The 72,089-nt window shown below is 35.2% G+C and overlaps 3 protein-coding genes, 1 long non-coding RNA gene and 1 pseudogene across 5 annotated transcripts; 1 reads left to right on the forward strand and 4 right to left on the reverse strand.

Moving 5' to 3' along the window:
* Positions 1–13,272: 13,272 nt before the first annotated feature.
* LOC142634819 (uncharacterized) lies at positions 13,273–14,016 on the reverse strand. Its single transcript, XM_075809071.1, has one exon. It carries the CDS (start codon positions 14,014–14,016, stop codon positions 13,273–13,275), a length of 744 nt encoding a protein of 247 aa, XP_075665186.1.
* An 11,935-nt stretch (positions 14,017–25,951) lies between these two features.
* Positions 25,952–27,917, reverse strand: LOC142633288 (histidine-containing phosphotransfer protein 4-like). The gene is made up of 6 exons (XM_075807503.1): positions 27,780–27,917; positions 27,229–27,359; positions 27,048–27,116; positions 26,844–26,915; positions 26,294–26,366; positions 25,952–26,171 (listed from the first exon to the last, which is right to left on the reverse strand). Exons 1-6 carry the CDS (start codon positions 27,837–27,839, stop codon positions 26,124–26,126), a joined length of 453 nt encoding a protein of 150 aa, XP_075663618.1. The 5' UTR covers positions 27,840–27,917; the 3' UTR covers positions 25,952–26,123.
* A 21,455-nt stretch (positions 27,918–49,372) lies between these two features.
* Positions 49,373–51,699, forward strand: LOC142634820 (protein FAR1-RELATED SEQUENCE 5-like; annotated as a pseudogene).
* Positions 51,700–54,417: 2,718 nt separating this feature from the next.
* On the reverse strand, positions 54,418–58,675 carry LOC142633426 (uncharacterized). Of its 2 annotated transcripts, XR_012843908.1 has the most exons (4): positions 58,433–58,675; positions 58,223–58,345; positions 58,013–58,138; positions 54,418–54,802 (listed from the first exon to the last, which is right to left on the reverse strand). It is a non-coding gene; the product is annotated as an uncharacterized LOC142633426 (long non-coding RNA). The 2 variants fall into 2 exon arrangements; XR_012843907.1 differs by having other exon boundaries at positions 58,223–58,675.
* An 8,031-nt stretch (positions 58,676–66,706) lies between these two features.
* Positions 66,707–68,882, reverse strand: LOC142637397 (histidine-containing phosphotransfer protein 4-like). Its single transcript, XM_075811673.1, has 6 exons — positions 68,744–68,882; positions 68,174–68,304; positions 67,998–68,066; positions 67,828–67,899; positions 67,193–67,265; positions 66,707–66,886 (listed from the first exon to the last, which is right to left on the reverse strand). The coding sequence occupies exons 1-6, from the start codon at positions 68,801–68,803 to the stop codon at positions 66,836–66,838; spliced, it is 456 nt and encodes a 151-aa protein (XP_075667788.1). The 5' UTR covers positions 68,804–68,882; the 3' UTR covers positions 66,707–66,835.
* Between the last annotated feature and the right edge of the window lie 3,207 nt (positions 68,883–72,089).

Below are 72,089 nucleotides of genomic sequence, written 5' to 3' on the forward strand. Positions count from 1 at the left end.
ATATATTCCATGAAATGCTAACTCAAAAATGTTGTAAGAATATAAAAATTTCATTGTCGTAAATAGAAAAAATATATCATGGACAGTCAAATTAGTAACGTACATGAATTACAGTCTGTAGAGGTGAATATGAAAATGGAATCAAAACACGAAATTTCATTCAATTTGACTGTCCATGGGCAAAAATCAGGTTGGAATTGGGTGATTTATCATAAAAACAAGAGAATTATCCATTTTAGGTTAATATTATTATTTATTGGAAATGCTCATTATTTTCTTGCATCAATTTCCCTTGCAATGGCGCGATGATAATTTTTTCCTGGAATATTGGCTTAACTTTTTCCTATGTTTGACTGTTCCCAAAATTCTGGATAAAAATGACAATTGATTGGATATGCGGCTTAGAATTATAGTTCAACTCTTATGATTTCAACCCAATAATTTTTATTGTGGAATGGTTTGTTCCATTGGTTTCTGAAAGCTCGGATTTGTATGAAAATACAAGAGCTTGTTCAAACCTCCAAATAAAAATTATGACTAGATTGCTTTTACTCTAACTTAAACTAAGTATGGAATAAGAGTAAATGAGCACAAATAACCGATACAACTACCCTAAGCCATATTCATACAATATCAACAATAAAAGATAAGTTTAAAGAGTAGGAAAGAGAGATGCAAATATAAGATAACACCCCGATGTGTTATCGAGGAGGAAATTGAAAAACTCAATGTAAAATCTCTCCAACGCCCTCCAAGCGGTAAATCGATCTACTAGAGAATAAGTTAGAGTATATGAATAACAAAATACCCTTCAAACCTAGTCTACACAATGTACTTAAGTTCTCTAAGCTCCTGCTACCAACTAGCTTCTTAGAACCTTGTCTTCTTTAACTTTCCTAGATCCTGCAATTTAGCCTGATTGCATCCACCAATGAATGACTCCTTCCAATACTTTCCAATAGTACCAAAATCTCACTTGACACTCAGATTAGGTGTGGAAAATGTTTGGGCTATTAACTTCTCATAGATTTAGAGATGGAGAGGTAAGAGTAGAGAAAAATCACAAGGAAATATGCAGATGATTGTGGGTATAACAATCTCTAACTCTCAAGTGTATTTTCTAGGGTTTTCTCACTGAAAAACACTCCTTATAATATGTGGGTAATGAAGGTATATATAGTGTGGGTAAAGACTTGGTAAAACAAAACATGACAAATTAACCAAACAAAATGTTTTGCGAGTATTTCGTGGGAATGCCTTACTTGCGAGACACTCGCGAAAACTCCAAAGTAGCATGACTCTTCGCATTCCAATCATGTGCTCTACACGTGACTCTTTCGCGGGATAACTTCTCGTGAGGCACTCGCAAAATCCATTTCTTCATTGTTTTAAGCTTGAGTCTTCACACTCTCTCACATTCATCCCTTACAATTGAAAACCCACATAAATACAGGGAAATGATTGAAAAATTACAATAAAATTTGGCATGAAATTAAAGCCAACATAAAATAGTTGTACATTACAACTTTACAAATCCCTCTATAGGACCATATTAAATGTATTATTTTTTTGATACTGTTTATTTTATTTACACAACATGATGGTCTTGTTCACTCCTATCAAAAGATATTCATAATTTTTTTTTTTAGAATACTAAGTTTATTTTAGAATACAATGTATTTTTAAAGCATGTGTTATGTATCCAAGAGTTAGACCCTTTTGGATATACACCACTGTAAGGGTTGGATATGCACCATTGTAAGGGTTTGTTTGTGATCCTTTTATTTTGCTAAAACTAAAAACTTTTTGCTAAAAGTACTATAGATAAAGGTAAAAATTAGCTGAAATAATACAATGAGACCCATGAATAGTACTAAAAAATGCAGTGGAACTCATAAATAGTAGCAAAAATAAGCTAAATAATAAAATAAGTTGGCAAAAATTATTTTTGCCAAATGGACACTAAATTTCTTTAAAAACCTTCTCCTCTCTTCTGGTGTAAAGATGTTCATAATTTGGTTAATTAATAACTTTGGCATTAAAACTAGTAGTGTGTGTTTTTGGGGTCTAAACAAATCAACATAATTAAAGCCAAAAAAATAGAATTAATCACATCAATGATTGGCATGATTAATTTTTTCCACTTATGATTAAGATTATCATGATATAATGACTTCCTAATAATATTCACTTCTATTAACAGTATATCTTACTTGTATATATACCGATTAAAGATATTATTTTGGCCAAAATGTAAAATTCACCATCTAAGTTTCACAACTTGTCATTTCAGTCATTTAAGTTTGCATTCGTTCATTTTAGACCTCTAAGTTTTAAAACTCCTCAATTCAGTCTTTTGTTAACTTGCCATCTATTACTGCTATTAAGCCCCCTAAAACAATGTTGTTTTGGGCTTATTTTAATATTTAATATATTATGTATTTCTTTATTTTAAAAAACCATACATTAAAACTTAAAAGACCCAAACAATGTCTCTCTCATATGAAGAAATGAAATAGAAACTCCAACCCACCAAAATCAATATCCTAACTTGATAATTGAAAGACTGAGAGGGAGAAAGAGAGAGAAGAGAATGAAAGGGAGAGACAGATCGAGGTGTTTTCGATGGCTTAGCTCTAGGAGGTTCACTCGGCCGCTTCACTCCAAGAGGCGTACTTGGCTCTAGCCAATACACCTTTGGGTAAGTTTAGTAAACTCTCGCTCTCCTTCTCCCTCCCGATCTCTCAATTTCTCTCAAACTATCGGATTAAGGATTTGATTTAATGGGTGGATTTTTTTTTTTTGTTTTGTTTTTGCTTTGTTCTTCAAATACAGTTAGGGACAATGGTTCTTTTAACTTATGAGTTTTATTTATTTATTTTTAAAATAAGAATTAAATATTAAAATAAGGTCAAAACAACGTCATTTTGGGTGGGGTAGGGGGGTTAATGGCGGCAATAGATATCAGGTTAACAAATGACTGAATTGAGGAGTTATGAAACTTAGAGGATTAGAAAAAATGAATGAAAATTTAGAAGACTGAAATGAAAAGTAGTGAAACTTAGAGGGTGAATTTTAAATTTTGACCTATTCTTTTTAAGCAAAAGATGAATTAAGTTTTTAAGCAAAATGTACGTTAAGGCAGCTGAAAGTGGCTCTTAATGATTCTATAAACAAACAAATGGTTAACAGAAAACAGAACTTTTACAAGTACTTTTCTTTAAATCAATCTCAACTAAACATTTGTCTCCTATATGTGATTAATTAGAACTATCTCAGATGTGATAATTTCTTTCAGAAAATTGAAAACCATGCTGGAATATGACTGTAAAGATTAACTTAATCATCTAATCTCTAAGCATGAATAGGACCTTTAATTATCTAATCACAAAACATGGATATTAAGCATGCAACACCACACATTAATCAACAGTCTCTCCCAAATGAACTCTTCGAAAAGAAAGAAAGAGGTGAAGAAGGTTCACAAATAAAGGTCATTCATTGAGTGTCCAATAATTATATCTTAGTTTAGCTTTATTCCATTTCTATTATACCGGATTTATACGTGTTCTTGTTTTTCTTTTTTTCCCACAAAGATATTATAAAACATGAAATTTTTTAGTTACAGTGGGAGATTTAATGGGTGGAGAATAACGATAAGCCACACACCAAGAATGAGAAATCATGAGTGACCAAAAAAGGAAAATAATAAAAGTAATTAGGAGAGGAGAAAAAATCCCACCAATGATTGACAAAAGAACTTACCTTGCAGGGAAGTGGTCATTTTCATGTACCCCCACTTCCCCTTTATTCCTTTGCCACACACATCACTGCCCCTCTGTCTTACATTTTCTTTCGCAAATGGGTGGTCACATCTACTACTTTGTTAAAAGAGTTGAAAAAACTGAAGGGGGTTGGGTGAGTCAAGTGGATCAGAATATGTTAGTGTTCTCTGTACCTGGCATAGAGCGTGATTCTTTTTTCGTATCATCGTCTCCTATGTTGACAAGAATCCCACCCTGGACAATGATCAATCTCATGCTTGCAAATGAAATACAAAATTTTAAGGATAAAAATTTATCAGCAAAGCAGCAGGCTAGTGATGACACACTACTGAATCCTATAAAAAATTTACATTTCTCTTTTGAATTGCTCATATGAATTTAAATTTGCACTGGCTTTTGTCTGTTACTTTCAACCTAAAGAAAAAGTCTTAGGTCTTGATCATTGGATTGGTGGTAATATCGTAGGATAGTTTCTATTAAGACTGGCAGCTACATAATATGTCACAGATCACATTTTCTCTTATGTAAAAAGATGTGGCTTTGTTAAAGCAATTGTTAGAAAGAAAACTCACCAAAATCTTCCAGTTATTTGAAAAATGCTTTGTTGGGCTGAATTCAATTGTTATTGTTGACATTTTCACTTTTATTGGACAGAGACAGATAAAATCTGGCTCAAGAAAATTTACTGATGTTAGTGATTCACAAAAAACCAATAGTCTTACTGTTACCCATGTTGGTGCACCACAAGAGGGGGAAACCTATCCAATATGCCTCAATGAAACCCTAATACAAAGTAACAAAACCAGACATCCAATGGGGGGTCAGTAATTTGTTAGGTATTTTTAATCTTAAAATGATTAAATGAATTATTAGATGATAGGTTGACTAATTAAAAGAGAAGAAATGAGAGTTATTGAGTCTCGTATTGATACACATTTGAGGTTTTTGGGATTGTCTAATGCAGGATAAATGGATCCAGGCCACACACAAGGTGAAGAGGTAGAGGTTAATTTCATTGTAATTTCACCGACAGAACTAGCTTCTGTTTTTTGTTAGTTTTTGCAAAGTATATTATTAGGGCTCATATCATATAGAAGTTAGCTTTAAGATTGATTTCTTTAGTGAACTTTTCACATATATTCTCCTCTTTGCAGCATCAATTCTGCTCATCTTCACAAGAACCACTGCTCTGCTTGCAATATTGTACACATTATTGAAAAAGTAGCATCCAGTATATGACTGCTTGTGCTCCAAGGACCATATGATAATATTCCCTTTCTATAAATGGAAACCATTGCCCACTTCACCCTACTTATTAGATTTCACAAACCCAGAACTAATTTCCCTACATCACACAGCAGCGCCTAGACTCCCCACAAATCCTCACATACATATATACACGGCCTAGTCTGCCTGCCTCACACCCTTCCTTCCCTCATCACCTTCTTCTCTAACATCATTTTTCTTCAATTTTCAGCCTTGGAGAGAACCTAAAATCACAAAGATTTTCCCTGCAAAATAAACCCTGAAACCCCATAAAATACCTCAAATAAACTCCAGAAAAAACCATCTGAAGAAAACTCCAAAATCCCAAAGAAAGGAAACACCCAAAGCAGAAAACAAAACCCAGAAAATACTACCAAATCCCTCTACAAACCCAGTAAAGAACCACCAAAAAAAAAAAAAACAAAAGGAACTCAGCAAACAAACTCACTAAAAAGGTCCAACCAACCATCACAGCAAACACAAAGAGGAAGAGAAAAGAAGCAAGAGGGGGTCTTCATTCAGAGCAAAACCAGCACTCAAGAAGAAGAGCCACAACAATTACAACAGCCATAAAGAACAACAAAGGACTTCCTAATTCCTTTCACTTTCACCGCCATTTCTTTTTTATTGACTAGCTGGTATGCTAGCTCCGACTAACTGTTTCTTCTACCTCTATTTGTTTGCATGAACTCACAGACAATGGAGAAAAGAGGACGACAGCAAACATCAAACAAGAAAGCAGAGCAGAATCAAGAAAAGAAGAAAGCAAATTTCTGGGTAATATCTATACTCACTCTATTAGAAGTTACGTACTGTTTCTTGTATCATCGCACTCTGTTGCATCACTTGTATATATAATAGTACCTACAAAGCCCAAATCTGTTTCTAACGTCTCCAACTTTTAGTTTTAACCCAATTTCCCACAATCTGAAAATGGGCACACTTCCAAACAAAATGAGCCCACATACTGAAATCAATTTGAACCCTCAATACAGTCCTACTAGGTTACTACCATCATTTTTTTTTTTTTTAATAGTTCAACCTACACATTAAACTTTGAAGTTTGAACCCTCAGACCCAAAATACAAAAAAGGTCCACCAGCGAATACTAACGCAAATTACAAAAACCAAAAATCAAACATGAAATAACGAAAATGACCTTCAGAGTCTCCAAAAGTAGTATTTTGACCCCTAAAAATCTCTCGAAATTTCATTTCAACCCCAAAACCTTCCAAAAAATTCATTTTGACCCAACAATTCTCCAAAATTACATTTCAACTCAAAAATTTTCACAAAATCACATTTTAACCTTGAAAATTTTCAAATTTTCATGTTAACCCCAATAGTTCTTCAAAATTACATTTCAACCCAAAAATGTCCAAACTTTTCCAAAATTCTTCAAAATCATATCTCGACCCGAAAACTTTCTAAAAATTGCACGAAGGCTTTTTGAACTTCCAAAATTGGAAAAAATCATCATTTCAAGTTTAATTTTCATCAAAATAAAATGAATTCCTTCAAGATCAATAAATTGTTAGATAGAATTCATATTGCATCCACACTTCACAAGGATCTAACCATTGTGTCCTTCCCTATCTTTTTGCATGAGAAAAATGCTTGGGGAGAATTAATTGCAAAATTGAACTTGTTAGGCTATGCTATGGAGTAAAGTTAGCCATATTTAATATAAAATACAATTTAATTTTCCCAAATGAAGCATGTATTCCTTATTTCAAAATAGTTTCAAAACATGAGTTACATTTCAAATAGTAGAAATTAGGAATAAAATCAAAACAAGTTACTATCTAGACTTGTGCAACAACCCGCTCAATCTACCCAAACTACTCAATGACGGACCCACGTTAAGGTAGAGGGGGACCATTGCCCCTCCCCCCCCCCCCAAATTTTTTTAAAAAATATATTGCACTATACCTGCTAGTAGTCATATGAAAATGGAGATTTAACAGCTGGTGCTAGGGTTGTCCACGGGTCGGGTTGGGTCGGTTTTGGACCCAACCCGGACTTGACTCGCCGGCGTCGGGTGGAGGGGCGGAGGAACCCGTAACCGACCGTCGAAAAAATCGGTCGAGTCGATTTTGGGTGCGGGTGAGCGTCGGTCGGGCTAGGCGGATCACCGGAATAAAGAAAGGATCGAAATCTGAAAAAACTCACCGGATTCGGGAAAAACTAGTCGGATTCTGCATTTTCTCGTCGGATTGTACACGTTATTGCTGAAAATCGCTTGGATTTGGCTGGATTTCCTCGAATCGAAGCTTGATCTCGTCGAATCTCCTCGATTCGAAGCTTGTCATCGCCGGATCTCCTCGAATCTAAGCTCGATCTTACCAAATACGGTCGAGTTCTCTTTAGATCTCCTCGAATCTAAGCTTTATCTTGCTGGGGTTGGCCGGATTTAAGCATATTTGAGTGAGGATTTGAGCGGATTTGAGTAAAGAACGGCCAAACGTCGTCGGATTAGAGCTGAGAAACCCAAACGTCGCCGGATTTCAGCTTCTTTTTGAGGTTTTGTCGGGCGGGTCGGGTAGATCGGGTTTTTGAGGACAAAACCCGTCACTCAACTCGCCGGGGTCGGGTTCTAGAGACTGGGACCCGTCACCGACCTGTCGGAGGTGTCGGTCCGGCCGTGACGGGTCGGTTTCGATCGGGCTGATCGGGTCCGGCGGGTTGTCGGGTACTCTAGACAGCCCTAGCTGGTGCTGTTGCAAATATTTGAAAATTAAAAACAGACAATACGCTCACTGAAAAATATTGCACAAACTATGACATTTGCAGTGGTATATATTATATAATATCATTTCATATGACAAATTCATTGGGATATGATTATGCATAATTCTCAGTAATTGTAAGTTTTGATTTTCATAAACTTTTTTGCATTTATACTTCCCCCAACTTCGAATCCTAGTTCCGTCCTTGAAACTACTCACCTACTCTGCTCCGCACTGCCCTGCATGGATATGATATTTATCTCCAAGTGAATTGGACAAGTTTAACTATTAAAGTGGCATGCTGAGTTGGGTGGTGGGTTGAGATTTTCTATTATTGGGAATAAATTTGACCTAATTAGTTGGGGATAAAAGTGAGATTTAGTCTATGTGGATTGGCCAATGGGAAGATCACCATACTAATTGGACCGGGGAGCATTGGGGTGAATATATGAACTGTTGTTTCTACTTGTGAGTGGCAAAGCAAGCATGTTGTATCTGAAGACTAAATGTGGGCTAGTAAGGTGGCTTAAAGGCCACAAAATCAATTTTAATCCTAAAAACCATGGAAATAACTTTGTAAAACATTTATATAAAAAAAAGTAAGAACTTCTCAGTGGGGTCATTTATCACGTGGGAAAGAGACAAATCTACCATAATTTAACAATGGAAGTTCTTATGTTCCCCACCTTGTTTCTTTCAACTTCTCAACAAATTCTCGTGAGAACTCCCTCCTTTTAATTATGGTTTCCTTCCAAAAAATTGTTCAATTTCTTGTTCTTTTGATTATGCTTGCTTAAAACTGCAAGTCCATCCTCACTCTAAACACCACTTGTAATGTCACCCTCTATACTCTTTTCACTACGACCCTACATATTGAAATTTTCCACATTTTTACAAAGCATATCGTCGTAGACCACTTCTTAACAAAGGCAAAATATCTTCTAAAAGAATCAGTTTAATTGGATAACATGCAGACAATAGCTAAGGATCGAGGAAGCCCACTCTAATGAGAGGCTTTATATAGAGTTAGCGAGGAATTGGGGTGCGGAAACAAAAAATCGGACTTTTTTCAAGAGAAGAAAAAAAAATGGCAATCGGAATGGTGGAGATTAAGGGAAGTAATGAGTAAATTGAAAGACTTGAATACTTTGCCATTAATAAACACAACAACTAAGGCTAAAAAGGGAGGTGTTTGGTCTTATTTGCTTATGGAGTTTCCCAGAGTTGAGAATTGTCATTATCAGTAATAATTAGCATAAAAAGGTTTGCAATATATGAGGGGGAAGGGATGAAGTAAAAAGATTATGGAAAAAAAAAAAAAACAAAGGAGCCTATATCTTCCCTCCCAAACACCCATTTCTTGTTGTCATTATTTTGAAAATCAGTGGCATTCTTCCTTCATCTTATAATGGTTGAGATGTGGAAGAATTGTGTTGAGATTGGGAGAAGTGAGCCACTGAACTCTATACTTTTGTTTCCAAAGAATCTCTTCACTCCTGAGATTTTTATTGTATTCCCATGTTAGGGCCTTTTCTTATTGAATGTGGGCATGAGTGAGGTCTTGCTGGCTGCTGCTGAATGGAATTGATGGCTTTAGAGAGAATTTTATTTCAGGTCTGTATATGACCAAAGCAATGCTTGTTCTGCCAGATTGAGTTCTTCTTTGAGACCTTGAGCTTTTTAACTACCTTGAATAAGGGTGAGCCATATACAAGGCCTTCCGAAGCATCTTTGATTACTAGGGTTTTGGAGCCATCTCTGGTCCAAATTGCCTCAAAATGAAAAGGATTTCGAGAGCTTAAAACTTCACTATTTGTTTTGAGGATTATAGGATTTTGGTTTGATGAGGTAGTTGGGAAATGATGCACAGAGGCATTAGGAAGGTGTTTCTTCACTCACCATTTGAGAAAGCTCTATCTAGACGCTCTTTGATGTTTGCAATATTATGTCTTTTTTATTTGACCATGTAAATGGATTGCCTTGAGAAACTTTGGTCTATGAGACCATGGTGATTGACAAGTGAGCTTTAACACATGTAGTGTTTAGAGGCCTTCCATGCCTTTTGTCTTCTTTTTTTTTTGGTAAGAAGTAAATATTGCATTAAACTAAGAAAAGCAAAAGGAATCAGTACAAAGCCTGTTCACATACAGACCCTGGCTATCAGCCTCAAAAAATTTCATGATGTCCATTGGCAGACAGGAAAACAAAGTAAAATCTGAAGCTTGTAAACAGCCTAATCTAGCAAGCTAATCGGCGCACATGTTGGCCTCTCGGAAGATATGCTTAATTTGAAAATGGGGAAGATGTGAGACTAACTGCTTACAGTCATCAAACAACCCAGAAACCACAGTATTGGAATAGCTCGGATTAGTGAAAGCATCAACTAGAGCTTTTGCATCTAATTCTATAACAACAACAGTCACGTTCATCTGTTGGCACAGAATGAGGCCATCTTGAAGAGCCCATAGCTCCGTAAGGAAGCTATTAACCTTCCCAATTTTTCTCACAAAACCTGCAACCCATCTGCCATCTTCATCCCTTATCAGGCCTCCTCCACCAGCTGAGCCCAACAAAGAATTCGAGGCTCCATTAGTATTAAGTTTCATCCAGCCTACCTCCGGTTTTTCCCATATGATTTTTCTAACGCTTTTGCAACTGATACTCCTAGCTTGCTTAGCACACAGGAAGAATTTCGAGACTTGCACTACAACATCTCTTGCCAGATTCAGATTACTGCTTCTACACTTAAAAACATAGTTGTTTCGTTGTCTCCAAATCCCCCAAACCGCAAAAGGAAACACAACATTCCATGGTAAGCTAGTGGAATTTTTGTTATGCACCTATTTGCCATTAGTAGTAAGCCAGTCCTTTAAATTTTGAGTAAAGAAGGTGCAGTTAGAAACGCTGACTCCCAGCTGATGCCAGACAGCTTTAACCATATTGCAATCCCGTAGGGCATGAGTAATTTTTTCCTCCTCTGCTTGGCATAAAGGGCAGGTTGTATCCATGACCATTCCTCTTCCCGTTAGACATCTTTTAACACCAATGCTTTCATGCATGCATTTCCAAAGAAATGTTTGGATTCTTGGAAGAGTGTGGGCTTTCCAAATCCAGCTTCCGGAGAAGGGGGGGGTCCTCCATGGAGTTAGTGGCTAGAAGGTAAGCACTTCTAATCTCAAAACCACCTTTTGGGGAAAATTTTCAAACTAGCTTATCACATCCCCTCGTAATGAGCAGAGTAGAAGTGCCTTGAATTTCTGATTTAATATTCTGGGGCAACTAAAAAGGAATCAAAGACCAATCCCAGCAACTATAGGAAGTAATGACATCACTAACCTTGAGGTTGAAATCAGATTAAGGCAGCGGGCCATGAATAAGATTCCTAATGGGACCGAGGTTCATCTAGGCATTAGTCTAGAAATTCAAGCTGCTTTCCCGACCTGGATTCCACTTGATCCCCTTTATGAAGGTGTCCTCTCCCCTTTTCATACCCTTCCAAATGGGAGAGGCTGGTAGCCTTGCTTCTTGGTTGGAGTTAATTCTCCGCTGAGTACAATATTTCTTCTTAAGAACTCTCACCCAAAGAGCATTCGTTTCCGTATAGGACCTCCAATTTAGTTTGGCTAGTAAGGTTGTGTTTCTACCTTTTGTAGTTTGGAGACCCAAACCCCTAAGTTCCTTTGGCTTAGTAACCTTCCCCTAATTAACCCAGTGCATTCTCCTTTTAGTTTCACTAGACCCCTATAAGAAATTCCTGTTAACTCTATCAATCCCCTCAAGTATTTTGTTTGGGAGATAAACCTTCTGCATGGTGTACGCCGAAATGGTGGAGGAAGACGCACGGATCAAGACCGTTCGGCCAGCCATTGAGAGAAGATTAGCTTTCCACCCCGCAAGCTTTTGCTTCACTCTATCAAGGACATAGTCAAAGTCATGTTGGTTTCTAGAGTGCTTCAAAGGAAAACCTAGATATTTGCCAAGGTTGGGAGTAGTTTGGAAACCGAGGATGTCTGCTAGAATACCCCTTTGGTCAGAATCTACATTCGGAGAAAAATAAATCTGGGACTTAGCTTCACTAACAACTTGTCTGGATCTGCTACAAAACTCGTGGAGGACACCTTTGATTGCATTACAATTTCCAAGATCTACTTTGGCAAAGAGGACCAGATCATCGGCAAAGAAAATGTGAGAAAAGGTAGGTCCGCTTTTGGAAGTTTTAACCTTTGCCTATAGCTTTTCACTACATTTTTCTTCGATAAGTTGCCCAAGGAATTCCATGCACATAATAAAAAGATATAGGGAGAGCGGATCACCTTGTCTGATGCCCCTAGAAGGCCGAAAGGGTTCCATATAGCCACCATTGAAGAGAAGAGAGGTGGAGACTGAAGAGATGTAGCTCAAAATAAGCTCAATGAGATTGTCTAGAAAATTAAACCGCAAAAGCATCTCTCTAATGAAACCCCATTCAAGCTTGTCGTAGGCTTTCTCTAGGTCAATTTTAATTGCCATATAACCAAGCCTCCCTTTAGTTTTACCTAGGGTGTGAATAAGCTCCTGGACTATGATGGTATTGTCCACACCTCTTTTTCCCAGGATAAAAGTCACCTAAAACGAAAAGATCAACTTATCCAAATGCGGCCTTATCCTTGCAACAATGACTTTTGTGATAATCTTGTAAACCGAGTTGTGTAAACTTATTGGTCTATAATTACCAATAGTCTCGAGGCCTTGAATTTTTGGAATGAGAACTATAAGGGTGTGGTTCAGATAATCGGGGACCTTCCTTTCCCTGACCACCTTCATCACTTCCTCCCTCATCGAATCCCCTACCACAAGCCAAAAACGCTGAAAGAACCCGGCATGCAAACCATCTAGGCCTAGGGCTTTGTAGGCTTTCATAGACCACAGGGCTTCTTTTATCTCCGCAGAAGTCACCAACTCGGTAAGACTGCATTTGTCCTCCTTGGCAAGCTGGACTTGCCAATTTGAAACTATCTTAGTGCACCACTCAGCTTGGGAATGAGAAGTTGTGTAGAGAGAAATAAACCCATTTCTGAAATACTCCATAACTTTCCTCTCTTCTATGATCCAATCCCCTAAACTATTTTTAACCGAAGCAATGTGATTTCTCTTTCTTCTAGCTAGAGTAGATATGTGATAAAAGGAGGTGTTGCGATCTCCTTGAATCATCCAGTTATTTCTGGATTTTAAAGCCTATAGATCTCGCTCCTGATCTAGAATTATTCTAGCTCTACATGGAGATTTTTCTCCAACTCAATAAGAGAAGCACTCGGCCTATTTGATAAAGCTCGTTGGGCCCCATAAAGCCTTGCAAGGACTCTTTTCTTCTTGGCATGAATATTCCCAAAGTTATTTTTATTCTATAAGGCAGGATCTTTGGAGAAAGCATAAATGGAATCGACTAGGTTCCTATTCTGTCTCCAAGCATTAGAAATGACCTTCGAAAAAGACAGATCGGATAACCAAAAACTCTAGAAGCATAAGGGTCGGCTAAGTCTGACAACTTGGGGTGGAAAGGCTTCCATGAGGACTAGACAGTGATCAAAATGACACCTAGTCAGATGGGTAACCTTAGCATCCGGGTACAAGACACACCAGCTGGGATTCATGAAGAATCGATTAATCCTTTTGAGAATAAGGTCATTTATATCTCTTTTGTTTGTCCAGGTATATCTTGGACCCGAGAACCCCATATCAATCACATTGCACCTATCCAAGCATTCTTTAAATACTAGGGAACGGTTGAGACTCGCGCCTCTCCCCCCAAATTTATCCCCATCTAACAGAGGCTCATTAAAATCCCCTGCCATGATCCAGGGCTTATTGTGTAACTCAACTACTTTTGACAGATTATTCCATAAGATTTGTCTTCCCTCACTTCTAAGACTAGCATAAATTGCTGAAAATAACCAAGCAAAGTCAAAGGAGCGTACCTTGACTTCCACATGAATTTCCTGCTCTGTGTTGGCAAGAGCTTGAACTTCCACTTTATCGAAGTTCCACGGTAACCAGAGTCTACTCGCGTACCTAATAGTCTCATTGTGAATAGCACCGTCAATGGGGAGTCTATTGGTGATTTCTTTAGCTCTTTCACCACCTAATTTAGTTTCCATGACCACAAAAATGGCCGGGTCATGATTGCGAGTGAGTTCTCGGACATGGTTCTGAAAATTGGGCTTCAGAGCGCCCTTGCAGCTCCAAACGATAATATTCATGGGGAAGTGATGATTCGGAGTGAAGAAGACATCACTAGAGGGGATTAACTCCACCTATATCCTCAGATTCCATATTGTCCTCTCCATTAGCTCCTTTAACTGGCCAAACCCAAGACTGGGTTTAAGGCGAAATAAGAGGACTCCCATCCTTACTTCCCGAGCTACAGAGCATAGGTTGAACATCAAGGTTGGCTTGCACACTTGGCTCTAATTGATGCAGAGGCGAATCCCTATGGTTGAGGTGGAGATGGGCTGCGATTCGAGCATTTTTCAACCAGTGGGTCTCTCGGCTAGATTCGTTTCGCACCTCATCAGGGATGAGTTGAGCTGTGGAAACATTAGCATGGGAATCGCCCTTGCTAGGCTGATGGTCCACCTTAGCTTCAGCATATGCCGTGAACATAAAGGGTGCATTGGAAAGAGGGTCGGGACCATGATTGAGATTGGGAGCAAGTTTGAAAAAAGATGTATCTAAGAGAGGGTCAGCAGCACTCTTAGGGCTGGGTGATACTAATCTACTCTAGGCAATGACTTTCTTGCCCTTTACAAAGTCCCTCAAATTCGACCTCTGGGCTTGGGTAGCGCGAGGCAAAGGTTTCAAGAAACCTAAATTGCTCTGAAGCCCATTTGGAGTATATTGGCCCATCATGGAAGGAAACACGGTCTCTTGTGGTCTAGGTAAGTTTTTGGGTGACTCAGTTTTTTGCTTGGTCATGTGGCTGGGTCCTTCAAGGGAGTGTGAGTGTGTCGACCTCCAGCCAACACCTGGAGTAGCCTCAAGAGGATTGATACTTTTTTTTGTGACCTCCGGCACTTCCTCCGTCGATTCTACCTGCTTTGCAACCTTCCTATCTTTCCAAATAATTAACGGGCAATCATCCTTCCGATGCCCGACACGACCACAGGAGAAGCATAAGCTTTGGATGCCTTCATACATGACTGGCTGTTCAAAGCGTCCAATGACAACGGTGGTGGTCAGTGGCTTGTTTGTATCGATTTGGACACATAACCTCGCATACTTGCCCCGAGCTTCCATGGCTGTATGCGTGTCAATCCTCAACACCCTTCCAATCGCCTCACCAATTTGTCTAAGCACACTCCTTTCGTATAGCTCAATGGGCAGCTCATTCAACCTCACCCATACCGCAACCGATGCGACATTTACCATGGAGGGTTTAAAAAATGGCTCCTAAGGCCTCAATGAGAGGAAATGATCACCAATGAACCAAGGACCCCTCTGTAAAACTGAATCCAAGTCTTCCTTAGCGTAAAAACGGATAAAAAAGAACTCGTACCCAAGATCAACACAATCCATTCTACTTGAAGGTTTCCACATCTGGTTGAGCTTTGTTTGAATGTAATTGAATCCTACTGTTCTACCCACAAGCTTGACTAAAATGGCTTTGGACCAAGGCTCCCTAAATCGGATTTTTGTTTCCTGGTTTAGCTTGATTGGAACTCTTCCATCTCGGGCTTCCCCTTCGGTCTCGTCGTCATCCGATTCAATCTCGATTTCCATGGAGTTCGAGAAGTCAAAGGCCTGAGCAAAAGCCCTCGGTATCTCGCCCACAAGCTTATTTTTGAAGGAGGCTTTTGAACCATTCCAGTAACTCTAGGCACCTAGTAACGAAGTGTCCTCGCCTGAACCATCGCTGAAGTTAGCATGGTGGCTGTCCTTAACTTTTTTATTACTGCATGATAACTCTGCTTCCTCCTCTCTAGAGAGAACCTGAGCTTTTGTCATAAACGAAACTAGACAGATGAAAATGGATTTCTGTGTTCCTTTTTGACATTCCCTAATAGGACCCGTCTTGTGAGTTATGATTGACTGAGTAACCTAATGCCTCCCATGCCTTTTATCAACTTGTATAAAAACAACATTAAAATCTTGAAGGCATAGCCAAGAGCAACAAAATAATGAGGTGGTTTGATGTAATGCTTCCAAAGATTTGTACTTTCTTTTTTACATGGAAGGCCATATACAATGGAGAGCATCATTAGAAAGTAGGTTGGACATGTAAGAGAAAATCAAAAGGTTATTTTAGTTTTGGGTGGTAGGTTCAAATGTCCACCCCAACATTCCAACAAAATCAAAGACCACCTGCTAGTTTTAAAGGGTGCACAAAGAGAGCATTAGGCAATGCTAGCAATAAGTGAGATCAAACAAACCTTTTTCAGCATTAGCTGTTGTGTTTATTGATGGTAGAGCGTCCAAGCCTCTTAGTTTTATCAATACTTTCTTTAAATTTCCTTCATTCCATTTGCCATTTTTTCCTTCTCTCTAAAAACAAATGTCTTATTTTCTAGTTCACTTATGTGTTGCAAGCACCCAAACTATTTGCTAACTTTATATAAAAGAAATGATATATTCACAATTTATTCACAACATTTTCACAACAAATCCTAAGTAATAGGTTGTTATGGGTTGTTGTTAGTGAAAAAAAAAAATTAGAGTGATATGTTCAAATTAGAACCAATAATAATTTACCACCTATGATTTGTTGTGAAAATATTGTGGATGTGGTATTTTATTTATTTATTTTTTATATAAAGCCTCTTATTGGATTGGACTTCCTCGATCCTCTGCTGTTATTAGCATGTTACCCAATTAAACTAATTCTTTTAGCATACACTTTACCTTTGTTAAGAGGTGGTATATTATGATTTGCTTTGTGAAATATGGCAAATTTTGATTTGTAGGAAGTAATGAAAAGAGTTTAGGGGTGACACTATGAGTGGTGTGTAGAGGAATGATGGACTTGCACTTTTTGGTAATTAAGCACAATCAAAAGAATGAAAAATGGAACATTTTTTTTTTGAAGGAAATTAACCATAATTAAAAGGATATATCTATTGAAAAGTTAAAAAAAACAAGGAAACAATAAAAGAAGCGTAGATCTTCCATTGTTAAACTTAAACTTAGATAAGGCTATTAGTTCACTGAGAAAACTACAACTGAAAAAGTTAGAATAAATCTAGCGTGATGCATATGATAATTCTTGGATTTATAAAGAATTAATGAAGTTTTTCATAACAAACATATTTTAAGAAAATCTTTTGAACCATTTCAAAAGGTTATTTTGTATAATTATAAGTAATATTTGTTTCTTAAAAAATTGAGATCTACATGGATTGGACATTTCATTGTCAAGATTGTTTTCCCACATGGTATCATAGAAGTTGAGATCCTTAAAATGATTGAAGGGGATAGAATTTGAGATAGACGGATCCGTTCATAAAGCCAACCAAAAGCAACGGTGCCAAGGAGAAGGATAGTCTAAATGTACTGACAAACAACGGGCGGAATAAAGATCGCGCCTAGATGGAGAGAAAGAGAAGATGGACAGACTCTCCATGGTGGAAGGATTCCAACTAGATGGATACAAAGTAGACAGGTGTCTAAACCATGTGGCATCCACATGGCTTAAGTGGTCTCCAAGAAACTTCAAATGGAAATGTCTTTTACCCTACAATTAACCCTAATCAACAAAATCTCTATATAGAAAGGATCTCGTAAAATACATGTATTTATTAAGATCTTCCCTACAAGGAAATATCTTCTTCACCAAGAAACAAATGTCAATTTTACACTACTATAAAAACCCAAAACGCTCAGAATTTAAGGTACACATAATTTACCCCAGCTTTGGCACTCTAGAGTTGTGAACATTCTCTAACTTAACATTCGGAGGATATTTGGTCGGTATCATACTGGTACTTTTTGTAAGGCTTTCTTCTTCTTTGTTATGTAGGTTTTGTCTAGAGCATGTGAGGAATGTGCAGCTTACTGACGATTTTCGGCATCATCAAAAATAATATATTTGAAGTGAATGGATTACGTCTTAAGTCACTTCTTGATAATTTTTCACATAAAGAGGAGTCAATTAATTTGGAGAATCCTATTTATCAAGACTTACCAAGTAATTAGTGTTGACTTTGTGTCATAGTTTATGTTATATTTTTATTGGTTGCATTTTCTAACCCTTTTTGCAAGTGTTAAAGCTTCAAGGTATTGTTTGTAATCTTTACTCTTTGTTGTTTTCTTTTGTTTACATTAAGGACAACGTAAGTTTTATGTTGAGGGGGAGGGGGAGGGGGAGAGACTTGAAAAGTTGAAATGATTTGCATATGGTTTTTATATTATATTAATGTGATTTTAGTCCAATTTTTTTTTTTTTTATAAATATTTTGCCTTAGCATGAGTTTTAAGCCGAAGTTCATTATGCTATTGCTATCCAAAAAATTCCATTGTTTTTCATGCTTAATTATTTAGCACATGCACTTTAGCCACATCAACATGTTTCTTGGTTGAAGAATAGAGATGACTTTGAAAGTTTTGAAAATGAAATGCGAAAAGATTTAACCCATGTGAGTTTTTTGAGCCATTCAAAATTTTTTTTAGGATTATTTTTTTCTTTGATCTCATCTTTCATTTGGAAGCTCATATTTTGTTGTTGTTTAGTCTTGTTTTTCTTATTTTTTTAGTTGAATGCTAAGAATTTTATGTCACACTTGAACATTTTAAAGTCATGAATATTGAAGAACTACCATAATTCTTAAAATATGATTTTAGGCCATAATTGTGTATTTTGAGCCTTTAATTTTCTTTTTCTTGGTACATTATCGCTAATAACCCATTTGAGCATGTTATTTTAGCTATTCCTTCATAATCCTTTTCTCAAGTGTTCCAAGAATTTACACGATCAAATCGTCTTATTGTGGTATATTTGTGGTGAAATAGTTGAAAGAAAAGAATGATGACTCAAAAGAAAAAAAAAAAAAAAAAGGGAGAATGTGAAAGAGGAAAAAATAAGAGAATGTGGTTGATTTTCTTAAAATGAAAGTGTTACATTCAAGAAGTTAAAAGGATGAAATTGAATGTCATATGCTTAAAAGAAGTTATTTCTCCAATTATTTTTGGAAGCACCTTTCATTTTTGCTAGTACCTTTTGTTCTTAACCTCTCCTCTTTACCAAACATTACATCCAAATAAAAGTCTTGATTTTAAAGAAGGTATGGTTTGGAAATTGACATGACTAATCAATGTGTGGTGTAGTATTATTAGTGTTTGACATCCTTTCATGAGACTGATGTATTTTTTTTCACCACTTTTTATCTTATTTATATGTGAGATATTTGTCATTTTTTTTACATTATTCCGCTCACATATGTTTAAGAGTGTTCCACACATTTTCAAAGTGATTTTATTTGTTGAGGGTTAACACTAGTGAGATTTGAGTTGAAGCATAAATCTAGATAGAAATTCAAGTCATGTTTTATCTTAAGACGAAGAGTATGTTTGTGTTGGCTAAACTATTCACACAATGAGTGTTAATGACATGTGGAATATCTTTAGTAGCTGTTAGTGTTTTTGCATTTGATTAATTATTTTTTGCTAAAGTAATGAAAATTTGTTATTATACGTCTTTGTTTTAAGTCACTCAGATTTTTGGTTGGGGTGTGATAATAGTTTAATTTTGCATATTTATATTATTATTATTAGAGAGTATTATCATACTTATTTTGTGTTAATTCATGCATTTTATATTTGGTTTTGGAATAATAATGAATAATATATATATATAGGTAAAACTGAGAGAAAATCTAGTTAGATTTCAAATTAGAGTCTAATTTTGTGCCACGTGTCCCATTTAATTTAAGTTTTTAAGTTTTGTGCCAAGTTAGTTAATTCACTGTAAAATTTGGAATTCAATTATAGTTTAATTTTGTGCTAGGTGTCTCATCTCTAATGTAATTTTTAAAATTTTTGTGCCAAGTGAGTTAATTCAATGTAGAAAATGAGGAATTCAATATAAATAAACCATAAAAAAAACCTAATTATATATATATACACACACACACACACACACAGAGACTATATACGGTCCATTACTGATTAGGTAATATATATATATATATATATATATATATATATATTAATAGGTAAGTTTAAAGAAAATCTAATTAGATTTCAAATTTGAATTTAATTAGAGTCTAATTTTGCGCAATGTGTCCCATTTAATCTAAGTTTTTTAATTTTTGTGTCAAGTTAATTAATTCAATGTAAAAATTAGAATTCAATAATAGTTCAATTTTGCGCCACATGTCTCATCTAATGTGATTTTTTTAATTTTTGTGCCAAGCGAGTTAATTTAATGTAGAAAACGAGGAAATCAATATAAATAAACCATAAAAAACCTAATATTATATATATATATATATATATATATATATATATATAACTAATACTTAGAGAAAATTTAATTAGATTCAAAATTGCATTTTGTGTTGTATTTAGTAGAATTTCACGGACAGTGATTGTGAATTGATATTGTATATGTAGTATCCAATAATGATTTTAAAAATTATATATGTATTAGTAGTGTAATGAGAAACTTGATGTAACCAATATCATAAAAATTGCATAGAAAAAACTATTTTAGTATTTCCAAATGTTCTGGTCAAACTAATATCCTTTATGTTTTATAAGCCAAGCTAATATCAACAGTACTACTACAAGTCATCATTCCTGTTCTTAAAAAAAAAAAAAAACTACAATTCATCATTCCTGTGTATAAGTACGGGTTACATACTAGTATGTGTAATGAAGAAGATTAATAGACTAAATTTTGACAAGGGATATAATGAAGTTAAAGAATGCCAGCTAGATTGGAGCAAATAATTAAATAAAATTTGCATTAAATCGAAGTCAAACTTGGATTAGGATTCCAACTTGTACAAGTCTTATTATTTTGGACATAACTTTCAACTCAGATATTGGATCAAGATAATTTCAGTTGGGCTGAAAAAATAATTGAAAGGGCTAAAACTTTGTAATTTATAAATAAATAAATAAATAAACCAAAATTTAGTGTTTAGTGGGTCAAATGTGTTATTTAAGTGGAGCCTAAAAATAATGGGTTTTGATTGAGAAGCTAGCTTTGTGTAAAATTTGAGTATTTGTTTTTAATTTTGGGTATTTCAGCTTTATTTGATTTAGGTATTTTGCCTTTTAATTTCCTGGTATGCTTTGACTTCCTTTTCCTTTATCAAACTTTGCTGAAAATTTTGTTCCTACTAGAACCCAAGGAAAAGTAACTATGTAACTGGAAAGCACGAACATAACATTTGGAGCCCATGCCCGGGTCTGACACGCACGAGTTATGGGAAATGCATTGAACACGGCTGCAAGCAGAATTTTCTTTCCAAATACCATTAAATATCAAAAAATTTAGTTAGTTGTCACGTTTCAAAACAATGTTGTAAACTAGCATCTCGAGTTTTAAAAACTCGATTTTCATGATAAAACTCGAGTTTTTAAGTCTCGATTTGTAAACGGTAGAACCTGATGTGGAAGAAAATACACGTAGAAATCCACGTGGAACTCGAGTCTCTAAGACTCGAGTTTCACTTCTTCTTCCTCGCTCGGTCAGACTTCCTGCAGCTCAAACTCAGAGAATCGCCTATTGTTCTTCCTCTGTTCTTCGTCCCTGTTCTTCGTCTTCGTGCAGATCAGACTCAGATCGTCCAATCACCCACTCAGATTTGTTCTTCGTCTCTGTTCTTCATCGTCGTGCAGGTCAGACTCAGATCGTTCCTTTCTTCATGCAGGTCGTCGTCGTCTCCATCTTCTTCAGATCCAGTTTTCTCCAGTCAGATCCAATTTTCTCCAGGTCGTCGTCTTCTTCTTTTTGATTCGGATCTTCTTTTCCTTGTCTTCTCCGCCTTTTCTCCTTCTGCATCTGGAAATTTGCTTCCATGGAAATCGAGTCTCTCAAACTCGAGTTCCACGTGGCTAAATTCTTCCACACCAGCAGTAGAACTTGAGTTTGAGACGCTCGATTTTTGTCATTGATCTCGATTTTTAAAAACTCGAGACGCTACTTTCCAAATTTCTTTCAAACCTTCGTTAACTTATTATATTCTTTCTCCCTACTGCGTTAGCCTGCAAATTCCCCCGCTGCAAGCATGTCCCAACCATTTTTTATTTTTTGAAAAATGGTGGACATGACAAGACACAGTTGGGACACAACCCCAATGCCCAAAAGAAAAGAAAACAAGAAAAAAGAAGAAGATAAAATGCACTACTTCGTACACCGATCTTTTACCACTTCTTCCTTTCACGCCGATCTACTTCTTCTTCTTCTCCTCCAACATTGATCTCTTCTTCTTCTTCTTCTTTAGCTCTTAGGTCTATTTCTCTTTTATAGTTTTTCCCCTTTGCCCTTTTTTACTTGTTTTGTTCATGTATACCTTTTTGTTGTTTTGTCTGCCTCACACTGTCACACATGAAAGAGCTCATTTATCTCCAGTCATCTACGTGAACAAAAGATGTGTAAATAGGTGATTTTTTTTTTTTTTTTGAGTTAAAGTCCACTATTTATCAAGCCAGGCAGTTAACTTTTACTTTTACAATTCGTTTTTCATTATTTAGGTAGATAGTGGATACATGTGCGTATTATTAGTGTTTAGGCTTTAATATACTTCGAAAATAATTTTGACAATTATTTAAAAACAAATAATATTTTTGTTATAGAAAAATTTATAAGTTTTGAAATATATATATATATATTTATAAAATTAATATAATTATCCCCGCCATACCCATATCCTAATTTTTTTAAAAATGTCATGTCACTGTGTTGTACTCGTGTTCATATTTATGTCTGTGCTTCTTAGTTGGATAATCGTGTTCATATCCATTCATTGCCTATTTTGTTATATTATCTCAAAAATAAATAAAAAATAAAAAAAGTTACCAAAAACATTGAAAAAATATTTATGGAAATTTCAGAACAACTAGGTATTTTTTATAATTGCCAAAATCTAATACTATTTACAATAATTGGGGGATTGATTCTGCAAGAATCCTCACTGATCCTCGATAGTCTTGAATATGTTGTGCTTCCTGATTTAGTTTCTTAGCCGGGGAGTAGGTGGGAGGCTCCCCTGTTTTAGAGTCCCTGCTTTGTTTTTGGGGTTCTTCTCCCTTTTGTACTGTTTTGTTTTCAATGAAATCTTAGTGACTTTCTCAAAATAAATAAATAAATTCTTTAGCCAAAGTTCACAAGATCACCCAATTACGATTTACGAGTTCAAATTTGTAGGCAAATCAAAAGAACAACCAAATTGACCATACTTTCTGGAAATTCTAATCAAAATTTTAAATTTACTTTCCCTTAATTATGGCCTTATATTATTTTTTTTAACATTAGTAACTTTGGTAATTCAGAATTTCATTGAACTAAAAAAAGAAAAAAAAAAAAGAAAAAGGAGCAAGCTCTACAACCCTTAGCTATACCCTGGCTTCAAGAGTGGAAGCTAGCAGATCCAAAGCAACAGAACACTATTGAGCAATTAATCAAACTCGACTTCAAGATACTAGCTCTCATACTGTTCTACACAGAACAACAGCTAAAACAAAGCCCTTACAATAAGGGACTATACACTGATTAGAGTCATCTTAATATTCCCCAATTTGCACTGAGAATTTTGTTAAGAATGGTGCTGTCCAACTGGCGGCTATTCTCCATTCTTCCCCTAGCATCTCTTTTGATAAACTTGAGTATCTGATCGTCTGTCTTAACATCACTCCATAGATTCTTTTTTTGTTTTATTTGAATCCACAGGTTGTAAATTGTTGCATATCTTGCAAAGAATGACTCATAAACTTGATCCTTTTAGATTATCTATGCAAAAACTTACCAGGTCTTCCCAAGTTTTATAAATCCTTGACACTAGACATAGGGCCGTCACTTGCTCCCAAATTCTGCTTTGTATAGGAACGATAAAAATCTCTACTCTCTATGAACCTTCTGCAAAAAATACTATCGCTGTCACCATTAAAGCCCCATTGCACTTGTCTGATTTTTGTTGATAGTCTATCCTTCATGGCTAGCAAATTTATGAAGTAGTTGAGTATACACATGTGAGTAAAGCTCCATGTTAAATACTGATGAGAAGGATATGTCTACTTTTGAACATGTGTTATCATTTTAATGGGTTCAATGCAACTGGATACTAGATCTAATCTAACTCCCAAAGTTACAACATCAAAGTAATAGGATTCTCATCAAAGTTCAAATTTTTTTATACATAATCATATAATCATATAATCATATAGGATTCTCATCATATATTTGTTGGCTTTACAAATTTGCGCACACATTCATTACAAGCATACACATGAATAAAGCTCATAAATGCACATATGTTACCAACTTACTAACTAATGGGGATCATTTTTGCAGGTGAAATTCTTCCCCAAGAGGCCAAGAGTTCTATAATAGAAACAGTTACAAGCATAGATACAATCACTAGTAGACCTCAACTTGAAGAAGACACCTCAGTTAATGGATTTGTAGATGATAGCAAGGTAAATGTGTTCTTTCCTATTTTTTGATAGGCAATAAAATTTTGTCAAAAAAAGGCGCAAATAAAGCGCTATCCTAGCACACACAGATATTCTTTCATTAGAATCCTATGCTGTAACTGGGATCTTTAAGTTTCATTGTGAGTCATTGTTAGTTTAGAGTTGGGGTGAGTTAACCCTTCTTGACCTTATATGGCATTTTCTTCTCTTTTGCTAGCCCTTTTTTTTTTTCAATCAAATATAACTAGGTTAGGTGTTGTGGTCAGTGGCGGTTCTAGGAATTTTTCTCAAAGTATTCTTTAAGAAGCATAAATTATACAATATAATAAAAAGAAAAATTCATATATAGATAACAACAATAAAAAAACACATAAATAAATAAAGTTTACAATTGCCTTTTACGAGTTTTTATATTTTGAAATCGTTGCATGATAGTCTCATTATCAATGTTACAAACTACATCTCTTTCAATGTGCACAACTAAGCAATCATTCATTTACTAAATGTAGAACAAATTATAGAGCAAAATTTAATTTATTGGCATAAAAAAACTGAGGGCGTTCCCAAATTTTTTTTGAAGAGCAGACAAATAAATTTTGTTAAATTATTATATTAAAAAAAAAAAAACAGTTTAGGGTGGTCCTTACCTGGTCCTAAGGTGGTGCCGCCCTGGTTGTGGTAGATACTGGCAATGTCGAATATCAACGTGCCATGGCTGTGCCACCATTTATATCTCTAGGGATCAACAATACATGCTTTCATTTTAACAATACCAACCGTATGATCAGGCTCAAAAAGGTGCCCTGATTGTGCAGAAGATAAGCTTTAATTAATGATATAAAACCTTCAAAGCTTGATTGAAACCTCAACTACTGGCTTTTTTTTTTTTTTTTTTTTTTAGGAAACAACTACTAGCCTAAGAGAAAATGCTTGAACGATTAAAATATTAATGATCGCAAAATTATATAAAAGCATGTTTGCCATTAAATTATTATTATTAAGCTTATTTCACTTATGTATAACTTTATAAATGTTGTATTTTATAGCCATAACAATATTTTTGTCAGCCTCCAAAAAAAAAAAAAAAATCGTCTAACTTATTTTTAAGTCTCAACTAAATCAATAAAGATATATAGGCTGTCCCACCCAAATAAACACTTCGATAAATTTTTGGATTTTTTTTTTTTTTTTTTGGGTGGTTGGTTGAGCTTATAATGGTTCATAAGGCAAAACAAGCTCAAAACGCAGCCCAAATACTTGTCGGAAGGCTCAGCTACGGCCTATGAATGTGGGACTGGACAAAAACTGGCCCAAAATAATCTCAAAACGAGCCTAATTACTTGGCTGAAGGCTCTGCTGTGGCCTACGTAAGTAGGATTGGTCAAGGACTGAGCCCACTAGCCCAGTAATTAATTTCTCCAATTGGGCTTTGGAATAAACTTTGAGGCACAGGAATAAAAACTGGTATTCTCTGTCACACCTACTGGCCCATTACATCAAGTTAGTCTTCAATGCACATCGACAAAGCAAAACTTCCACTACTCCATTTATATTTGTGATACATAAATTAAAACATAGGTTACTGAAAAACCAGAACATTCCTAGTGTGAATTCGTACACATACAAAGTACAAAGTTCCCTAGGAATTGGTACACATACAAAGTACAAAGTTCCCCAATCTCACTTTAACACAAGTAGCTAGGATCTATCTCTGCCTTTCTTTCTGAACAATTCCTTACCCGGGCGGAGATGCTGTCTGAGTGAGCCTAGCTTGTCTTGCTAGCTGAATGGTTAAGAATCAAAGCAATGAAGGTAAAATGCATAGCATTAGCACTCCTTTTTATGGATAAAAATCAGTATGAATTCTATAGAATCCCACTCAAAAAGAGAAATTAGAAAGGGCACCTGAAAGTAAGCTTCAAGTTTCCTTTTTAGTGTGGCATATTCTCTCTTCAGTTGTTGGAAAGTTCTCATGCATCTGCTTTTGTTCATTGCAACAGAATGATTATGACATTGATATGATTATATGACATCAATCATGGATCATGGATTTGCCGTACCTAGCTAACTTCAAGAGTAAGAGATATTGGACCTATATATGGATATCTTTGAATAACTAGGACATGTCCAGTAAGACTTCTTGTTTTCTGCTTATAAGTTATTAGAAATTTTCTTTTGATAAGTTTTCGGTTACATTCAAGAGAGATTTGAATTAGTGACACCCGTTTCATAAACACAAAATTTCTATGCCTTTATGTAATAAAACAGACTTCGAGAAAAGAAGTAATTGCATGCAATTTTTTGCATGACTAAAAATCTTTAACAATTTAGAGAAAATATTACTCCATCAGGGCCTTACTCAAGGGGGTTAAATAAAACTAAGGACTTGAATTTGACAACCATCCATGGGTGTGAATGAATGTGATAATATGGAATAAGTTGGAAGATGAATTACCCTTCTCCATTTCCTGCTCTGCAATATTCCCTGAACAATGAGCACTCAGCTTTAACCTTTTTGGCTCCAAAGCTGCACCAATAGAAGATAATTGAGATAAAGAACATTATTGTGTTGAACCCAACACGGCTCTACTACCTTTTATAATGTAATTGTAATATGTAACTTTCACCATTTTTTTTTTTTTTGGGTTGAAATATATACCTTGTGCTACTTCCCTTGAATTGATACACATAGCCATCCAGCCTACCAAAATCAAGTGGCCTCCTCTCCCTGCATAAACACAATCAGAAAGTCATTATCACCTTCACAAAAGAGGTACAAAAGAAAAAAGAAAAAAAGATGAAAAGATAGAAGAAGAAAGTTAAATGAAAAAATAACTCACAATTCCTGCTCTATGTTAAGGATTAGTCTAGATGTATCCTGGTAGTAAGTTGTGACAATTTCCTCGACAAAATTTGGATTAGTACGATCTTGCAACTCCTCCAATTGGACAAATTGTTCGTCTAGGAGTCCCTACAAAGACACAATATATAAAATATCAAGACCTCAAAACATAAAACCATGGAATAGCATGAATGAAATTTATGTGTGCACACAAAGAAATTATAATATCTAGATCAATACATCTATATTGCATCTCCCAAGTGTTTCAAATTTCGTGTCGATTCACCATGTCTATCACTGAGTACTTGCTCAAATACTTCAACACTTTAATATGTACTAACGTTTGCAGACATGTAATTTATGCAAACACATGCACGTATATAGTAGTATTGTTTTTGTGTAGTGCGAATTACTACATGGAAAACTAGTGTCACGTATAATGGATAAGTATTTTACGCTTGTGCATGTTCATATTAGAAAAGTAGAGAATATAACTTGTTGTATGTAATTTTGTATATGCAAATCAAAGTAAAGTATAAGAGTAAAAACCTCATCAAAGAGAGTCTGTCTCTGGTGGGCAACCTGTCTGAGCAACGGACTCCCCTCCATTAGAGGTAACGTCTAGCAAACAAGCAAAAGGTATATATGTTTATATGTATGTGTGTGAGAGAAAGGGGGAGATAGGCTACAACCTGATGGATTGAGTGATGAGAATGCAATAGGGCAATGAGTTTATATACTGGAGAGAAGAGTGAGAAGTGAAGGATTTAATATATAGAGGACAAGGCACACTTTTTTTCTTCCTTCTTTCCTTTTTTTGCATAGAGTAGAGGATGCGTACACTTGTATGTAGACATCTTAGTGTGGATTCAGGTGAAAAGAGAAATTTCAATGGTGTTTAAGCAATGTTAATGGGTATTGGCGATTGGCAGATTTGATTCTATCATTCCCAAATTATAAGATTTTTATTTATTTATGGTTTTATGTTAAGTCCTTAAATAATTAAAGGTATCCAGATTCTAACTATATCACTATTCTTAATTCTAATGCATTATTAGCATTTTATATTGTGCACTCAATCCCCAATATTATTCTACATTAACAGCTGAAAAATGAAGGGACAGAAATAATATATATTTCATCAAATTGTTTAACAGTAAAAAAAAAAAAAATAATAATAAAAATAGAACATTCTATGACCTCTTAAAACTTTTTAAGTGACCACCGCGTGTCTTTAGTGCGATGGTAACTCCACAAGTATAAGTGTTTGTGGGTGTGGGGGGGGAGCAAAGACCAGAATTCAAGCCTCCAGAAGGAAGTTTCACACACATACACTTAAATTAAGCTAGAGTAGAATTTATATTTTATATAGATTTTTTTTTTAAATGGCTGATTATTTAGCCACGGCAACATTGCGGTGCTAGCTTGACATTAAAGAGGTGAAAGAGTCACTGAGGTATATGATCCTTTTTAATAATCCAAAAGTATACATTATCACATATAAACAACTACAAGCTCAATTTTGGGCTACATTACTGATATACTCAATCTATTGTGTTAGGTTTAGGTTTTAGATTGGCAAACCAGAACAAAACAATCTTAGTTTAGTATTTTTAGAGTGTCAAAGTGCTGTCAAGTTTTCTACCTTGGTGCTGGAAGTTATTGTGCTAAACAGTGCTGCTCGACACCTCTTGACACTTGACCGATCGAGAAGCCTTGATTTTAATAAATTGAGTTGCATCTTGATAGATCAGATCTTGGGATTACTAAAATGTAAAATTCAGCTAATCAACCCGTTAAATGATTAGGGTTTGGTGTAATCAAGTTAAGGTATTTAAACAAACCCTAATAGAGGTCCAAGAGACTTTTGGACCTTCTCGGTTATAGATCTAAAGATTTTGTGCCTTTTGCTCAGAAAAGTCACAATCAAAGATCATTCCACACATAATATGAACTTGTGGTTATTGAAGTTGTTGCATACCAGTCATCTCATATATTGGATTTAAGCCTTTAAGTGAAGTCTTAAAGTTGTGGACTGGAGGATTGTGTTGGAACAACTTTATATTAAAGAAGTTAGTGGATCTTAGAGTCAAGTTTGGTAACTTTAGTTAAGTTTACAAAATATAGAGCTATTCGATTTGTAAACTTCTATTTGATAATGGGACCATTGAAGTCGGTGGGTTTTATTGTGGAATTTCTATTTTATTGGTTTTTTCTAAGTCATCATATATGTGTGTTCTAGTTAATTTTTAATGTAATTGATATTGATGATTGTTTCAATAACCAAAAACAGTTCATAGTTTATCTAATTAACAACTTGAGCTTAAATTCGGTTTAATAATTGTTATACAGGGTCTAAAAGCCGACATTGATTGAGATCAATTAAATAGTTTGGTGCAATCCCTTTGACTCAATCAAATGAAATATCAACGTGAGTTTGGTGCAATCTTTTTGACTATACCTAAATGGGACCACTGAAGTCACTATTGTCCCACCAGCCAACAATAACACCATCACAACAAAACCCGTTCACACACACATTTGGTTTTTTTTTTTTTTTTTCATAATCTCAAAACAGTTTTAGAGTTTCCAGAAACACAAATCAAAGATATCCTAATTAATTTTTTTTTAATAAAGAAAATAAAATAAAGAAGAAAATCATGACAAGACTTAGGAAGATGAAGACGGATCGAGAGATTCCTATATAGTTTTGTTAATTGCTTTTTATAATTAGTAATTGTTAAATAAAAAAAGGTGGATTAATTTCCATATATAGAATGAGCCACATATATATATCATATATATATGTAGAAAACAAACAATTGATTTGGCATATGCCATGTCTGCTTCTGATAAAGAATAGTTAAGGGGCATCGCATGAGACAAAGAATTTATCCTGTAAAGCCAAAAGCTAGTATTACTATTAATTTATTATTATTATTCTTTTTAATAATTAAAGCCAAAGCATAAAAACTTCATCAATATATGCATGAAACATATATAAATGCCTTTAAACATGGCGTCACATTTTTTGCTGGAAGAGTGTGTGATCCGTGTGGTGAGAGAATAGATCAATTATACACTATATAATACTTTATATATAATTATTGATCATATCTCATTAATATTCCATAACTAACGTATGTTCTTTCATTGATTGTCACCCAAAAAATTTCAACCCATTCCTTTTTCTCCTTCTAGTAGCCCGACTGCCTAAGCATGAGGTTAAATTAACGCCTTTTTCTCCTTCTAGCAGCCTGACTGCCTAAGGATGAGGTTAAATTAACGCATCAAACATCAGAGCTAAGCTTCCTCAAAAAAAAAAAAAAAAAAACATAAAAAATAAGAATCTAATACATAAACTAAAAATTTTGTAGCTTAATTGACACATTTCTATGCACAAAATACTTAGAGGTCGACAAGGAGAAAATGTTTGAACTGTGGAGTTAATGGCATATTGTAACCATCTAAAAAAACAAATCTAACATGCAATTAACCACTACCTAAATATATATACACACAATTAATTTCATAATTTTTTTAAATAATTTTTAAGAGCCCTGTCAACTTTTTTTCTCTGCATGGCTAAAACTGGACACAGCTTTATAAAATTTTACATCATCAAATAAGCTAAATAATTGTATTTTCACAATTTATTTTATTAAATAGCTCATCTATACACCTAGAACGTATAGTTCTTTTATATATATATATATATATATATATATATATATATATAAACATATAACAAATAAGTTTATTCTAAGAATAAAACTTAAGTATAGTATTTAGGTGTTGTGCATTAGGTTCCACTCTTAAAATTCAGTCATGTGATTTTTTTCTCATGGGATCAAAGTATATTTTTAGTTAAGTATAACCACATGACTAAATCTTAAGAAGATGAATTTAAGGAATAGCACATAATTATTGTACCTAAATTTTGTCTATTTATTTATTTATTAGCTACAACTTTTTATAATATTTTGTTTATTTAACATATATATAACTGTAATTTTTCTTTTTCACAAAAAATAAGTTAATGGAAGTAAGTTCGTCCAAATGAACAAAGGTGACAATGTCTTGAAAATGTTGCTAAATAACTTTTGGCTAAATTATCCGTTTATGATTAATTTACCATTTATGCTAAATGTATTTTCAGTGATGAAAATATCCGTCACTAAAAATCCAGTTTTTTGTCACTAAGGACTTTTAGCAACAAAATCTACTAATTAGCGACGAAACTCATTTCGTCGTTGAAACCCCATTGCTGAAAGTCCTGGCGACGAAAAATTTTGTCACTAAAAATCCGATTTGTTTTTTTTTTAAAAAAACTTTTAGCGACGAAAACGTTTCGTCGCTAAATGTTTTCCTCGCTATAAACACTATTTAGCGATGAAAATATTTCATCACCAAAAACACTTTAGTTTATTAAATCATATTTAGTGACTAACAATTTCGTCACTAAAACTGTTTTCGGGTACATTTAGTGACGAAAAAGTTCGTCACTAAAACTATTATTAAGAAAATCCAGGCACATATAGCGACGGAAATTTTCATCACTGAAACTATTTCTTACGAAATTCTGCTACATTTAGTGAGGAAATATTTCGTCACTAAAACAATTTTTTGTTACAATATTTGTGACGGAAATATTCGTCACTAAAACTTATTTTCTGTTTTTATTTTTTTCATGGCTTTGATATTAACCTGTAATCTGTCATTACATTATTAAAACCTCACATTTGAATAGCACATATATTTGAACAACACATTTATAAAAAAAAATGATCCATACATTCTACAAGTAAAAAATAAAACAAGTATTCAATTCAAAATCCTTCCATACAATAATTGTTTGCAACACATACAATAATACAAGATATTTTATAACAATACAAAAAGTGTAACATAATATAATTAGAACCAACGGAAGATGTCCTCATATGTCTTCAAGTAATGCCAAAAGTAAATCCCCTAAAAGCCACCAATAAGAAATTTGTACAAATATAAAAACAACATTAACTATGTTATAAGAAACATTTCTAACAATGCATTAAGTTGTAGATAGCAAATATAGATTTTCAAGTGTAATATAATACAATTAGTTTCAAATAATGCATAAAAAAAAGTAGTCACACCATGTAGTGCAGTTCAATTGCTAAAATAAAGTACTAACCAATGAGTGTTTTAACTTAAAGATGAACCACCCCCATAGGTAAGAGTGTCATCATAACCCTTGCTCCTCAAAAAGTTAAGAATATTCTTTTGAACCTTTTCTTGCTTAGCTCGTGCCTCTTGTTCCCTAGCTCGCTCCTCTTGTTCCCTAGCTCGCTCCTCTTCGTTCCTAACTTTTGCCTCTTTGAGCTCAATTATCTCACTTTCTAGACGATGGATATATTCCACCAATGAACTAGATGAGGCAGTGGTTACTAGAGAAGAGGAAGGTCTCATGCCAAGTCATTTTACAATACCAGACTTCTTCTTAAAAACCAAGTTTGAGATCTTCTCTTACGTAGGGGGAATTGCACTTTGAGAATAGTTTCCTATCATTTGAAAGAGAGAAAGAAACAAATAATCACAACATTAATACTACATATGTTATAGGTTTACAAACATGATAGGGATGAAATGATACAAATATATATGTCGCTTCATCCTCATGGTGTATCCAAATATTTGTCTTTGGATCAAAATGAACATCTTTGAAGAATTTTTGCCAATTCAGGAACTTGACTACCATTATTATTTGTTTGATTAATTAACATTCGAGTGTTAGATAGATATGGTTAACTAATCACAACATGTAATATACTAAGGTTTAAGAAAATGAAAAAACACGCATCTCCTCATCAACCCTAACAACAAGTGCCTTTGTTCCGTATCTATGTTTGCCTGAAGTTTTGTTCCTATTTTTAGAGTTCTTTTTTTATTTTTTCTATTAAAGAACATTCAAGATATTTATTAGATCATGAATAAAACAATATACATTTACTTCATCTAAGTATTAATCTAATCATTTGACAACATAATATAGTAAACATTGGATAATAGTAATATTCGCATCATTTGGCAAATCCAAGATAGTCATGTATTGTTCATAACAAAGTTGCACGCATCTAAAAATACTCTTTACTATAAGCATTATAAGTTTCTACACCTTCTTCCCACCTTATAACACCATGCAAGCCACCCGCTTACTCCAACACAACAACCCACCACAATACCAATTATCAACATCACGATATAAAATGTTTACAAGTATTGAAAAAGAAACTTTAATATAATCATACAAAAGTAACTCAACAATATTCATTCACAATTCCCAAAAAATAAGAAACACTCCCAATATAAATTTAAACCACCTTATAATACCATACAAGTTACCCACTTGCTCCAACACAACAACTCACCACAAAACCAATTATCAACATTACAATATATAATGCTACAAGTATTGAAAACAATTAAATAATATCCATCAAATATAACTCAACAATATCCATTCACAATTCCCCAAAAAATAAAAAAATCACTCCCAATATGAATTTAAACCACCTTATAACTCCATGCAAGCCATCCGCTTGCTACAACACAACAACCCACCATATAACCAATTATCAACATCACCATATATAATGCTTACAAGTATTAAAAACAATTAAATAATATTCATCATATATAACTCAACAATATCCATTCAAAATTCTCAAAAAAATTAAAAACATTCCCAAAATTTAAACCACCTTATAACCCCATGCAAGCCACCCGCTTACTCCAACACAACAACCTACTACATAACCAATTATCAACATCACCATATATAATGCTTACAAGTATTAAAAACAATTAAATAATATCCATCACATATAAATCAACAATATTTATTCACAATTCAAAAACAAAAAACACTCCCAATATGAATTTAAATCATATTATAACTCCATACAAGCAACCCGCTTACTCCAACACAATAACCCACCACATAACCAATCATCAACATTACAAGTATAGAGTTTTTTTAAGTATTTAAACAAATTTTACTTACTATGCTCAAGCTAAGCGTACACCTTTAAGAAAAAATCAGAAGTTATCATAAACAATGAGTATTTAACCTACAAAAGAAAAGTATAATTTATAAAGAGTTTATCAATACACTTACAAGTTATATCATCACTACTAGCAATAGCATATAATGCTCAGTAGCATAATGTTCAATATAAGTTTTAAGGTCACAATTCAAATTCCCAATCTCGACAGGGAGGAAAATGGGCTTGAAAGGCCTTTCTTCACAATGAATTTGTAGATGATGGGTTTGTAATTTAGATTTCAAGGATGGCTTAGACAATTACAAAAAGAACGGGCTTTGGGCCCAATGAAACAAAACAAAGAATCGTTTGCAAAGAGTAAGACTGAGAATTCTTCCTCGGACTGTTTCCGAGGATAGTTTCTAATAATATTTCTCAAGTTTGGATACAAATATTGATTATCATATATCTTTTCTTTCTCAAAAAGGCCTCCTCTGTTTCGTATGCCTTCCCTCCTATTTATACTCCTCCTCTTCTCTTCATCATCTTCCACTTTATGGTTGCAACCCTGATTTTTGGATACTTGTCCCATCCATTCTTCCCTAAAGCCCGCTGGGATTTGGGACCAAGTTCCAAGCTCTATGCTCAGGTCCCATCCTTCCATTTATACTGTCAGCGTATCAATTACAGAGTCTTTACACACTTGCCGGTGGTAGCAGCTTTACTTTAGACATTCCACCGCTCTTTCTACTGTCCTCCACGTATACTGTGTATCCTCGGCTTAACATTCCGAGGACAAATTAACTCCTCGGACGGTATGGGACACTTAAATACTCCACGATTATTTTGATGTTTTCGGATTTGGGTTTCCAGCCCAAAAGACCTTGTTGGGCCGTCCTTCATAAATTACTGGGCCCAATACCCCTACAATAGCCCCTCGAGATTCTTTTTTCTTTCACCTCGGGAGGAAAAATAGGATCTCGAATTAAAAGACCTTTTTACCCTGCAGAATCCTGGAATATTACTAACGGAAATAACTTCTGAATTACCCATCGCGTGTTCCCGATGCTTCGGTATGCGAAACGCCCCCGAATTTATTATTGGCGCTTCTATGTCCCCCACGTTTCATTGATATGACACATATCCAACGGTCGAGAGCGATTCCTGTGTTGAGGCGGGAATTCGCCCGCTTCAAAACACCTTTTGACATATAAATACTAATTTTCTTCAAAATTCTTCACACTACAGAAACCTCATAACGCACCTGCCACACTTTCCATCTCCCCGTACTCTCTCTTTCTATCAAGTACTCTGTCTGAGGTGACGTGCTTCCTTCCTTTTTTTTAAAAGTAAGTTCTTCAACACTCTTTCCCCTCCTTATCAGCTTTTTGTTTCTTTTGTTTCTTTTCCTTCCCGTCTTCTCTTTTTCACTGTGTCTTTCATCCTCGGCGTAGTTAGTTTTCTTCACACCCCCCCCCTTTTTTCAAAAAAAAGAATGGGTAGATTTGCGTCCCTGGTAGATTCAAACGAAAAAATAGAGCAGTTTAAGATTAAGTAAAAAATTCCCTCGGATGTATCCATAAGGTACTGTAACGAGGAAGAGTATTATACAAAAAGAAAAACGGGGGAAGTCGTAATCCCGATGATTTCGTTCATCGAAGGGGGAATGAAAATCCCCATGGGAACCGTGACTAGGGATTATTTTAGGGCTTTTAGATTAGCTCCCACCCAGTGCGCCCCAAATGTCTTTAGGATCCTAGGTTCCATAGATGCCTTAAATGAGAAGATGAACTTAGGGCTCACTCACCACGACGTGAACTGGGTTTACAACCTCCACTACCTAAGCAAAAAAGACGAGTATTACTTAAAATCTAGATACCCAGAAGTTAGGCTAATTCAATGTCTGCCTGAATCAAATAAGGGCCTAAAAAACGACTTCCTGATAATATCAGGAAATTGGCACGACGGCCTCCCCTGTCCGACAAAGGAAGGGACTCCAGGTGAAATTTCTTTTACATGCTATTATCCTCTGTCTTTTTACTTTTTCTTACCCTCTTTTACTTAGATAACTCTACAGATCCACACGCCGCGGATCGTCATCCCAATCTCGTTAACTTCGGACGGTTGGATAGGATCCTACAAGCTGAGGTTTTTGTGCACACTGACGGCCAACTCCGAGCAGCTCATCTGATCCTCGGCTACACCCCAATATCCAAAGCTTTTCGCGCGCGAAGTGCGTGATCAAAGCCCACGATCCTCGTCTTCCCTCGATCGTGTTGCTGCGTTGAAGGTTTCTTGCTACCTAGGGACTACCATTCCTCAAGGCACCTTGGTTACCCAACCAATCCAACCACCACAATTCGTTCCGGTTGGGATTCCCACAGTTCCTTTCTCCGCAAAATTATCCTTTGGTGAAGCCGCGTCTTCCCACTCCACTGTAAAGGAAGAAGAAGAAGAAATAGTTGAGGTATCAGATTCCGAGGACGAGTTTGAGGTTTTTAATCAACCCTACTCTCCTGAAGATTCAACTGCCATCCTCGGCACCTCTACCCATTTCTCAAAGGCTACTACTGAAGAATTTGACAATATGGGCATTCAACGAAAGATTAAGCCCAGCCTAAAGGATGTCCTTGAGGGCGCTGATAAGGCCCCTCGAGTCCAAGAACCACCAAAAGAGGTGCGCCCTCGGATTCAAGAAAAGGGTGCTGACAAAGGCCCTGAAGCTAGGCTTCCTCCTCCTCCCCCATCCTCCCAAACTCAACGCACCAACATAGCTGATCTCAAAAGAAAAAGGGATCAGCCGAAAGGAAAGGAAGTGGTGGAGGTAGGAAAGGGCTCTGTTTCCAAGGAGCCCGAGGTGGAAAAGGGTGGAAAGCAGGCCCGTACTATGCAGACTAGGTCAGAAAGAAGAACTGACCAACAGGTGGCCGTGCGCGCCCCTGTATGGCTCCCTGACATGTCTATGGACGATGAGGTCATTACCGTGGATGCGTCCATTAGAAATTCTGATGAAGGGACAGCTGCATGCGTCGCGGATGCATTGGAGCAGGCGCTGTTACTCCTCGAGGATATGGTTGAGCTGAGAAAGAAAAGGGACCATACCGTCTTCATGACTTTGAAGAAGGAGCTTGCCATGGTAAGTTTTCTTTCTCTTAAAAACTTGGCTTTTGTTTTTATTTCCTATATATATATGTCTAATTTTTATATGTTTTGTTCGTAGGCCGTTCAATCTGCCCATAGGGCAGAGGAGATTGCCATCAACTTCTACAAATCTCTGAGGGCCGAGGAAGCCAGGCGTGAAACCGCCCAAAAGATCTCGGACCTTCACAAGAAGAAACTGCAGGAGGTCACAGCAAAGTTGGCCAAGGCAGAGAATGATAAGGCAGGCTTGGAGGCTGATCTGAGGACAACGACTAATCAAGCCGAGGATCAGCGCCTAAAGCTCCGTGAAGCCGACAACAACCTCTTAGCAGCACGAAGGCTCGTAGAGGATCTCAAGAAAGATCTGAACGAGTCTGAGAAGGCCAAAGAGGAAGCCATCAAGGGCAAAGAGGAAGCCATTGAGGAGAAGAAAAAGGCCGAGAAAGCAAAAGAAGAGGCCGAGATCTCAAGGGACCAAGCCGAACAAGACGGTTATGATATAGGCGTGAAGGAGGTCACCAAAACCTTCAAGGCTCAGGTTCCCAAGGTATGTAGGCATTACTGCCTCCAAGTGTGGAATGAGGCACTTTCCCAAGCTGGGGTTGATGCCTCTTCCACTCTTTGGAAAGCAGAGAGTGTCTACTATCCTCCCGCAATTCGTGCTTCTTCCATCCCTGAAGTTGCCCAGGAAGCTGCCCAGGGATCATCTGAGGATAAGGGGGGTGATTTGGTTGAGGATTCAACTCTTCCTGAAGATGCTCCTAAGCAAGCTGATCCAGTACAAGAAAAGGCGCTTGAAGACGTATAGCCCTCAAGTGACCTTCGGGAATCTTCGAAGGATGAGTTGGGTGATCAAGCTAATCCAATACCCTTGATAGATGATCCCAAAGGCAAAGGAATTGCCGTTGAGTCCTCGGTCCAGCTTCCATCTCCTAAAGACCCCAAAGGCCCTCTGAAGATCAAGCTGAAACAATGAATGCCTGCTGCCTTCCTTTCTTTATTTTTAATTTATTTTGTCTCTAAGTGTAATACCTAAGTATAGGTGTAAAAGTACTATTTTTGGAATCTAATATAAGAATGAATGTTGTTTTAGATGATTCTTACTTTTTTGCTTTATGTTGATCATATTGTTCAAAAAGTACCATCCTTTTGCTTTTCACCTAACTTAATAGCAACAACCTGGATTGAAATTGATACTCCAGGCAGGTTTAATTATGCCGGGAACTGCATCTAAGTGATGCATTTAAGTAATTGATCCTTCACTTTGGATATCTATTTGAACTATGTAAAAATAAAGCATATGATCTTTTAACTTAGGTATGTAAAGATTTCATGTCTTGACAAACAAGAATAGAAATGTTAATTCTTCCCAAGTAAATGATCCGAGGACCAGGCCTAACTTAGGTTTTTGTTTAACACTTGGTAAAGAATATTAATTTAGGCGAGGTATGTGGTCCGAGGATCCAGGCATACCAAGCTTCAGTTTGATACTTAAATACATTGAAATGTTTATTTTCACAAAGTAGATGATCCGAGGATCAGACGTAACTTAGGTTCTGTTTAACACTTAGTAAAGACTATCAATTTAGACGAGGTACGTGGTCCGAGGATCCAGGCATACCAAGCTTCAGTTTGATACTTGAATACATTGAAATGTTAATTTTCCCAAAGTAGATGATCCGAGGATCAGACGTAACTTAGGTTCTGTTTAACACTTAGTAAAGACTATCAATTTAGACGAGGTACGTGGTCCGAGGATCCAGGCATACCAAGCTTCAGTTTGATACTTGAATACATTGAAATGTTAATTTTCCCAAAGTAGATGATCCGAGGATCAGACGTAACTTAGGTTCTGTTTAACACTTAGTAAAGACTATCAATTTAGACGAGGTACGTGGTCCGAGGATCCAGGCATACCAAGCTTCAGTTTGATACTTGAATACATTGAAATGTTAATTTTCCCAAAGTAGATGATCCGAGGATCAGACGTAACTTAGGTTCTGTTTAACACTTAGTAAAGACTATCAATTTAGACGAGGTACGTGGTCCGAGGATCCAGGCATACCAAGCTTCAGCATGATACTTAGACGAACGAAGATAATGAATGTAATGTAGTTTACAACAAAAAACGGCCGAAGTGCCTTTTATTTAGTAATAGTACATTCGTAGATTATTTACATTCCAGGGACGTTGTACAACATTTTCGTCCAAATCTTCCAGATTGTAGGCCCCTATTCCTGCGACCAAAGTAATGCGATAAGGTCCTTCCCAGTTGGGTCCCAATTTTCCCCACGCAGGATTCTTCATCGTGCCCAAAACTTTCCTTAATACTAAGTCACCTGGTCCAAGAGGTCGAAGTTTCACATGAGAATCATACCCCTGCTTGAGCTTATGTTGATAATAAGCTAGTTGAACCATGGCGCTTTCTCGCCGTTCCTCAACTAAGTCTAAGTTTCTCGTTAATAGATCATCATTGCTATACGGAATAAAGGAGCTTTTCTTCGGGGTTGGGAACCCGGTTCTAAGGGTATTCTTGCCTCGGCTCCATAAGTCATGGCGAAGGGTGTTTCACACAGTGGATCTTCGTGGTGTAGTTCGATACGTCCACAAGACATGTGGTAGTTCTTCCACCCACCTCCCCTTGGCGTCACCCAACCTCTTTTTGAGTCCGCTCACTATTACTTTATTGACGGCCTCGGCTTGCCCATTTCCTTGGGGATAAGCCGGAGTGGAATATCTATTCGTAATGCCCGGATCACGGCGGTATTTCCGAAAGGCTTTGCTATCAAATTGTAAACCGTTATTCGAAATGAGAGTATGAAGGATGCCGAACACAGTAACGATATTCTTCCATACAAACTTTTTTGCCTCCGTGTCTCGATGTTTGATAATGGCTCGGCTTCAACCCATTTGGTGAAGTAATCGATTTCCCACGAGAAGCCACGCGTCTGTTTCCCGTTGCTTTGGGGAAGGGTCCAACAATGTCCAAGCCCCATTGGGCAAAAGGCCATGGGCTAGATAGAGGATTCGGGACTCACACGGTTGATGTATATTTGGAGCGAACCTTTGACATTGGTCACATTTCTTTGCATAATCTTGCGCTTCTCTCTGCATATTTGGCCACCAATAGCCCACGAGTAAGGGCCCCTGTGAGCTAAAGACCTTCCTCACGTGTGACTTCCGCAAATCCCTTCGTGTAACTCTTCCAAAAGTAGCTCCGTTGCCTCGGGGTGCATGCATAACAAATATGGTCCCGAAAAGGAACGTTTGTACAATTTTTGGTCCTCGAATAACCGAAACTTGAGTGGCTTTCCCGCGAACTTTATCTGCTTCGGCTTTTTCTCCGGGCGGGATGTCACTTCGAGAAATGTTACTATTTGATCCATCCAACTAGGCCACTGTCCAAATTTGAAGAATTTGAGTGGAGTTACCATCCGGGTCCCGGTGGGTTTCAACGGGTCTTCAACGAGGATAACTCGTGGTAGACTTTGTGCGAGGACGTTGCGAGCGTGGCTAATGAGTCGGCATGGGTATTGCCACATCCGGATACATGCAATAGTAGAAAAGACTCAAATTTAGATTGCATATACCGACACAGGTTAGGTAATCTCGCATTCTCGGAATCCCTTGCTTCTAGCTTCCCTTCTACTTGGCCTACCACCAATAGTGAATCCGAGAACATTTGCACCATCTTTCCTCCCATTTTATGAACCATGTTCATCACTGCGAGGACGGCTTCATACTCTGCTTCGTTGTTGGTGGCCGAGAATCCTAATCTCAAAGATTTCTCAAAAGTAATTCCTACGGGGATATCAAAACTAGTCCGATACCCGATCCCCTACGATTTGCTGCTCCATCAACATGGACTTTCCATAATGGAGGCCACTTCACACGTAATCATGCCCTGCGATTTTTTACCCATGCCTTCTTGATAGTCTTCTAACGAAGGCTCGGCAAATTCCGCCACAAGGTCCGCGATGACACTGTCCCTTTATAGAGGTGCGAGGCATATACTTGATATCGAAAGCTCCTAGGACGGTTCCCCATTTGGCAATTCTTCCCACTTTAATCTCGCACTTCGCGGGGATTGATTTAAGAGGGAGTTGTGTAAGAACAACAACCGTATGAGGCTGAAGTAATGGGGAAGTCTTCGTGTAGCATGTACCACCGCCAAGATAGCTTTTTCCGGTGGTAAATAACTCGGCTCGGCCTCGTACGATTTGCTTACATAATAAACCGGTCTCTGAATGTTATTGTCATCTCGGATAAGAACCAAACTAAGCGCATGATTAGCCACCGCAATATATGCGAACAAAATCTCATCAACCTCTCGGTCGAGACATAAGCGGTGGTCGCGAGAGATACTCTTTTAGGCTTGTTGGAAAGCCACCGCGCACTCCTCGGTCCATTCAAAACCCTTCCATTTATTTAATAATTGAAAGAAAGGTCTGCATCCGTCCGCGGACCGAGATATAAATCGGTTGAGAGCGACGGTCATGCACGTTAGCCTTTGCACTTCTTTAGGATTCCGAGGTGGGTGTAAGGCCTTGTTTATTGCCTTGACTGAGCGAGGATTCACTTGATTCCCCCGTGAGTCACCATATATCCTAGAAACTTGCCCGATCCCACACCGAAAGAGCATTTAGAGGCATTGAACGCAATTTATACTCTCTTAGCTTCGAAAAGTGTTGCTCGGATCTTCCGGATGTACTGAAACTTCTTTACTCTTTACCACCATATCGTCCACGTATACCTCGATAGTTTTTCCTAGCCGTGCCTCAAACATTCTCGTCATCATCCTTTGGTAGGTAGTCCTGCGTTTTTCAAACCAAAAGGCATTACCTTATAATGATAATTTCCCGTAGGAGTGACGAATGCGGTCTTCTCCCCGGTCCTCAACGGCTAAAGGTATGCGGTGATAACCTTGGAAAGCATCAAGAAAACTCATCCGAGGATGTCCAACGATAGCGTCAACCAATTGATCAATCCGAGGCATTGGGAATGAGTCCTTCGGGCAAGCTTTGTTTAAGTACGTGAAGTCTACACAAACTCTCCATTTCCCATTCTTCTTTTTCACCACCACCGTATGGGCTAACCATTCGGGATAAAACACTTCTTTGATAGCACCGCCTCTTTGAGTTTGAGCACTTCCTCTTTATGGCTTCGGAATGTTCTTTTGAGGACCTCCGAGGTGGTTGCCTCCTCGGAACTACAGTTGGATTGACCCTTAAATGATGACATATGAAGTTCGGATCAACCCCAGGGGCCTCATACGCGTTCCAAGCAAATACATCCATATTTTTCTTTAAAAATAAAATCAGCTCTATCTTCTCTTCCTGCGGCAATTGAACTCCAACTTGGAAGAACTTCTCAGGATCATTGTCTATGAGAATTTTCTCCAATTCTTCACATACTGCTTCATCTACCTCGATTTGCGGGAAGAGACTTTGATTGCTATGCTTCTCCGTTAGCCGAGGCGAGGTACGGTTACGGTCTGCACGAGTGCAGTAGTGACACCTTTGTCGAGCCACAGACTGACTCCCAAGTAACTCTACCACCTGGTCTCCAGAATGAAATTTGACTTTGACATGCAAGGTTGAGGAAACAGCCCCTAACGCATGCAGCCAAGGTCTCGCTACAATAGCCGTATAGGGAGAATAAGCATCGACCACGATGAAATCTACGTCTACCACCTCCGGACCTGATTGCACGAGCGGTCTAATTTGTCCCTTCGGAACGACAGCTCTCCCTTCGAAGCTTATCAAGGGTGAGTCATATGGCATAAGATCTTCAACTCTTAATTTCAAGCCTCTAAATAGGTCAGGGTACATGATATCTGCACCACTACGTTGATCAACCATTACTCTTTTTACATCATAGTTCCCTATTCTGAGGGTTACCACTAAGGCATCATCATGAGGCTGGATGGTCCCCATCTTGTCCTCTTCAGAGAAACTTAGAGCGGCGGGATACTTGCCTTAATCCTCTTCGGCTGATCCCGTGACTCCTCGGCCAATGTTCGAGCCCGCGGCATTACCTGAAAGGAGGCGAGCCGATCCTACCGGAGTGTGCCGCAAAAATGACATTGATAGTACCTAGAGGAGGTGGATGAAGGACCGTCGTGGTTTGCCACTCCCGATTGGTTTCCTCGCCCGTTGGGTTGGTACGAAGCTTGCTTCAGCTTTCCCTCTTTAACCAATTGTTCCGAGATGATTCCATAAAGTGCGACAGGTCCTCGGTGGTATGACCTCTCTCCAGTGATAATGGCGGTGGAGATTTTGGTTGCGTCTCAAAGGGTCCCCTGCCATTTTATTTGGCCATTTGAAAAAAGGCTCATGCCTTATTTTCTCCAACGCCGCACGGCTCCCCGAAGACGGTGTTGACCCTTTGTGGGGGTATGTGACCGGCTTGCTTGGAAAAATCCCGCGCGAGCCTATTGTTGTTGTATCGGTCCGACCCGAAATCCCTCCTTTCTTGTGGGATAACCTTCGCCTTGGCTTTTCCTCGTTCTTTGATCTTCTTCAACCCTTTTGTACTCGTCGATGCGATCCATCGGTCGACGTACGCTTCGACGAGGTTTCTTCGTTAAGGATTTCCTCGAAGTCATGCTCCGTTGGTAGGTGACTTTGAAGGTCCTTATTGCTACATCGTCGAAATCTCCCGTCAATTTCGTTGAACATTTCCCAATACCGGTCCGAATATGTTTTCGGGGTTTCCCCCTTCCCTCATGGCCATGGATAGTAAAGAATCCAATGGACGAGGAACTCTCTTACCGCACGTGATAAAGCGAGAACCAAATGCCCTAGTAAGCTCTTTGAAAGAGCCATAAGCCGTCAAACCATCTCATGGCTACGGGCCCTAGGCTAGAAGGAAAAATCTTGCATAACAAAGTTTCATTCCCTGGAATGCACTTTGCCATTCTGCGGCCGAAATGGCTTACGTGCTCCACGGGATCCGTCCGACCATTGTAAAGAGTGAAGGCGAGGTTGTGTGAAGCGCCGAGGCAACCTTCCTTCTTCCAATGCGCGCGAAGGGTGATCTGGAGATTTGACGTAATGCTCTTCCCATTGCGTCATTTCCTAAGCCCCTAGGGGGGTAGTCTCTGCCACGCCTCCCATGCAGATTGTCTTCTTCGGAAGAGACATATTCACCTGGGGGAGTTCTGGATCTCTGCCCGTAATTGTCATCCTCGGATCCTTCCGAAGAGGGGTCAGAGACCGGAGGAGTTCTCCTTTGCCTTTCGTGGCACAATCTCTTCTTTAGGCCATCAATCTCCTTCTGCATGGCCCTGGCATTTCTTTCATAAGGAGCTCTGCTTCCTCCTTGCGAACGACTAGCACTTCTGATGGTGTGTGTAGTATGTACACTTCCTTCTCGGTTCTCTCCGTGATCAGGATGCAAGGAGCGATCCTCACGCTGAGAACCCACGGACTCTGCACTGCGTTGTGGTCCTGATCCTACCATGATGTCCTAAACTTCCTTAAAGACTAAATTCCCACAGACGGCGCCAATTGTAAGGTCACAATTCAAATTCCTAATCTCGACAAGGAGGAAAATGGGCTTGAAAGGCCTTTCTTCACAATGAATTTGTAGAGGATGGGTTTGTAATTTAGATTTCAAGGATGGCTTAGACAATTACAAAAAGAACGGGCTTTGGGCCCAATGGAACAAAACAAAGAATCGTTTGCAAAGAGTAAGACTGAGAATTCTTCCTCGGACTGTTTCCGAGGATAGTTTCTAATAATATTTCTCAAGTTTGGATACAAATATTGATTATCATATATCTTTTCTTTCTCAAAAAGGCCTCCTCTGTTTCGTATGCCTTCCCTCCTATTTATACTCCTCCTCTTCTCTTCATCATCTTCCACTTTATGGTTGCAACCCTGATTTTTGGATACTTGTCCCATCCATTCTTCCCTAAAACCCGCTGGGATTTGGGACCGAGTTCCAAGCTCTATGCTCAGGTCCCATCCTTCCATCTATACTGTCAGGGTATCAATTACAGAGTCTTTAATACATGGGCGGTGGTAGCAGCTTTACTTTAGACATTCCACCGCTCTTTCTACTGTCCTCCACGTATACTGTGTATCCTCGGCTTAACATTCCGAGGACAAATTAACTCCTCGGACGGTATGGGACACTTAAATACTCCACGATTATTTTGATGTTTTCGGATTTGGGTTTCCAACCCAAAAGACCTTGTTGGGCCGTCCTTCATAAATTACTGGGCCCAATACCCCTACATAAATATTTAAGCAAAAAAATCTCAAAAAAAGGACAACTCATGCATGATGTATTCTAACATCTAAGTCTATAAGCTAATTAGATAAAGTCCTTTCTCATTCATGAATGCTATAGTGTACGTTAATACTTAAACAAATATACATTGCACAATCTAACACTACCAATATCAATTTATACCACCTTATAACACTATGCAAACCACCCACTTGCTCCATTTCAACAACCCACCACAATATCAATCATCAACATCACAATATAAAACGTTTACAAGTATTGAAAAAAAAACGTTAATATAATCATACAAAAGTAATTCAACAATATTCATTCACAATTCCCAAAAAATAAGAAACACTCCTAATATGAATTTAAACCACCTTATAACAGCATGCAAGCCACCTACTTGTTCTAACACAACAACCCACCGCAAAATCAATTATCAACATCCCAATATATAATGCTACAAGTATTGAAAACAATTAAATAATATCCATCACATATAACTCAACAATATCCATTTACAATTCCCACAAAATTAAAAACACTCACAATATGAATTTGAACCACTTTATAACTCTATGCAAGCCATCCATTTGCTCCAACATAACAATCCACCACAAAACCAAAAAAATTTATTAACACTATGTAAAGAGTGTTTATTTTTTCCATAACATTGAAAGCTCAGCTTTTTCTTCCCCTCTCTTTTCATTCACTTTCTCAGCAACTAAACACACATAAAGCCAATTCTAAATATCTAATGACTCACTAAATGACTAAAAACAAAAGTGCATTAGTATTTGATTAATAATAATTCTGACAGCAAAGCTGTCGATGTCAGAGTGATTTTTTTTTTTTTTTATTTTATGATTTCACCACCCATATTGTGTAGGCCCTACGATTAAAAATAATAATAATAATAAAGAATACAATACGTGGGGACGAAGATTCTTCCAATGCCTTGTGGAGTTGTCTAGCATTACAACAAACAACTTTTAGATTCTTTCAATGCCTCTACACTTGTGCCCAATTTAGCACTCTCCAAACGCCACCCACACCACGCGTGCACTCTTAAAGACAGCCACATTAAGGAAATGGACAGCTTAAGAAAGACCAACAATTAAACATTCATATCCTCCACTTTTTCCTTATCCACACTACATCGGCACTCTCCATAATTGTTCTTTTTCTTTCCGCTACACTCATAACTGTTCTCACTCTTCACTCTTGCTACAATTAGTCGACCATTTCCTTATGGAGCAAGTTTCTCTACAATCTGAATTGGAGGAAGTCTCTCAAACTGTGACGTGTCAATATCAAAGAGTGACACCTATCCAACCCCACTAAAACTCAAATTCAAGAGATAACTCCCGTAAACTCAAACGTTAGCCACTCTCTCGTTAATGGACCGAGTTATATTTCCTTCTCTTTTTTTATCAAAAGAGCAATTATTTCCCACCATAACCAAAACGAAAATGCTCAGTCCCTAAGCCACACCAGTCACTCACACTCTCTCTGTCTCATTCCTTCAGCCTTATACAGCTCAAATCCCTTCTCCATCTCTCTCTTTCATTCTTTTCCCTTTCTCTCTTCAATTGATCTCAACTGTACGCAACTAATGCTCCCCCCGCCTGTGCCCCCCCCCCCCCCGATCTTTCCATTGTTTCCGATAGTCCCACCCATCCACCACTCTTCGCCATTCCACCCATCCAATCCCTTCCCTCTTAGTTGGTGCCACTCCCTCCAAATGTCTCTCATTCTACCGTTCCCACTCCCTTCTCCCTTCTCTCTCTCTGCCTTCCCCATCCCCATCCCCCACTCAACTTGTCGCCGCCAAGAACCACCTCTCCATGTCCTTCTTTTTGTGGCAATCTCAGTGATGAAGACGATTATTTTTGTGGTTATCTTTGTGATGAAGACAAAGATGATTCTTTTGGTGGTAATCTCTGTGACGAACACAAAGACAATTCCTTTCACAATAATCTCTATGACAAAAACAGAGGCGACTACTTAACCTTTTACAAGGTTTGTTTTCCCTTAGCATATTTAAGATTTTTATGCATTGGTTTGTTATTTCTATTGTTGTTCATTGTTTGTGATTGACTTTCAAAGTTTGAATATTGGAGCTTGCCTGATCTTAGTTGAGTTTTGTAGCTTCGAATTCTGGTGGAATTGTGTCTAAAACTTATATGTTGTACTATCTCTATATAATTTTCCTATTAGTTTTTGTTGTTAGTGATTACTGGTGGTATTTGGGTTGTTGGTTCACATTTGCTCTTGGGTTTTTTCTTGATTCTTGTGGATTTTCTTTTAAAAGAATTTTTTGGAGGAAAATGTTTAAATGGGAAATTTTTTTGGGGTTTTGTTTGTTTGGATTGGAAATCTTTGTAACAGTGGAAGGAAAATTGAGGCTTTTTTTTGTTGTTGAAAAAACTTAGCTACAGTTTTACTTAGGTTCATGTAAAAACTAAGAAATCTAAATAGAATTGAGAAGATTTCATTGACTGAGAGAGAATTACAAGAATTGGGAAAGAATGAATGAAATCAATACATAAGGTGCTCTGTTTTATATACACAGAAAAATATAACTAACTCACTAAAGGCGCCAAAAAAAAAAAACAGTTATTTGAAACTTCTAGAAACTGTACACGTGTTAGTTTTTGAGTAACAACCTCCTTGATTCACGGAACTAACTCCTTCAATGCTCTTAGATGAAGAATTCATGATGTGGCATTGCCTCAATCAGTTCCAAGACTTATGTGGTAATCAAGACATCTGATGCAAGCTTCATGGTTTGAGCAATGCACTCCTCATCAGCAAATGCTAAACTGCTTGCTGCCCTCGTGGCTTGACCAGTGCATCTAGCATCAGCAACTGCTACACTGCTTGCTGCCCTCGTGGCTTGACCAGTGCATCTCTCATCACAGCTACTGCACCGCTTGCTACCTCTGTGGCTTGGGTTATGCAACTCTATTGTGGGATGTTGCTTTCAATTTTAATAGTTCACTAATTAAATTCAACTATTTAGGGAAAAATACATAGTTAAATTTAATTGAAGAACATAAGGTACAACATTGAACCAAGTATACCTATGTTTTGTTCTTTTTTGTAATTGGGTATCTAGAAAACAAAATTATATACTTACTAAAACAGGTACTGATTTCAGCTTATATTTGAGGCTTTCTTTGTTATTTGGAGTTATGTTAACTACATGAAAATGTTAGTTTTGTATCTTTGTTGAAGTATTTGTTTCCTTCATTTAATCTGCTAGGAAATTAAACTTTTTTAGGTGGGACATGATAATTTCTTCCCAACTATCATTGTCAAATTTTGAGTAAAACTTATATGGGGTTGATAGAAAAGAAAATCATATCAACAAATGAACTTTGATATTTATCAGTCACATTATTTTGCAATTTTAATCATATCATCGATTTGTTGTTGTGCATCAGTTCATTTAGTAAAGCTTTTGAACTTCTGTTGTGATTTCAAACACCTAAACACTCTTGATGACCCTTTAATTCATGCAAAATGGATGAATGTAAAGAAAGCCATTTCCGAGGAAACAAAAGTTGTAAAGCAATTAGATGTGGAGGAAACAAAAGTTGTAACTTTGTTTTGGTTTCTATTTTAGTTTCTTGGTTTAGTTGGATAGTCTATATGTTAGGCTTTGTGAAGCCTAATTGTGTTTGATTTGGACTATTAACCGACCCGAAATAATACTGTTACAGTTTTTTAATGGGAGATATTCCTATGCCCAGGTAAATATTGTCTTGTGTGTAATTTTTTTTTTCTCTTTGGCGTATATTTTCTCTATTTTTGCATCTCACAGGTCTGGAAATTTCATTCATATCACCATCACTATGTTGTTAAATTGGTTTTGATTTGATACTCTTGTTTTCTTGTCATCTATTAGGTGTGCCTCTTTGGGTCTTATTGTGCATCTACAACCTTTTCCTCTACTAAATTGGTTTGTGTTGGCTAAATGGGTATGCTAGGTAGCTTATGGCTTTTTTCTAAGTTGGTTTACATGTTTTTTTTTTTTTCATATGCAAATTTATTTTCCTAATCTGCTTACTTTTTTTTTATTAGTCAAAACGAGGCTCAAGTAGTACCTATTCATGGAAGCCCAAAAAAATTAAGCACTGCAATAGATACTCCAAAAATTGGCATGAAATTTGATTGTGATGTTAGTGCATATGAATTTTACAAAGATTATGCCCACCAAATTGGCTTCAGTGTACGGAAACAATTTATAAAGAGAGAAAATATGGGACAAGTCATAAGGAGAACATTTTGATGCTCAAAAGAGGGTGAACGAGGTGTTGACAAACGCCAAGAACAGGTACATTTTCATCGCCCAATCTCACGAGTAGGTTGTTTAGCACAAATGACATGTCAGCTTCAAGAAGATGGTATGTTAGAAGTTGTTTCTTTTCATGAACAACATAATCATGAGTTTGCTCCTTCACCAATAAAACATATGTTAAGATCAAAAAAAAAAAATTGCACCTGCTCAAAAAGCTATTGCAAATGATGCAGAGAAGTCTGGAATATCAATAAAACAAACTATAGATTTATGGAGCATGCAAGTTGGTGGTCATGAAAATCTTGGTTTTTTGGATTATGACTATAAAAATCATGTACATCGTGAGAGGAGAAAGGCGTTAAAGAAAGGTGATGCTCATGCTGTGATGGAATACTTTTATAATATGTAATTAGAAGATCCATTTTACTTTTATTTAGTACAAGTTGATGATGATGATTGAACATATTTTGGGCTGATGCTAGATCAATAGTTGATTATGGCCACTTTGGACATGTTTTGTGTTTCGATACAACTTATAGGACAAATCAATATAATCGACCATTTGCTCCATTCATCGGGGTTAATCATTACAAACAAACAACCATCTTTGGTGCAGCTTTACTTTATGATGAAACCATAGAGTCATTTAAGTGGTTGTTTAAAACTTTTTTGAGTACAATGTCAGGGAAGCAGCCAAAAACTATACTTACAGATCAGTCTGCTGCAATGGCTAAGGCAATAGCAGAGGTATTTGTTGAATCGAATCATCGTTTATGTGTATGGCATATTTATCAAAATGCTGCTAAGAAACGAAGTCATGTATTTCATTCATCAAAGCAATTTGCAACTGATTTGAGCAATTGTATGTATGATTATGAAGATGAAGATGAATAGCTAGTTGCATGGAATAATATGCTTGAGAAATATAATCTTACTAATAATAAATGGTTGTGTGGGATATTTGATCTAAAAGAAAAATGGGTCATGGTATATGGTCGGCATATGTTTATTGCTGATATGAAAAACACCCAACGTAGTGAGTCAATGAACAATGTGTTGAAGAAATACTTGAAATCGAAATATAATCTTTTTCCTTTTTTGGGACATTAATCTAGAGTCTTGGCTGATAGGAGACGTCAAGAACTACGAGCTGAGCTCAAAATGAGGTAGACAACACTAGTTTTACAACTTGATGTAGAGATGTTAAGACATGTTGTAAAGTTGTACACCCCAAAAATATTCAAAATGTTTCAAGATGAATATATGAAGATAGGGGATTGTAAAATTTTCAAGGTTAGTAAATCTGATACTATCATTGAATATAAAGTTAAATATAGGCAAAAAACTCAAGAACACCTAGTTAAATATGAAGCCTCAGCAACTAATGTTCAATGCAGTTGCATGAAGTTCAGCTTTGTAAATTTGATACTATAATTGAATACAAAGTTAAATGGGCAAAAAACTCAAGAGCACCTAGTTAAATATGAAGCCTAAAAAACTAATGTTCAGTGCAGTTGCATGAAGTTCAGCTTTGTAGGAATTCTTTGTGTCCATGCTTTGAAGGTTCTTGACAAACATTAAGATACTTCTAACTCATTATATATTGAAAAGATGGACACAAGATGCAAATGTTGGTTCTATCAAGAACTATCATGGTGTTGATATTAAAGGTAATGCTCAAGAGTCATTGGGAAAGTGTTACTCTCATTTATGTCACAATTTTCGTGAAGTTTCCATACTTGCAACAGAGTCTTAGATAATGTATGACTATGCCAAAAAGATGTTTTGACACATTATTGAAGGATTTGCAAGAAAGGAGGAAAAAATGTTATTCCCTTAGCATGGAGGATCAAATAGAGGTCCATGATGAAGTTGTTCTTGGAGATGTTTTACAAGGTGATATTGGACGCCAATCCCATGAGGATATAACTTTTCAAGATAAACGTGGGATTAAAACAAAACCTACTGTTGGACATCCAAAATCAAGGTTGAAAGGTGTGTTAGAACGGCCAAGAAATTCTAAATCTCAAAGAAAAAAGGCATGCGAGTCAAGACAAGTTCAATCACTTGGATGCCTAAATAAAGTAAGATATGCTACATTGCACTATAATATGTGAATCTATATGTCTATAAATTTATTTTAAGTTTATGTGACAATTATTCTTTGCACATGTTATAGGCCAATTCCTCAGTTGACATTAATTCTCTTGAAGAACATAGTAATGTTGAACAAGTTTCACAGTTGGTGGATAATTTCACTCAAGTATGAATTTTTGGGTATGAGTTTTCAAGTTTCATAGTAAATGGAATTAGATTTATTTGAATTTTGAAATTGTTTGGGAGTCACTTGTGTTTTGGATTGTGAATAAACAAGGCTTAGATAGAGCTGCTTATACTTAAGTCTAGATTTCATCTCCTAAAATCTATTATTCCTTTTATTATCTTTATCCTTTTTTTTCAACTTGTAACACTACTTAAATCCTAGTGTTGTCTACATTTTCCTTTTAATGAAATGCTGTCAGAACGCCAACTTATGAAAAGCCCACTGCCCACCTGTAATTTTTTGCTTGTTGCATTTTTGTTTTTGTTTGGCTGAGTGGTTGAAATATGTGATGGGCCACAAATTAGTAAATAGCAGTAGATGGGTGGTTCTTTTGATCACCACAAGATTGGTTTGATTATCCTGATAGCTTTCATGGAATGCATGCTAATGGTAACAAAATGAAAACTCAAATTTTTAATGCCAATTTTCAAAACAATAATCTAACAACTTCTCCCATCTACAAAAACACACTCTCCTGAGGTTGCTAGGGAACTCATCTTCTGATGGTTCATTTTTCTTTTCCAAACAGAAAAGATCGAGGAATTTAAGTCCATTGGTCTCAAACAAGTTTCACATTAATCCTCTTGAAGAACTTAGCCATTTGATAGATAGTAATTTAGGAAGTTCCACAATTTCAGTAAGGTTTGGTTTTCTTTTTCATAGGAAATCTGGTCACGCTTTATTTATCTTTTGTGCTTGGGGGAAGCAATGAATGTGTGTTAGAACTGTAACTGGAATTTATAAGCTAATCTTGCATCTCCCCCCCCCCCCCTCCTCTAAGAAGGAAAAAAAGAAGGAAAGGTTTCCTTCCCATAACAAAGCTTAATTGACCATGTGGGAGAATTAGTTTATATATATATATATATATATATATATATATATTGAATAAACACCTCACTACTTGAAATAATAAGATAAACATGTCATTGACGTAAATTTGTTAACATGTAAAATGTAGGAATCTGTCTTTTGTAGTAATTTGGTTGGACAAGACTATGTTGTTGGACAAATTGTTGAGACAAATTAGGTATGTATATTCCTTGTGATTTTTGCAACAACTTGAACCTATATTTTTCCTAAGTTTTTTTTTTCATACATATATTTATATTTGGTGGCATCTTTGCAAGTTTCAGTAGCTCCCGATGACAATTTATAATCCTTGAAGAGCACCATATTAGAGACTTTTTGAATTATATTTTGGCAAAGCATGTCTTACTTCGCAAGCTAGTCAATATTTTTGGACAATTTTTTGCACAGCTAATGGACAATATATGGCACATACAAATGACAGCTAGTGGAAAACAACATATTGGACAATTTGTTGGAAATAATATCTAACAATTTTTGTAACTAATGAAGCTACTCAAACATGTTAGGTTCTATATTTGCATGTTTGAGTAGATTCTACATAGGCACTAATGCTATATGTAAAATGACAAATATTTTTAAATGCAATGAAAATGTGCATTTCTATATGTTAGGATCTATATGTGCATATTTGCATATTATGTAATGAAAAAGTTTTGTATATGCCTTTTTTGTTTCATTGCTAGGTGGTGTTCATTTTTGGATTTTATGTTTCAAGATGGCTTTATTTCATGTTGTAGAATCTATAAACTAAAACAAAGTGATATATTACAGAAGCTTTATGACTTTTCATATTGCACGTTATGTTTGCAACTTCTTCAAAACAAGCGAATATTTTATTGAACTAAGTACACTCACCAAAACAAGCTATCCAAAGCTAAGTACACTTACCAGAAAGTACTCATAGGCTATCCAAAGCCAAGTACACTTACCAAAACAAGCTAAACAATGTTAACAAGAATACAAGCAATTACAAGCCAAGACAGTTTCCAAAACAAACTACTAAAAGGAAACCAAAAGGCTATTCAACAACATTTTAGCCAATCTCTAGTGCAAACTTGAGGCAATATCTCCCACTTTTAGCATAATTCACGGTTGGTAGAGATGAAAAATTAAGGCAAATATCTCCCGCTTTTTAGCAATGATATCTGCATTATGGCTTAAGTTGTGCTCGTCTCTAAGAATATCAGCTAACGCACATTCCATATACAAAGTCCAATGGAATGTATATATGTATATATATATATATATATATATATATATATATATATATATATGTATGTATTGGTTAAAATATGATAACATTAAACTAAAAAGCTACATCCAATTCAGTACAAAGTCGGTTAAAAAATACACCATAACAATCATCCTCCAAAGCCTTAGCTAAGTCCACAGGTGGACTTGTAAACAAAGTGAAATCTAGTTCTTGGTTAGCACCTATTCTAGCCATCAGATTAGCGCCTATTCTAATAAACTCCAATGTTTGGTTGTAGATCTCCATAGGCTGATTTGGATTTGGATTTTTCCTATTGAAGACGTATGAATTTCTGCTCTTCCATATACTCCACACAGCAAAGTTGAAATAACTTTTGTCTTCTCCTTCATTTTCAGTTCTTGGTTTTCTTTTCATTTTCCTGCTTACCCTTGCTTACATCCGTCATCCCATTCCCTATATGTTGAAATAATCATGATAAAAAAATAAATAAATAAACATCTTATAGATGCAAACATTACATGATATGACATATATGATAAAAAAGAATAAATATAAGGTCAATGGTGAATACAGTTTTCAAACATAACTTATTGAGGGATAAAAGCAATATGAGAGCTTCTAAACCATAGTATAGAAGCTTGTATTAGCTAGTCCCTTTCTACAAATATACAGTACTCAAACCACATGTACATGTCAAATAGCCCATGATATTTTTTTTTGGATAATGGGAATTATATATAAATGAACCAGTAGCACTCAAATTTGTAACATTACAAAGTCCATTACAAAGTTTGGTGCAAAATTTCACAAAGGAAAATCTAGCAATGCCATTTTATACATTATGGTTCTTGATTAGTGTTTTTCTCTAGTTTGATTTGGACTTTAATCTATTCAAAGAAACTTATTTTAACATTTACGAAGCAAAAAAAAAAAGTTTGATCTTTATACCACCTTTAAGCCTTTATAGACATCTAGCATCAACAATTTTCAAAATCTCAATCACGATAATAGATTAGACAAAATAACATGACTTAGCACATTTAAGCCTTTGACAATTGTGATCACAGTACATTAAACAATGTTTTTCTTAATAGCTTGTATCTCCCAGCTTGGTATTTGTTTTCCATAACAAAGGCTACAAACCTAAAAGCTACTATTAAGAACAAGTGCAGTGACTGTGTATTTCAAAATACAAAGTACAAGACTTCACAAATTGCCGAATAAAGGATTAGGAATTTCAACTAAGCCATCCAAACATAACAGCCTATTGCATTTTGGTTCCCCATTCAATCATTGCATAGAAAGTGCTTAATGCATTTACATATAAGACAAATATATATATATATATATATATATATATATATATATATATATTATCAAACTACTAATTAACACATCACAATTTTAATGCCTACCCACAAACTATGAAAATCCACATATTACTTAAGCATGAGTTTGAACTTTGAAACCATTCCCCTAAGTCTGCTTTGAATTATGCAGTTGCAGGGAGTATTGGCTAATTGTTTCTACTTTAACACAAGTCTGTAATGGCCTTTCAATTTTCCTGTCAATTTTTTATTTTTATTCTCATTATGTTCTTTGTAATCCTTCCTAAAACCCCACCCAGCATCAAGGAACTCCCTTGTACAACAGTTGGCTGACAACCCAAACTCCACCATCAAATCCTCCTCCAAGAATCCTGCCACCCTCCTTCATAACTTTTAGTATCCCTACCGAATTACCACCAATAATCAAAGTTTAGTTACACGCATACACAATGCATAATTATGAACAAAACAAATGTGAAGTATGAACTTGAAATAAAGAAGGTTTTACAAGAGGGGCCAAAAAACCTTAGACTGGCCCATAAAGGATAAACAAGAGTAGTAAAGAAATCTAAAAACACACACATACACGCCCACAATGCCAATAGATAAAAATGGGCACCTTCAATATCATTGACATTAAGTTAATCATTGTCTTCGTCTCTTCTGTATCTGGTGCAAAAGCCAAATACTCTCCCTTTGCCAACAATAATTCTAAAACTTGTTGGAAATTAGGGGATTTTCCTTTACCCACTTCCACAAGCATTCCTTCCTGGATATACTTGTTCCAGTTCCATAGAAACATAACAGAATTACTTCCAAACAAAAAAGCCATTTTGTTTCGTCCTTTACTTTCCTTTCATCAAAATAAATATAAAAATTCAGCAACTAAGAACAAAAGTTATAATTTAAAAATTCAGCATTTCATCTTGAAAGACCATGGTACAATGGCCCAACATCTGCATTGATCAAGATACGATCCCCTTTACACCTAATTTAGAAAGGAAAACAACTACCCCTAAATTTCTTTACTTTCTTGAGCAACCAATATGAAAGATAAAGAAACAGTAACAATCAAGATGAAAAGGATTGATGGAAACTCATGGCTGTGTCAAGTGAATCTGCGTATCGACTTGCGTCCTAATTGCTATTAACAACAACATCACAACTGTAGGAAGCAATATCTGCCAGAAAATTTCAACAAACAAATTCAAAAAATTTGTGTTTAATTGATCAAAATTTGGGTGGGACCGGTAGAGGTAGCATTGGTTGGGCCTGAAAACGATCGAATAAAGGGAGAAAAGGTCTGGAACAAAAGAGAGGGATGGGGAACCGATTTGTGTTGAAGGAGAGAGAGAGAGAGAAAGGACTGAGCATTTAGGTGATGGTGGTGAGAAATAATTAATTATTTTTTTAATAAAAAAGAAAAAGAAAAAGCGGCTAACATTTGAGTTGACGGGAGTTATCTCTTGAATTTGAGTTTTAGTGGGGTTGGACAGGTCTCACTCTCTAATATTGACACATCACAGTTTGGAGAGACTTCCTCCAATTCAGATTGCAGAGAAACTTTCTACTTTCCTTATATGCTAAACAAAAATTGTAAAAAAAAAAAATACTGCCCCTTTATCTCTATACAAAAGTTTTCAAGTACCAATAAGAACCCCTTTATTTTCTTATTTGACAAAACCTCTTTGAATTATACAATTAAATGAATGGGGCTCATAAAAAGTCATAAAGCTCTTCATGGCTTGAGCCAACCACACCATAGTGGCAAAGCACATTGAATGCTCATCTCCAACCCCAAAAACAAATAAGTAAAGGGCAATTAAGAAAAGAAAATCAGACAACAGCTATAAAAAGAGGAAATTCCCAAGAAACAAGAAAATGGACGGGAAACCAGTCAGGCTATTAAAACAATTTTATGTTTCCGAGTAGCAGTATTCAATGGATTATTAAAAGTGAAATAGAGTCCTTTTCACTATCTCTCCACTACCACGTGTATTGTCGCTTACACTGCAATCTCTGCTAAAACAGCTAAAAAAACACCAGTACTCTAAATTAAACACAGAACAGAGTCTATATAGATTATACAACAAATTGAATATCTCTGTTTTTTTTTTGTGCTTTTATTTCCAGACACAGGAATAATAAAATAAAATACAAAGCGCCTGAGAATTGAGTTGCTACTTATAATAATAACATTAAAAGAAAAATAAGAATCAATAAGAAAAAATGAGTAATAGAAAGGTTATAGAACAAAGAGAACACAAAATAATGGAGTCCCTCAATTTAAAAAAAAAAAATTAGGAAATCGATTCCAAATCAAAAGAACACTCACTCTCAATGGAAGCAAATCTAATGTAGAAGAGCTCGTCCGTCAATTCACCATCGGTGAAATCGGTAGCATGCCACACACACGATTTCTCGTTGTCGGCGTGTTCCTGCACCGTCATCATTGATAGCACTACAAAATTTTTTACACAAATCAGATTCCAAAACAACAAAAATAAAAGAAAATACAATACCATTAAGTAAGAAAGTAACATACAAAGATGGTTGGCGCAGATCTCAAGGGTTTTAGATTGTCTCATAACGAGGTGAACCATGCCGGACTCTTTGTGCTTGAGAAACTTGACAGAACCAGCGCTTCTCTCTTTCCATTGGTTCCCATCTTTATCGAATCGGTAAATTTTAAAAAAAAAAAATTGGCAAATTGAGTAATTATAAAAATGACAAAACATTCATTGAGGGAATTTACCGGCGAGTTATTCATTCAGAGTGTCTGTGTAAATCATAGTGTGCCCATTGTTCGACAAGTTCGCACAATTGGTTCGAGTCTAGTCTGAGCCACAGCTTGCCACTATTGGACCAATGTAGGAGGCTAACTGGACCAATGTCGACGGGGTCCTCACGTCGGCGACGGCGTCCTCGACAATGACGATATGTTGAGAGGGAGAAATGGCACAAAGAGAGAGGGTTTTGAGCAAAAAAAAAAAAAAAAAAAGAGAGAGAGGGTTTTGAACAAAAATTTGATCTGGTATATTTATAATACCAGAATGACACTTTTCGTCGCTATGGCATATTTTCCGTCGCAAAAGACCCACACTTTTGTTATGCTTTTAGCGATGACAGATATTTCATCACTATAATATACTTTTAGTGACGAATTGTGATTTCGTCGCCAAAACTCTTTAATGAAAAACCTATTTGTGTCATTATTTTTAGCAACAAATTTTTTCCATCGCTAATGCTCCCCTTTAGTGACGAAATGATTTTCGTCACTAATACTATTCATAGCAACGTGTATTGTGATGAAATGGTTTATCGCTATAGATTAATTAAGTTCGCGCCAAATATTTCTCCGCCAGTGCCCAAATTTCTGATCACCAATAGCGATGAAAATTACATTTTGTCGCTAAATGCTATAATTTTTTCCATTATTAGCGACGAAATCTATATTTCATCACTAAATCTATGTTTTTAGTGAAAAAAATAATTTCCTCACTAATTTTCGTCAATAAAAATATATTTTGTTGTAGTGCACCATGACAGTAACTATTGAGGCAAGTCATTCATTCTATCAAAATAATTTGAGAATGACATTAATCGAAGGCAAAGGAATGATATCCCGCAGAATAAAGTCATGCTTCGTTGCTTACAATAATGCATAAATATTCAATATGATAAATGATAAAAAAAAAAAAAAATCTTATATGTATAATTGTACAATAATACTATATGCTCCCTTTATTCATTAAAAAAATAAGAATAAAAAACGATATTCCCAGTGCATAGATGACTTTGTAACTTGGTTGGAGGCGACAGTTAGACCTATTGAATCTACTGTTGCTCACAATTTAAAATCTATTTGACTATTTAGTTCATGAATGAAGATTGATACATTCACATTTAATTTTTTTTAAAATATACTATAGTATATGGGTGTAAAATGTCAAATAAGTTTGGGAGGAGTGAATGGACTAGAATCAAAATTAAAGAAATTATTTTGAAATATTTCTTACATTCTCTTATTTTGAAATTAAGTGGGAACAAATGGAATTGGTAGAAGAGAATATACTCACTCCTTTCTATTCAAATTTCCATTCCCCAAAAATTGGAACAAATTAGAGGAAATAGAATCATGTTTAAAGAAATTTTTACTAAAACTCTCATAATACTCTTATATATTCAAGCATTTATTTTAAAATAAATGTCTAATAATAATATTGTCATAAAATGATTTCATTCATTTTCCAATATCTTACTCCCCAAAAATTTACTTACATTCCATTCCTTTATTTTAAAATATCCAAAAAATATTATCGTTTTTTTATAAGACAAACAATATTACTAAATTCCATTCAATTCATTTCATTTATATTTCTTTTTATTACTTAAATACATTCCATTCTATTTCTTTATTATTTACTTATTCTATTTTATTTCATTTCATTCCAATAAAGTGTCATTCTTTAAAACGGAATGTCTAAATTTTACAATTTTTCAACCCATTTTGTTTTCACAATCTCTCTCCTTTTATAATGGAACTAATTAGTATTTTATCTAATTAGGGGCTAAAGCATGAGTCAGAAAAAATGTACTGTTCAACAAGAATATACCAAGATTCAAAATTAAATTAATATAAGGAAAACTAGTCTATGATTTTAAAATTTTCTTCTAACTAAAATCCCAATTAATGTTGCCAAGTAAAAATAATAAAAAATAAAATCGAAACACTGATACCAAGAAGAGCATAATAAGGGGACACGGTTTTTTAGAATTGTACATCATCAAATAAACTAAATAATTGTCTTTTTCTTTTCTTTTTTTAAAAGCTCATATACATAGACCGTATGAGTTTCTTTTCATTAACATCTATTGTTTATTTTTAGCTGCAACGTTTTATTATATTTTGTTTAATTAACATAAAACTTTATTAATTCTATTTTTTTTCATAAAAAATAAGTTAATGGAAGTTCATCCAAATGAACAAATGTGACAATGTCTTGAAAATGCTGCTAAATAACTTTTTGCTAAATTATCCGTTTATGATTAATTTACCTTTTGAAATAGGTGACAGAAACTATTGAAGGCAAGTTATTCATTCTATCAAAATCATTTGAGAATGACCTTAAACAAAAGGAATGGGATGATATCCCACAGAATAAAATCATGCTTACAATAATGCATAAATATTCAATATGATAAAACAAAACTTATATGTATAGTTGTATACTAATACTATATGCTTCCTTTATTCATTAAAAAAAAAAAAAAAACGATATTCCCAGAGCATAGATGGCTTTGTAACTTGCTGTTGCTCAGGATGTAAAATCCATTTGATTATTTCAAGTTCATGAATGAAGATCCATACATTCACATAAAAAGAAGAAGAAAAAAGTATACTAATTTTATATGAGTGTAGAATTTATGTAGAATGTCAAATAAATTGTTTGGGAGAAGGGAATGGAAATGTGTGGAATAAATGAATTCTTTTGGATTATTATTTTCATTTAGTCCTTTGTTTAGAAGTTTAAGTGGGAAAAAATGAAATATATAGAAGTGAATACTTGATCCTTTATATTCTTTTAAAACTTCAAATTTTTATTTGGAATGAAATCATGTTTGATGAAATTTTCACTAAACCTCCCAAAATACCCTCATATATTCAGCTATTTATTTTAAAATAAAATTCTAATAGCCATATTATTATAAAATGATTTCATTCTTTTTTCTTTATGTTACTCCCAAACAATTCTACTCTTTTTTTATAAGTACTCCCAAACAAGTTTACTTACCTTCCTTTATTTTAAAATATCTTAACAATGTTACTTAATTTCATTGTATTCATTTCATTTCTATTCTTTTCTATTACTTAAAAAATTCCCTTTCATTCCATATTTTTCCATTTATTTATTATTTACTCATTTTATTCTATTCCATTCTTTTATAATCTCCTAAACGAAGTGTCATTCCTTAAAATACAACTTTCTAAATGGAATGTCTAAATTTTACAAATTTTCAACCCTTATTGTTTTACAGAATCTCTCTCCTTCTGGGATTGACTAATTAGTATTTTATCTTAGGGGCTAAAGCATAAATCAGTAAAAATTTACCATTCAACAGGAAATATAATAAGATTCAAAATTAAATTAATAAATGGAAAACCAATCTATGATTTCTAATATTCTTCTAACTAAAATCCCAATTAATGTTGCCAAGTAAAAAAAAAAAAACTCAAATACTGATTTCAAGAAGAGCATAATATGAGTTTTAACTATATTAGCATTCAAAGTTTGGATCTCAAACTTATATAGTCAAGAACAAAATTGCCAATAAGAAAATTAGTTCTAGAGAGAGATTGTGAACCTATTGCTTTATATATAGGTATATAGAAAGTAGTTATAGTATATCTAATTAAGTTTACTTTCAAAAGTAAAAGAGTCGAGGGAATTTATAAATTAAAATTCTTGAATTTAGTGGGCTGCTGAGAGTCCTCTGTGCCTGTGTGGTTAAATTTTGAGTTGGCAAACAATGTATTTTTTGAAGTGTCGATCGGTAAACATTGCACTTTTTGAAGTGCCAATAGATGAGGAGTCGAGTGAAGCCTAGTCTGCCTAAACAAACTAATTAAGGCATCCACATGAAGCACTCGAGTCTTGAAAGGCAGCTCAAGCAGAGCTTAAGGCCCACCCAAGTGGACCCTAGGTAGAAAGTTTTTCTACAGAATTCGAATTTTGCAGAATACGATCTTTGTTATCTCAAATGCCTAGTAAAATATTTTTTGTTCAACCAAGGTTACTCTCAAAAGATGTCATTTGAAGGGCCACATCTCATTATGTATAAATAATATGCTATTGCTACCACATTCAAAATTTTAAAGAACTTTTCCACCATTGCTAAGAAATTCACAAGAATTCTTTTAGGTTACTACTTGTGGAATCCTTGATTTAGCTGTACCTTAGGAATAAATTTGTAATAACCCTTTAACAAAATTTATGATGGATTGAAGAGCAAATGTTGTCTAAAATCAACGTTAATACGTGCCTCTATCCATTGTCCTTAATTTGATTGTCTCAGTGCTTCTTTCATGGTTTACTCCATTGTTCTCCACAGGCGGAGCATTGGAGCCATGGCTCATGGAGAGAGAGTGGGCAAAAAATTCAAGAGCCTTTGTGACTGTTTGTTTGTCGTGAATGTGCTGACAAGTACCAAGAGCCAACAACTATGTTATTTCTGATCTTATTAGTATCAAATTTTAAAGGATTTTTTCCCCCAACAAACTTTAGAGGTTTGTTAAAAGTAAACTTTTTTTTTTTTTTTTTGCTTCGGTTTGGGAGGAGTTTACAAGTATGGACCTCATTTTTGTTTTTGTTTTTTTGTTTATAGTCTTTTATAAAAAATTTCATAAAAGGGAGGGGCATCATAGCCTTTTGGTGTAAATGTATCTCTCTCTCTCTCTCTCTCAAAATTACAAAACTCTTATTACAAGCTTATACCCTCATTTTTGTAAGGTAAAAATATAATTATATGGAATAATGATAAAAAGACAAAAAGTCTCTAACAATCTAAACATTTCTTACAAAGGGTATGGGTCCACTTTGACTCAACAAAGAGGATTTTTGCTCAATTGTTGGTGATTTGTGAGTACCAATGGTAACTAGATTGATTATTGAAACAAAAAACAAGTAACAACTAAATGAATGGAAAATTGAACTACTAAGCAATTAACGAAATAAAGTAATCTAAGCCACGAATATATATGAAAATTAACGAAATAAAGTAATCTAAGCCACGAATATGAAAATTAACGACAATATTGCACATATGAAATATTATAAACTACAATACTAAATTAAAAGATATCTACGACTACTTACTTGAATTAACACCTTACCCTAGATCATAAACTAAAAAAAAATTACAAGTGATATAACAAATGAAATCAGTATAAGATCTGTCTCTTCTTCATCAAAAAAAAAAAGATGTGTCTCTTCTTGTAATATATATGAGCCTCTATTTATACCTAAGACCTCAACAATTATTGATTCAGTGGAATTTTCATCCTTACTTCTCTATCACACTTGTCGTTGAATTTATACTAGGCGCTATTTGTGAATTTGAATTTCAGTAATTGCAGCGATCTTCACATCTTAATTTTATATTTCAAACTCTGGCGTTGCAACTTCATCATCATGTTTTAAATATGCTGTATTATACTATATTTCTTTTAAAATTAATTATGTTATTAACATATAAAAAAGATATTCAATATCTTTTTTTTTGTTGAGAGAGAATTTCAACTATGGTGTCCGCTCCTGTTAATAGCGGATTATCATCAGACCTGACAAACCAAGATAACAATAAATTTTTGATATAGGCGGGGATTGAATTCCATATCTCTTATTCAACCATCAGAAACTTTACTAATTGAGCTAACTAGAACTCACAGAAATTCAACATTCTAATATCCTATTGCACAGTAAATAAATCCAATTATAGAGTTACGGACCTACTTAATTAATTAATAACTTATCTCACAATTGTTTTTTTTTTATATAAATAGAATACAATTAAACTAGTAGACAATGGTATCAAGTATTAACCATCATGTTATACTTAAAGCTTCATTCCACGGTCGCAAAAAGTAGTGACATGTGGGTTCCTTTTAATATGGCCTAAACTAGCTAGGCTTATGTATAGTATAGCTTGAATATGATGAAAGAATACTTTCACAAATTGGTCCTATTAGATATGGTCTATATATACCAGGCTTATGCTATTAAATTCTACTTTGATGAATTGGGGTCTCAGCTGATTGTGATGGTCACATAATTTCAAACCACAACATTGTCCAAACAAAGACTAAAGAGCTGAGATGTCCTTTTACAAAAAAAGGCTACCGCTTTCAGTTGAAGGCTCACATGTTCACAATTTCACATTCATAAACTCTGTGATTCTTGAGTTCTTATGACAATTGGTCAAAATAAATTAAAATCCTCTTTTCACTTAAGAATTAAAAAAAGGGTACCTATATTCTAGTTAATTCAAATGATAAAATCTCTTATCGTTAAATAATAAAACTTGGTTTGAATTCTATTTACACTAATCATTGATGTCTTGATAATTAATAAAGAATAATTATCATAAAGGAAAAATATATATTATACCCAATGGCTAATATAGCCTACTTAGCTTGTTTAAACAAAAAGGAAGACAGAAATTGATATACTAAGAAGAATAGGTATTTGATGCACCGGCAGTGAGTTGACTCTGAAGTATATATTATCTGATATCTTTATTATGTGAATGACAAGCAGGAATGATCCGAATAAAGAATTTTTTTATTTCTTTTTTTCCCACAAATTAAAGTTTGTCTTCAATCTAATGTACTATTTTTTATTATACTTAAATAAATAATTATGACAAAGCGTCTAGTGTTTATTCCAATGCCAACTAAATAATGTAAAAAACCGAGTAAAGATTCTGGTTCTTAATGTGACGAGGGTTGTCTTGATACATTACACAACGTTTATACTCAGTTAGGATTAGTATATATATGTACAATTTAAAAGCATTTATACTATTATTATTAGTTAATTAATAATGAGTATTTGAATTAGTTTTAGAGGCTGTGGGACTCATAAAGAATTTGTTCCAAGAAAGGGAAAACTTCCATGCATGTAATGTGTACATTTTTAGACCCCTTAAACACAACTAGATTAACCTAGTTAATTAGCCAAGTGATTGCTTAGTCAAATTAAATAGATCTAGGTTAACACAAATATATCATATCATTGTAAAGTGCGGAAAATAAAAAACACAATAATATGATAACCCAAGAAAACTAAACAGGTAAAAAACCTGAGAATGATTTAACCTAGCTATCCTCAAGGTAAAACGAATCTACTATGAAAGAATTGAAATTTACACAATAGCGACTTAGACCACTAACATCCTATTGCTACTTCAAGTAGGAAACTTACTATCATGACCACGTGACAACTTCGAGTTCACAGACTACTTCTTTTTTAGATTCCCAGTAAGCATAAGTACTCCCGCTTGTATATCTTTAAGCTCTTGAATTCGCAACTAAATTGATCACCAAGCTCTTGACATCAATCTAGATCTTGATAATCCTAAGTATATGTGAAAACAAACACTTCTAGATCTCACAAAAGATTCACACACACAGCATAAAGAGCAACCTCAAAATGTGGCTAGGGTTTTCCTTTTTATACTTAAAACAAAATATAAAACCCTACACATCAAACTAGGCTTGGGCTGAGTTGAAAAATTTTATAGAAAAACAATCTGCACGAGCTTCGATCGATCGAGTCTAACTTTAGATTGATCGAGCCAGACAGATTTACATAGTAAATCTTGCAGTACACTTGATTCTAACTTTACACTTAAACATACTTTGAGCAAGTCTAAAATAAGACTAAATATTTTGATCATGGTTTGCCAACATTACAAATTAAAGTTCTAATACATTTAAACCTAAAGTCCTAAAACCCAATATAATGATTTAGTTGGTTTGCTTTACATTATTACTTTAATTTATTTAGCTCTGGATGATATGTTAATCATTTTTTTAATGAATTACGGAGTTAAATCTTTTAGTAAATGGAATCCATTTTATAAAAATTGAATTTACGATAATAGTTTTCTTTCTGGTCATCAAAAACTAGCTATAAAATTGAATCTGGTCCTTTCTACGTATGTATGAGGCTTAGCAGGCCAGAACTGAAGCCTAATTAGGCTCAAAACTTGGTATGGATCTGGACTATAATAATAGAACTGAACCAGGAATAGCGAGCCCAGAAATATCAAGATTCAAGCAACGTTTGAAGGAACATGAACATGTCAACATGGTCCTTTCTCTCTCTCACACGCACATATATATACACGTGCGCACACACATGCATGTTGAGGAAAGTGCAAATAGACTAGAGAGACAGTAGAGAGCAAAAGCAAAACTACAAAACTTCATTAGCATTTTCGATAGTGTAAAACATAAAAAGCCTACATAGAAAACCAAAACATTCTAATCCCACTAGGGCATCCATTCTTTTGGTGGTTACAAGTGTGAATTATAGACTTGTCAATCACAATATTTTGCCATGTCAAATCCTGCTTCTTTATTTGCCCTCTGCCATCAATTCCTTGAGCGACATGCTGTCTCCAAGGGCCCAGCTTGTCTTGCTTGCTGAATAATTAGACAAAAGAGAAATAATGATGATTGTTAGCACAGTAAAATTGATATTTAGGGTGTATATAAAGCATCTGGTTAACGAGTGCATGCATGGAGGCAGTGGTAAAAATTAAGATTTTATTTTTTTAATTGACAAGCATTTCTCATGAATCACACTAGCCGGTGAAAATTTTATTTATTTATTAGTTTTTGTTAATTTTTAACATAGTGACACCCATTAAATTACTCATGCAACTGCATCCCTTTACAAAAGTCAAATACATAGATTTATTGAAATATGTGAAAGGGAAAAGCATGCACCTGAAAGTAAGCTTCAAGCTTCCTTTTGAGAATGGCATATTCTTTCTTCAGTTGTTGGAAAGTCCTCATGCATCTGCTCACGTTCATGCAAAACCATTGTCAAACCTCCAAACACGAATTAATGGAATAATGGATGCGTAGATTAATATTTTCTCCACAAAATATGATTCTCTTCATTTCACTTGATATTCAGAAAGTCCATTTGTTTCTCCAAAAAAAAAAGTCCATTTAGTACACTCAAAATTTTATTTCTTATATGGTTGTATCTAATCGTGTGCATAGTGTTAAATAATTTAAGATTTTAATATTTGATATAAATCATTAAATATTAGATCACATAAAAATTTTCCTTTTTTCACACCTTAATTAATAATTTTTTAGGATCAAGACTTAATAAGATACCAAACCTCCCGTCAGCTATACACGTTAGTTCCATAGGGCATCCAATTTCTATGCCTCACTCAAACTTTTTTTTTTTAAAAATAGTTGTTAATCTTTTGCTGCTGACTAACAGTGAATATGACAGTATTCATCTTTTTAACACTACAAATACAGTCGAATGTGCTAATCAGGACCATAAGAATGGTATCTTGGCGCTCCATGCATGGAGTGAGATCAAGTGGAAAGTGAATTACCCTTCTGAATTTCCTGCCTTGCAATATTCCCTAAATTGTGTGCACTCAGCTTTCACCTTTTTGGCTCCAATGCTGCACCCATTATAGCAGAAATATTGAGATAAAGAATAGTATATTCTTCATGATACCAATTAATTTTTTCCACATTTTTAGTTCTCAATTGTATGTACCTTGTGCTACTTCCCTTGAACTGATGCATATAGTTATCCAGCTTATTGAAATCAAGAGGGTTCCTCTCCCTGCATAGACAAAATATATTATTATTATCATTATCATAAGTGGAAAAATTAAATAGCAAAGAGAATTTAAAAAAATAAAAAATAAAACTAAAAATAAAAATACTTACAGTGCCTGATCTATGTTAAGGATTAGCCTGGATGAATCCCTGTAGTACAATGTAACAACTTCCTCCACAAAATTAGGATTAGCATCATCTTGCAGCTCTTCCAGTTGGATAAATTGTTCATCAAGAAAGCCCTGCAAACGGTCCAATATTCAATTTAATTTCCATCATAACCATGAATTTAAAGCAAGGTCAGACAGGAATATAACATAATATTTGCATGTAATATATTGACTTCAACTATCCATGCAGTCCATAATATATATCGTTTAAATGATCGAAATAACATCAAAGAATGCAAGTATTTAGTTCTACTTATCTTCAAAACTTTGTGCATATGTATAGATTTTCATGCATGATGAGAAAAGCACAGAGTATAGAGGTTACTCATTGTAGTGGAAAGTTAAGTGTCATGTACAATGAATGTGTATGAACATGTATTTCATGCAACTGTGTTTGTGTGGTACAATAGAAAAATCAGCAGATAACTTGTGTGTGATTCTTGAATTACCAAATAAAAGAAATTGACTTCAGGTCAGTGACAGCATGAAGAGGTTAAGAAGATGAGGAAACCTGATCAAAGAAGGACTGCCTCATGAGGGCAAGCTGCCTGCGCATCTGGTTCCTCTCCATTACAGAATATGTTTAGAGTAGACGGTCAAATTAAGGGTGTTAGAGAGTTTGTAGAGGTTTGTGGAGGCTTAGGTTGAGACTTGAGTCTTGAGTGATGCAATATAACAATGCCAAAGTTGGCTTTATATAGTAGAGGAAAGGGAACAGCTTTTTTTTATATATTTTTGTTCCCTCTCTCTTTCTCTCTCAATCTCTTCTATTCCTTTCTGTCTCAAGAATAGAGGTGAGGGCAAACAAAGTGGACATCTTAGTGTGAAGTGAAAGACAGATTCGAGTAATGTCAAAGCATATGTTAGAGGGTAGGTCTATGAGGTTAATTATAAAATTTGATGCTGTCAGAAAAAGAACAATATCATCTATCAGAATTATTACTGTCATTGTTTTAAGTCTAGAACAAAATGCATGTAGATATATTTAATGAGTGATCTTAAGGATATTAAATATTATACCATATAGCCTTTATAAATTGTTAATTATGTTGCAACCAATCACATTCAAATGTTATATTAGTTTGTAAAGGTTAGCTGGTAAAATGTGTACTAATATCTTTTCCATTTTTTATTCTATATTGTTTCCTATGTTTACCTTTTGACAGTGAAATTAATTAGCGTTTTTTGTACTCAATCCCCAATATTCCTTGAAACCTACTGAAGAATGTAGAGGTAATGATTAAATATTTCAGCTTTGCATGTCAACAATAAAGAAATAAAGAATAATAAAACTTATGTCGAAGTCATTGCAAGTTGCAACACGATTTCATGGTGTTGGCTTCACAATAATTAATTAGAGAAGCTATTAAGGATTTGATTCTCATCAACAACCTTAATAAAAGAAGGAGATAATAAAAAAGAGAACCATCATAACCATATATTAATAATTTGTTGGATCTAACATCTAAGTAAACAAACAACAGAGAAGGGAGAGCAAGAAGCTTCAACTGAAACTGAGACAGTTAGTTTCTTGGAATTTCTTAAATAAAGCTAAGTTGAACCATTGCATCACATTGACACCACCAGATAATACCATGTTAAAACCCCTTTTTTCCACCAAAACTTCAAAACTAAATCATGATAAGAGGACAAGATGCACAAGCATCTTCTATTATTTTACTCCTTTCACCTATGTGAGAGTTGGTCAGTTGAAGTACTTCCCTTAGTAAGAGCCAAATATACAAAATAATTGCTTTGAAATATGACATTCTTGGTTATATGATTAATTGTTTGACAACAAAAGCAAACTAAAAAGACAGGATGCAGGAAAAAATCCATGGAACAGGGAATTCATCCTCACACAACCACAAGCTTGCTTGAAAATAAAGCCAAAAAAATAGAACTCATGAACATCAATTATTGCCATGATTAATTGTTATTACTATGACTAAGATTATCATTATATTAATACTTCCTGTTATTATTCACTTCTATTAACAGTATTACTGGTATATATACTGATTAAATATATTCTTTTTAAACAAAAGGTACATTAAGGCTGCCGAAAGTGGCTCTTGATGATTCTATCAATAGACAATTGGTTAATTAAAAACAGAATATTTCAAGTACTTCCCTTCTAATCAATCCCAATCTGACATCTCTCTCCTACATGTGATTAGTTAGAAGTATCTCAGATGCGATAATTTCTTTTAGAGAACTGAAAACCATGCTGGAATATGACTGTAAAGATTAACTTAATCATCTAATCACTAAGCATGGATGCTAAGCACAAAAAACCATCCATTGATTACTACCCTTTAACTTCTCCATAATTAGTCATGTTTGATCAAGATTATAGCATGATCAAAATTCTCTTAGTTTTTTTTTTTTTAATTATTTATTATTATTTGATAGTTACAATAGGGTTGAGTTATTTGAACTCTAGAGTAGACATTTTTTGTTGAAAACACTAAAATGTGCTAGTTGAGTTATAAGATTTTTAACATTTCTATCTTGTTGTTTAAGAGCTAATAGATGAATATTGGAGAAGTAAAATTTTTTTTTTTGAGAAACGTGCGCACACTCATGTATAGGAGAAGGGGGATGAGAAGTAAAGTATTTGATTAGGAAAAAAAAAAAGTATAAACTTTACACGGGAAACTTCTATACCTATTAGACAAATTTGTTATTTTAAATATTAATTAACACTGTTTCAGACTCTCAAAAAAAAATTAACACCGTTTCATAAAATATTAAATGCACCTTAATCAATAATACCACTCGTTAGTAAAAGTTTTTCATTTCACTTTTCTAAATTCAAACAGTGTAATTTATGGCAAAAACAATTGTGAGTCTGTGATCCATGATGAATTTATAATAGAAATCTTATCATGCACATATGTGCTTAATTTGTTAGATTTGACCTACACTGCCTTAGGCTGGTCCTCAACCTCAACCCAAAGTTGAAACACCAAACTCAATTCTACCATATTGTAGGGAATGAGTGGTTTCATGAAATCAACTCTAGAGTCTAGACACTGATTGATCAAAAGAGATGAGATACTCTTTTACGGAGGTCAATATCTTTCACTTTTCACCAGCTTTTAGGGGCATTGTGCCAAATGGATCTCAATATTATAGTTTTTACTATAATGGCAATTGAAGATGGACCATTCACCGTAGCAGAGATTTCTTTTATTAATATTATATTATCATCCTTGTCGATGGTAATTGTTATTATTGCCTTTTCAAGTTCGTTTGGGTTATGAAGAAAAGAGGGAATATGGTACCTTCCCCATTTTTAATTTGATTTATTTACAACTTTTAAAACTTGAAAAACAAAAAAACTATTCCTTTTGTCCAACTGTTTTGTTAAGCTAAAATAAACCAAGATGCATGCTAAGGATATTGCAAACTTTACTATGTAAGTATTACAAATCGATGTGTCTCTAAATATTTATTTATTATGTTATTGAAGTGGCACTAACCACATCAATTTACAACATTTTTAAAATAAAATTATTATTAGTTTTGAATTCTTAAAAACTAATAAAAATAGTCTATCCCAATGAACATTTGGAAAAGAAAGAAAGAAATAATTAGAGAGGGGAAGAAGGTTTTTAAGTTTTTAACTAAAGAAGATTGAGATATCGCACCTAATGTTATAGATATCAATGTCCAAGATTGAGAGTTGAAGAAAACAACTTTCAGTCTCAACCATTAAAGGTCATTCATTGAGTGACTGTATGTACATTAAGCGAGGTTGGACATATTGCCCAATAATTATAACTTTAGTTTAGCTTTATTCTATTGTACTGTACTTATTATTATTATTAGTTTTTCTTTCTGATTCTGCA

The sequence above is a fragment of the Castanea sativa genome, chromosome 5 (genome assembly GCF_040712315.1).
Source record: "Castanea sativa cultivar Marrone di Chiusa Pesio chromosome 5, ASM4071231v1".
Taxonomy (NCBI): Eukaryota; Viridiplantae; Streptophyta; class Magnoliopsida; order Fagales; family Fagaceae; genus Castanea; species Castanea sativa.

Bases quoted from the DNA above. Each gene is read 5' to 3' on its own strand.
- LOC142634819 (XM_075809071.1), bottom strand. From the start codon at position 14,016: ATGAATATTATCGTTTGGAGCTGCAAGGGCGCTCTGAAGCCCAATTTT.
- LOC142633288 (XM_075807503.1), bottom strand. From the start codon at position 27,839: ATGGAGGGGAGTCCGTTGCTCAGACAGGTTGCCCACCAGAGACAGACT. The intron at 27,117-27,228 runs GTGAGTTATTTT...GTGTTTATGCAG, and splicing joins CTTAACATAGAGCAGGAATT to GGAGAGGAGGCCACTTGATT. The intron at 26,367-26,843 runs GTAATTCATCTT...GAACAAAAGCAG, and splicing joins AGAGCAGGAAATGGAGAAGG to ATGCATGAGAACTTTCCAAC.
- LOC142637397 (XM_075811673.1), bottom strand. From the start codon at position 68,803: ATGGAGAGGAACCAGATGCGCAGGCAGCTTGCCCTCATGAGGCAGTCC. The intron at 68,067-68,173 runs GTAAGTATTTTT...TTGTCTATGCAG, and splicing joins CTTAACATAGATCAGGCACT to GGAGAGGAACCCTCTTGATT. The intron at 67,900-67,997 runs GTACATACAATT...TAATGGGTGCAG, and splicing joins TTCAAGGGAAGTAGCACAAG to CATTGGAGCCAAAAAGGTGA.